We start from the raw sequence: 65,753 nt of genomic DNA, 5'->3' as shown, positions 1-65,753 counted from the left end.
ACATCAATAATACATATTTCATCACAACTATGTGAAGGAAGTCTTGTTATTCCTGACTATTTCAGTTCGCTACACTGATGAATATTGAAATCTTTGAATCCTTTGCAGATTAAAGCGGGAGTAGTTGTTAATTAAAGTCCATTATTCTGCAGTACGATGATACAACGATACTCCAGTGATAGTTACTATAGGAAGAGCATCTGACCATTTCTCTGCCCTCCATGGCAAGCTCATTATCACATGCACACTCTGTAATGAAAGCAAAATATAAATTAATAACCCTTTTTCTTCTCTGGGTACAGAGCGCATGCTTTGCGTAGAAGAGGTACCGTATATGTTATTGGATTTTATTTCCGTGGATTGTAGCTCTGGAAGCTTTCTGTACAGTAAGCGTCATATGCACACGACAATCATAACTACTCCATAAAATATATGATAATTAAGGCCGATAAAGCCTGTGAGAAAAGTCTAAGAAGATCTTTTCTCACTTATCTTCTTGAAGCCTGAGAAAATACCCTGGCTTGTCACAGCTATCCAAAGCTATTGGCTAGTGATGACCCTGACTAAGCCATTTTCTGCTGCCTGTGCACTCTTCTCTCTCTCTCTCTCTCTCTCCCTCTCTCTTTCTCTCTCTCTCCCTCTCTCTGCCAGAAGCGCCGAGGAGATTTGGATGTCCTCACAGATGCCAGTATTTCATGCTTTCGACACGCAGGCTTTCGCTGTCTGTATGCCTGGCAGCATGAAAGCGTTTAGAGGGAGGAAAGAAAACAGCATCCTCTTCTCAACAACTTGCTAATTGCGCTACAAAGGCTCGCTTGCCGTCCATAATGAATTGGATACGTCACATTCCAAAGCGACAATGCCATTAACTGATTTGCTTTCTGATCTCAAATTAGTGAGTAAATAGATGCCTGTTTGCATTTTCCACTCGGTCGTCTTTTTGATGCTTCCAAAAAAATAAAGGGACAGGATCTTCCAAGAAAGAGAGCAGAACCTTTGAAAGTCTAATCCCAGCTAGAACCATCTCATCCAAATTATAAACTTCAATGAAATGTCTGTCTGACTGTCAGTCAGGGAGACGGGAGAATGAATATTCAATCAGGTTGGAGATAAAACAAGTTGAAGATGAGCCTCAGGACCGTCTCAGCTCTGTCAGGTGCTTGAGAGGTTTGATCATCGGTGCAGAGTTGGACGCCAAGCACATAGAAACACATTCAGCCAGCTTGTGTTGCGCAACAACACGCCAGACCAGATACAGTTCAGGATGAAATGAGCCCATCAATCTGTCATATTTAAGACGACAAACATGGCACTTTCTGCCCCTTTAAATCTAGATTGAAACATCACATGAACTCAGAAACGTAAGGCGGACATGGAGAATATGCACTCTGAGAGGTCTGAAAGCAAGGAAAAGTTGGACAGATGCTCTCAAGAGACTATTTTCAAATCCTGAAGTTCAAACTCAACATTAGCATGTTAGCATTCGCTGTTGAGCGATGATGTGTAGCTCAAAGGGCAGCGAAAACGAGCTATCGTTCCTCTCAGAAAAGTGAATTAAATTAGCATGCAGCATAACCCAGTGTAGAGAACGCACACGTACTATATGTGAAGTTGCTTTACATCAGGTAAAGATAGTTTGGTTTTTTTTTGTATAATCCTGCTTAGATCCGTCACTTCTTAACTAGGCAAAGGCATTATTGCTATGTTTAACAGCTCATCTCCAAGCCTGAGCTCCTTCTTTCTGGCTCATGCTACACCCGTCAACAAACTTTCATCAAATTAAGTTGGTTTTTTTTTGTTGTTTTTTTAATGACATTCAGGGTACGATTGGAAACTTCTTTGTGCAGGTAATATATTTTAACTTTACCCAGAGTGCTTGTGTGTAATACCTTCTGCAAACGTATAAGGTGTCACAGCCGGCTAAGGAGATACACAAATAAAATAACAGCTAATGCTAAATGTGAAGCTTCAGACTGTCAATTTGTATTTGCTGAGCTTGTCATGGGAAGTTGCTCCTCTCTCAGCTCCGCTGCACCTCCCACATCTATTAAGCTATAAACGTAAATTTGCTCTTGAATCAGAGTGTGTATGAGTGTGTGTGCGTGTGTGTGTGCGTGTGTGTGTTTGGGAACATATGGAGCGTAGCAATACAGATAACAGGGAGCACGAGGCGCTGTCCATGGTGCTGAAATCATTTCCCAAGCTGAGCTGACATGCCCTCAGTCAGGGACAGCCATTCATCTCGCTCTCTCTCTCTCTCTCTCTCTCTCTCTCTCCCTCTCGCACACACACACACACACACACACACACACACACACTTCATCGCCCTGTAAATTTCTGTTCCATATATCAAGATTAAACTATACAAAAATGTCTCTCAGCGACAACATGAACCTACTGTAGGAGGTGACCCTACAAAAAAAAAGAAAAGGTGACCGATAACAGGATGAGAAGCCGACTAATTCCACGACAGCCCAATCACTCAGGCCGCGGAGCCAGACTGATGCCTGACCTCCAGCTGTCTGTCCATTTTGTGCTCAATTAGTAAAGAACTCTCTCAGTGGCACACGGGCAAAAAGACCTCAGCGCCTGTGACCTTTTTCTTCCCCGCTAATGAAATTACCAACAAATCAAGACACTCAAATTCCCCGTCACAAAAGAACGGGCGTGGAGGTCAAGAGAAGAGCCCGAGCCAAGTCGGCTTCTTTGGTTGTCAGCGGCTCTTCTGGAGGTTGAAAATTTGATAGCAAGACAGACGTTCACCCGAGTACATCTCCGCCACCCGATCAAGACGTAGTTTTCATCCATGCCTGCTCACAGTCCAAAGTACATGTAGCAGAGAAGTTGAAGGAGTTTAATTTAAAGATATGAAGTCCAAAATCCCTTAAGATTTCTTAAAGTTCTGGTTATACTGCTTGGAAGACGAGGTGCGCGGTAGTACTGAAACCAGATTCAGCCACAACAAACAGACCTGATTCCAAAAGATCCATTTTCAGTGTCAGAACATGCTTAAGACATGGACTGAAAGTGCAATAGTTGGTTATAGCAACACTATCCAGGGCAACGTGTGAATCTCAATGCAGGAGGGAATGTAGGTGTTTACACGACATATCTGAGATCATTTGTTCTAGATAAAGCCTGAAAAAAAAATCAAGCCTGAGCGCCGATCGCCAGGTCCTTGTGGTTAGTGAGGCGTGCTGAGTCAGCTGTCCCCACATGAAGGACGTCACGTCTCCGACTTTCTCTTGTTTCAGCCACAACAGAGACACACACGAAGCCTTCACATGATTCCAAGACACTGTTAGCCCGGCGCTGGGGGCGCTCTCACAGGTCAGTCACCTTACATTTCCCATTGCAGGGAATAATTGTCCCATGTAGACTTGACGCATTTACTGAGGATCACTGGATGTTAGTGAGTGAATAATAAAATAATCTAACGACACTGACTTACAATGCCAAATAATGAACGTGGCCCATACAACTAACTATGCAAGTGCCTCCTTCTGACAGTAGTCAGGTTTCAATCTCTGTTTTTTTATACAGATTTTCCATTTGTGCAGAAAATGTTTTAAAAAAGAAAAGAAAAAGCAACTGCAGACACCACAAGCATATACAAGCATTTAGCAGAACCTGTACAGACACACATGGCTTTCCGTGTCCACGGTGCTCCCCACTTGCTCTTCATTGTTGCATATTCCCACTTTTCCTTTCATTTCTCCTTCTCCCTTCTTTTCCTCTGTCTCCTTCTGCGCCACCTACTGTTTACCTCAATGAACTCAGTCCCAGTATTTGCAATAGAGTAGCGGATGGAAACGCACATAAAAGGCATTTTCTTTTACAGAATTACTGAAAAACTTGTGGAGGTAAATATCATTTTTATCATATAAAATCCTTACATCCAAACCAAATAAGCACAACACTGAGAGAAATTCCCTCACAGTGTTTCTGAGTTAACGAGAACAGAACAGAGATACATGGACAAACCTGAAATCTACTGAAATGGAGGAAAATAGCTTCTTTGGAAAGGGGAGAAATAAGCCGTAACACCTATGATTGAGCAGAGGGTCAATCTAGATGATTGGCCATGAAGGGCTGTGATGGTCGATGTCTATCCAGACTAGATCATTCCCTCCGCCTCCTCCATTCCTGCCACCTTGGCATCAGTCATGGTTTGGCTTTGCATCACAGTTTCCATCCCTCCGTTTCTCCCTCCCTCTCTCCTCTGCCTCCCCCTTTTTTCTCTCGCTTCCATCAAAAACACAACACCATGATTTACAGCTGAGCTTCAAAACCGACACACAAGGATGACTTCTCATCTTCATTGACACACTCGTGCTGCTGCTGGTGGTCTCAGGTGGAATCAATCTACCTGCTGTATTCCGTACTGATTTCATCTGACTGCTGATGTCTCTGTAAACGCCAGATAGTCGGTGAATGCAAACATGACACTTGGCTTAGCTGCGTGCAAGTGATTTTTCTGATGAATTCTAACTCATAAAATTGGGACTGATAAGGGAGGATTACGTCTAGGAGGGGATGATGCGATGACAACAACAACAACAACAAATCAGAGGGGAACTTTTTAAAAATGTATTGAAAGCACTCAAATCTGTCAGAATGAAACTTTCTCAGAAGCGAAAGGAATAAAACCAAAGCTGCCAATCACTTTCATCATGGCGTACGGCAAATTAGAAAAGAAAAATCAGCTAAGATCCTCTACCATCAGGGTGAAGTATCACATTTTGTCCTCCCTGCGCTTGTTTTTGTGCAAAAACAACCCTGAGCACCAGCGCCACCACCAAGCATTCACTCATTCACACTCTAACACACACACACACACACACACACACACACACACACACACACACACACACACACACACACACTCACAGTCACCATCTGTCACTCTGTAACCTCCCTGAGCTCGCTTTCCCTCACCGTCCTGCCGGGACACATGCTCACTAATGATTCCATAACTTTGTTACCACCTCATTACGGCGGTTAGTAAGCGCCATAGCTAGATTTACCACTCTGTAATGGACTAGCAGGGCCAACTCATTTGCCTGACAGTCGTATTGATTCACCGCGCCGTGACCAACACACCAGTTGAGACTGCGTGGTAGAAACGCTGACCTCCACCTGCTGCTGTCATCATTACATCCATCTGCTTCTTCCTCTTCCACGTCTGATTGCAGTAAAAACGTCCATGTTGTAACTTTAACACACATTGGACGATAAAAGGCTGTCATTTACAGCTCCGCGGCTTCCTGACTTGGAACGCTCTCCCAGTACACTGATGTGTTTACACACAACAGCTCTACTAAATATTTCCACACCACCTGGGAGAAAATATCATCGCAAAGCAAAAGCCAGATCTTGAAAAACCAGACAGGAGTAGAAAATGTGTGCCAGAGAGGTTTTACAGCCAAAAACTCTCTGAGGAAACAGTGCAGGCATGATGCCCAAGTTACCCCCTTGCATGTTAATGTATAAAGCAAATAGAGAGCCGCAGGGATGACGTGTTTTTATAGGCCAGCACGGAAATTTGGGTGATTGCAGAAAATAAAGTCTATGGCAAAACAAAAGTTTGTAAGACACATTCTGTTCTGGATGATCATCTTCACAAAAGAACAGATTTTTGAAGCATTCCTCCAATCAATGCAGGTACAAAGCTAACAATGGGCTGTGGTGCACATTAACCAAGTTCTAAATTCTATTTATCTAACAAGCAGGTTTTTGGCATGCGGGAGGAAGCCGGAGTACATGGAGAGAACCCATACAGACACGGGGAGAACATGAAAACTCCACACAGACAGGACACACACAAACCAATAGAACAGCATTTTTTTTCTAAAACCATAATCTGAGTAAGGTCATAGTCGGGGTTAGCAATAATCACATTCAGACGTGGAGTATTCCAAATCTTAGTCGCGTTATGGAAGTGTGTCATACACAAAGATGAATTGTGCTTGGAGGTCCTGCAGGAGTTTCTGCAGAATTTTAGCATCACAACCTTTAGGAAAAATGCTCAGGTTTCCAGCGAGTTTTACAAACTCAGCTCTAAAAACAGTTTTTTGCATTATTCGAAAGACAACATTCAAAATGTTACAGCTGCAAAAACCAGACGGAAACGCCAACGAATGTGCGTCTGTAGCATTCGATCTGTAGCTTGTACACAAGAAGATGAATGGAAAGTTGTATCAGAAACTTAATCAAAATATCGTCTTATTAAGAACACGATCAACAGTGTAATCACTGCCATCCTTGTTAACGTAGCTGGGACTTCTCGACGAGTTCTTCACTTCAGACGTTTTCTAGAAGACAGACAAAGAAGTCAAAGATTTCAGAGGAACGCTCAGGGGAATCAAAAGAGCCGATATGGAGCTCAATAAGAACAGACTCCTCGTGCCGTCTCGGGTGACACGCTAAGCTACGAGAGGTGGGGACCCAATCAGATTAGCGAGGGATCGAGAGAGCCTGTCAAAGTCGGGCAAGAGGGGTTAACTAGCCTTTAAACTAGCCTGATGACCTTTAGGTTCACAGATGACCAGTTGGTCATCGCAGCAGATAATCCCAGGAACAGCTGGACTTCCAGCCTGAACAAACCCCCACCCCCCACCACCCCACCCCCCGTCAACACTGCCGCTACACAAACAGTACTATTTGTTCAGATAATAGGGTTTGCATAAATGGACTGTTTTTGTGGGAGTTAATGGGTTCTCATATGTGCTGCACAAAGCAACAATAATCCTTTCTAAAGGTCTTGGTTGCAGCTGGGTAATACGGTGATTATTGGGATGAAGCTATATGTGATCACTGCGATATTCATTTCACATCATGCTCCGAAGAAGGGGCTTTTTTTATATACCGAAGACCACTGTGATGAGATGAAGCATAAACTTGTGTGTATGTTTTCTCTGTTGCAGCACATTAGCCATCTCCTCCTCGTTCTCCCGCTCGCCATGCCTCCTCATTCATTGGCCCTTGTGCCTGATTTAGCCAGTGCCTTGGGCCTGCAGCGACTGGCGGTGGTATAGAGGGCCATGTAAATGTCACCGTCTCTGAAGCTGTGCTCTGCAGAGCGTGAAATGAAATCTGGCAGAGTTTTAGGGCCCTGCCTTTCCTCACATGGACATTCCAAGTACACGGGCCCTATATAAACCTCCTTTCTTTATCAATGATTTATGTGACAGGTTAAAGTGTTCCTGTCACCTCCACGCAGGAAGACACATTTCCTCAACAGGGCTAATGTTGTTAGTTAAAAAATAAATTGTTGCCATCATGTGAAATCTGTTATATTTGCTAATCCAAACTAATCCCACGGATCATGCAACCATATCGAGATTATGGAGTGTCGTATGCATGTAGTTTAGATTGCACACACAATACAAGTGCAATTCACATCTCAGATGATTAGTACTCTTAAGATTAAACTGGCTAATGCTACATTGACAGGCAGACCGTTGTGTCTTACTGTTTGAGAGTAGGGCTCATAACAAACTGTCTCGTTTTTTTTTTTTTTTTTTTAACTAAACATGGTGTTGGGGTGTCGAACGGGCCAAAGAACAATCCAGAACATTTTGACACAGATTAGGCACAGAAAGGGCAACAGATAATTGCATGTTGAAGTGCCTCCCTCCTCGTGGGTCAATTGGGTCCTTTTCAAATTTGGTCAGAAACACCTTAGGAACTTGGTGGTTTGTTAGCGTGAAGATTTTGCGTTTCGGTTTAGCGGCGTTACCATGGCAACCCAATCAAGCGCTCATGCCTGAACAGGAGATTGCTGAAATAGATCTTTTCCAAACTTTAGATGTTTGATGAGAGCCCTTGAATACCCGAGGACAGCGACGCACTGAATTTGAAACGGAAGTGTGTGTTCTCTCACGCAAGTGATGTTTGTACCACATTAGAGCACATGCTAGCCTGCTCCTTCCTTTGCAAAATCCAAATATCAGGCTTGCTGTTGTAGAGGGATCTTTGCCTATAAACCAAAGCGTCATGTGGGGTTTCCTCTACTGGGAAGATGCTTCCAGCTTCTGCCGTTGCCTTTTCTGATCCAAGACTACTGTGTCGAACATCCAATCTTAGACCATCTCTCGCAGGATCTTACTGTAAAGGATCAGAATAAACCCACCTACTTAGCATCCAAGGTTTGAGATAAGGAAAAAATGAGCAGCTGCAGCATGAGAGTTTGTGTTCTGACATTTGCGCTACACACACCATTGTTGTACTGCTCTGTAAAGAAGCTTCAGCGTTGAGATGAGCTCGACAAAAAAATATTATTTTCGATTCAAAAGTGATGAGATCAATTAAAGCCTGTCATCACAAGATATCTGCCCTCTAAAATACGCATTGTTGAAATGACCCTCTCTTGCTTATCGACTCTATTCATCTCTCAGCCAAGCACTTAAAGCCGAGCTCTTGCGCAAGTTTTAAAATAGCCTCTTCTGTTCCATTTAGAGCTGAACCTTTTCCAGCTTATCTTGTGCAGCGGGTTCTTAAATAAATCTCCTTGCTTTAAATAAACAGGAGCAGTGCTCACGAAGGCTTTCCTGGATGGCCGGTCACATGACAGTCTGGCCCTGCCACGGACACTGACAGGCATGTGACACAGTACAGAGAGTGGCAGCATTCTCCACTGAAGACAGAGGTTCTTGAAAAGATTACGACTGCTTTAACGTCAACCATATGAAGGAAATCCCCGTGGTTCAGTGATGCGCACCAGCACACCAGAACCACAGAACCTATGAGCTTTAAAATGGCTGAATGTAACTGTGATCACACGCTCTCCCACTGCGTGACAGTGTCCAGTCAGTGCTGGGAAGATCTTCGTCATAGCAGCCCTGATTCATCGCCATCCTCCCTCTCCTGTCACAGCTACTGAGCCTCGGCCGAGCCAGCTGCTACTGGGCACCGCAGAAGATAGCGGCGTGGAAGGATGCTGGCAGGTCAGGAGAAACCCTCGCACCGCTCCGCTGAGCCAACCTTCATCAAACTGACAACCAGTAACAAGCTGCCACATGGGATGGGAGTAATAATATGAAACCTGAATAGAGAAATTACAGTTTTGTTTGTGTAGCATGATAAAGGCATTTTTCATTGCTAACTGACCTCCTCTTTGACCTTGCGTCTTTTTTTATGAAATATGTTTATTCACTTTACTAAATGGCAAAATTAGGTCCAACTGAAAAGGGATAAAGGGTGCTGTCTTGCATATGGTTTGGGTTGCAAAAATGCCCCATTGGTGTCATGGAAAGGGTGAAAATGTCACATTAATTTGCAGTTAGTGGATATGATGTGGCACCTGTGCTGTGAGGAGGTCAAACAGGTTGACAAGACATGAATTGCAGCCCTTTTCCTTCTTTTCCCGCCTCACCGATTTGATGATCTCGAGGAAAAATATTATCGCCCATGAAATCATTCATCCAGACACCTCGGGAATGAGGAACACATGAAAAAGACACCTTTTTAAAATGTTGGAAAGATAACAGGAGCTATTACCCCGTCTAGACATTTCCGACGATAAAGGTCACGAGTGTCTATCTATTCAATAAGTACTATAAAAGCTTTTGTCTGGCACTCTAAATATAAAGAGGTATCCTGAAAAATTCAGTCACAAATGATCTCTTTTCTGGCTGATGATACAAAATGAAACAAATTTTGACTTGTATTTCATTTTCATTACGAAAAATACTACTAACTCTTCAAGAGTGACGTATCAAACACAGCAGATGCTGGTCTTTTGAAGAAGCCAGCACAACAGTCAGGATTACCTTGTGCTCATCCCTGGATACCATAATCTTTAGCGCTCCCTGCCAAAACTGTAAGATCTTGTCAAAGTCTTCTCAAAGAAGCATCAGCTATCGCCTCTAATCATTGTCAGGCAAGTAGACAAGCCATCTAAACATCCTTCAAGCTTTAAGATGGGAGTCTGCAGCTTTACTTTGCAAAAATGCCCAGAGACTGAAACTAGAGAGCACTCAAAGAACGCTAACCTCCTCCAGGGTGACCTTTTGGCCCCTGGCACTTACGTGGTCATGCCCTAATTAAAGCTGCATGTAGTGATAAGCGGACCCTTGCACTCTAGCGTACCTCACAGTGTTCGGCTTTTCCACAGAGCGAAAGCTTGGTGATGCCATTTGGATTTTGCTTGACTCACTTCCTGTTAGGTGGCGCTCATCACAGTAACCAAGTTCTGAAGACATTTCTGAACAAATCTGAGCTAAAACTAGCCAACCCAGAAAGAGGAGTACCTCCAAATGTAAACCGCATGTAATTTCTCTCTTGCCATCAGGTGGCGCTATGACTTCTCTGTCCCTAAAGTTGAATGGGTTCTTCATTTGCCCGTATTAAACCCCTCCACCATGATCACTGAAATTCAACCTCATTCTGTTTGTGTAATCCTGCTGACAGACAAACGGCACTGAAAACAAAAACACGTTCATTGATTTAATACGAGCCCATTACTGGCGTTTGGAATCATGGAGAAAACATTGACGCTTTATAACTTTAAAATGGATAAGTACATCATATTTGTCATGGGAATGCAGTGTTGTTGTTGTTGTTGTTGTTTTTTACAAAAGCTGCTTAACAAAAAAATAAATATGTCGAACAACCCACTCACATGCAGGCAAGCGAGGCAGCGAGGAGTTTGGTGTCGCTGCAAGGAGCCGTTCACTCAAAGAGAATAAATCAAAAGTGACCTGATTAGAAACCATTTCTACGTTAAATACTTGAATGAAAAGGATGAAGGATAGCATCTCTTGATATGCAGTATCCTATCTCTACTTGGTGACATCGTCTGGGTGTCAAGTATTAAAAGTTAGATCAAAGTGAGAGCTGTTTGACCAAAGTCAGAGATCAAAGTCCATCCATCCATCCATCCATTTTCTACAGCTTATTCCTGTTAAGGGTCGTAGGGCGAGGGGCGGGGTTCACCCTGGACAGGTCACCAGTCCATCACAGGGCCAACACACAGAGACAGACAACCATTCACATTCACACTCACACCTACAGTCAATTTAGAGTATCAATCAGCCTCGTCCCCTCTTGATGTCTTTGGACTGTGGGAGGAAGCTGGAGTACCAGAGAGAACCCACACAGGAACAGGGAGAACATGCAGACTCCACACAGAAAGATCCGGACTCAAACCCGGAACCTTCTTGCTGTGAGGCGACAGTGCTGACACTGCACCACAGTGTCGCCTGTCATCAAAGACAATATGTGAAATCAGAACTCAGACTTTAGGCCTTGTGCAGTTTCCTGCCATGGTTTTGAGAAAACTTGTGCATGAGTCAGTGAAAGGTTGTAAATGTCTTACATACCTGTATATCTATAGATAGATAGATAGATATACACACACACACACACACATATATATATATATATAAGGGTTAATGTGGTTAATACATTCCCTCAAAAGTTCAGCCTATTAACAATATAGAGGTTGTCATTGTGCATTAATTGCAATTAAGCAATCTAGACAATGACTTGAAATATTCAGGATATCAATTTGAAGTCATATCGCCCGGTCACAGCATCTCATGGAGCTTCCTGAGCGTTGGTCAATGGAGGTTAGTTCAGAGGATGCATCGGCCTCTGTCTCTGTTGATCTTTTATGTACCTTGCACAACACACACACTAACAATCTCCTTCAATCAGATTGAATTGCAGAGCCAATTAAGACATTAATATCTTTATCACATAATGGTTGTCATTTAATTACACTTGTCTTTGTAAATTAAACATTGCAGTACCCCTGAGATGATGGAAACATGCAGTGTGCTTACACAAAAGTGTTACTGCATGTCGCCTGCTGTAACGCCTCCATGATGAGAAATGCTGGAAACGCTTGTTAAATTGCAATTAATCTGATACTGAAGCGTTGAGCCTGTGTAAATTCTATTACGAGCCACAAATCTTTCACTCACATTATTATCACATCATTTCTGCAGGTGACCACACACACACCACAATTAAAACAATCCATCCAGCACTATTTATTTCCCCTGGAGGAACCACGAAATAAACAAGCCAGTAGCAGAGACTTGGTGTTTTCGATGACAACAGGAACAGGCTGAGTGCACTTTCACCCCTCACACAAGTTCAGTGATGAGAATTGTTTAGCATTCAGCAGCTGATTCCAGCTCAGAAAAGGATATGGCTTTGTACTGAGAGCGAGAGTGTGTTCAGCAGCCCTCCCCAGTGTCTGGCCAAAGGCCTCCCTGGTGGATTATGTTACCCAACAATGGCCGTGGCCTCTCACAGTCAGAGCATTCTTCATTAGCTGGGAGGCATACAAACAAGCCTCGCGTCCCTTTTTCCTTGCTCTTCCACTAAAAATGACTTTGTCCTTCAGCAAATACAGGTCTATAGAGCTAAACAGACGTAAAAATCCCAGTCATGTTCTCTATAGAGGATATGACTTTCAGCTAAAATGCTGTAACCAGCTAGAGTCCACAGGCTGTGGAAGGATGTTCATGTAAAAACCTCTAGTCTGTATGATTTTAACTTCGTACAAAAACCCTCGAGTGGTGAAATGCGTGGTTACCATAGAAATGTGAAAGGAACTCCTCATTGTCTGTCATTTTGCAGGTTCCCAATATCTTTTCAGGACAAACTAGCAGCAGAAACGTGATTTCCTTTTCTAATTATAAATATATATATATATATATTTTTTAAACCATTATTCATTGACAAGTTAGCTAGCAACAACATAAATGGTCATTAGGTCATGAAGCACAGCTATTTTAAACGGCGCTGGGTTGGAGCCATCATTTGGGGTCAGCAGTTCCACAACTCCTCAGTTTAATTATGCTCAAAGTCTCACACATTTGCCCTTTTCTACGGATTCCTGTCGTCTTCTTGTGTAAGTTGTATGCTTGCTGGTTAGCTTCGTTCCATACCAGAGAAAATGGAAGGTGACTGAGACGCTTCAGGTAGAGCTCAGACTTGCCAGTGTTTCCTCACTTGAGTGTTTATTTGCCTCTCAATAATGGGAAGCTGCAAGTCTTCTCTTTTGGAAAAGAGTAGATGAATGCCGCCGCTGTTCATGACATTGCGTCGCGAGAACAATGGTGTTTACATTTATAATCTGTGATGGTTTAATTTAGACAATAAACTTGAACATTGAGCTATGGACATGGAATGTGAGCACTGAGCGGTCACAGGTGCAAGCTAGTGCCCAGTCATGCTAAGTTAGCTTGCAAGACTTCACATTGCTGAATAAATCTCATGTTTAAGCACTATTGAGACATTTGAGCTGCTGATTTATCCATGTAAGAATGTTCTCAGAGACGGACCATAGGGAACGAGGCCTAGCTAGCGTTTCTAGTGGCCAGGCATGCTAGCTGTGGTTAGTGACAGCCAAAAACAGCAGCATAAAATCCCCAAATTGCCCAGCAGTGGTTAAACGCTAGATAAACTGTAATTTGTAAGCAAACTGTCAATGAGCAGCCAGATCACGAGGGGTAAAGCCCGAAATAAAGCAGGCAGTCCCAGGGAGGCATGTCAGTGTGTTTTGGCATGGAACCAGTGTCACTGCATGTTTGTGGAGACAAAACAGGTGAGACCGCAGTAAATCTCCTCAATAATGAAATACAAACAAGATGGAAGCATCAGTAGAAAGTGGAGAGATTACGGTGCAGATAATGTGTGTAAAAACTATCCAGCCTGAGGCAAAATCAAACCTGAAGGCATGAGCAGGTATGAGGGAAAACAATTCTCTTCATTCAACAGCAGTGACACACACACACACACACACACACACACAGAAATCCCTCAGGGGACTGTATACACACAGCACAGTCACATCATTAGTTACTGTAATGTACTTTGCCTCATGCTTGAGTTGCTGCAGCCCAATATCAGGCTGGTGGGATGGACTCCCAGCTGAATTACAACGTAAATTCTAAATGATCACGATAAGGCAACATTCAAGGGGAATGTAAAACATTCGAAAATACCACATGAGCTATTAAGGAGAAATACTAGGGAGGAGGAAGTGGTTTTTTTGTTGTTGTTGTTGCCCAAAAACTCCTTAAAATGCAGATAATCTCAGACAAAAGGGATTAGCACATTTATCTGATCAATGATTGGATGTTCATTCAGCGGCCTGTTTTGTAGGCAGCAGTTCATACACACATTCCTGTGAATACCGGCTTCACAGGGAAGTTCAGCTCCCAACCTCACACAAGTTGAGAGAGAATTAAAAACACGGGAGTTCTCTTCTGGTTTCCTGAGGGGTAGCACACAACTCCCTTTTTAAAAAAAAAGAAAAAAAAAAAGAATAATCCACAAGAGAGAAAATGAAGGAATTAAACCAGGCTACTGACAGCTCCAGTACAACCCACCTACAAGAGAGATTGTGTTTGTATGTGTGTGAGTGTGTGCAGGCTGAGATTACAGGAGCAGGAGAGCCGCCTCGAGACAAACCAGTAGGTCTTATTGGTGCGACGGAGACGCCTCCTAAAACAAAAGAAGGCCTGCTCTCATAACCGAATTGAAAAGCGGGACCTGACAGCAGAAGAAGAGTGCAGCGTAATTAAAATTCAGCATAGAAAAGAACACAGCCTGGAACTACAGCACATCAGAGGATACTACTATAGCTGACTCATCATCGCTGTCATCCGCAGTCATCATTACAACACGACTCTGACTTCTACCCTTAGATAATTAAACCTGAGGGGGACAAGTTCTGAGTAACAGCTATGTCATCACTGTGCATCGCAAACATCTTCTCTGCCGTCATCATCCCTTATTTCTCTTGTAAACCCTTGAGGGTGTTAGAAAGCAATATTTGTGCCACGACTAACCGCCTTCTGGCCTTCAGGGGGGTGCACAAATCCGATGTCCCTTGTATAATTCTAATTTCAAGGTTGCACTGCTTCAAAACAGAGCACACGAGGACATTCGGGGCTGTCTGGTGACACATTTATGTCCAAACATTATCTGCATAATTGCAAGGCAAGGCGAGCCTGACTGGGTGAAGAAGTGTGAATAATATACAGAGATTCTTCTTTTTTGTGTGTGTGTGTGTGTGTGTAAATGCAGCAGCCCTTATCTCCCCCTCGAAAGCATCCTTAAAAATTCTAGGCAGACGTTTCAAGGTATTCTGAGCAGATCTCTGCTAAGTTTAGTTCAAAAACAGCATACAGGAGCAGGCTCTGCTAATTGACACGGCAGTAAAAGGAGGCAGTCACATAAAATTCTTATGTTTTTGTCATTTTAGCAGTATGGGAATACCATAAGAGGAAAAGTACTACTGATACAAGTATCAGCACTTAAAAAAAAGGCAACTAATGAAGCACAGCGTCAACAGTGCAGGTTGAGAGTTCAGCACAGAGTCCATCATTAGCTGGCAGGCAAAGAGGAGAGACAGCTCATGATCATTCCAACAGAAGCCACCAGTGCTGCGGTCTGTCAGAGAGAGATGCAGAGGGTCTCTAAATGGGGGGGCGCGATGCAGGAGGCTTGTGTTTAACAAGGAAAGCAGTTCAAGGAAGTGGCACAGGTGCTGCGGGAAGATCAACAGATTGTGGGCCTGCTTCTTTGAGACGCCAAAAAGCTTCCCAATGCCTTTTCCCAGAGAAGATGAAGCAAAAATAAAGAAATCAAATCAAATCAAATCATTGAATAAGTCTCTTGTTCTGTAGCCCATTACCTCGGACGCAGAGGAGCTGCAACACAGCCGTGTTCTGTGTCATCTTAATTTGTTTTGGTAACCTACAAATGGTTCTCTCCATACTCGCTTGACCTCCTGTCATCCCTGAATCTTACTCTACCTCTAATGGAGTCAGAACGCATTCATTCTAGTTGGCTCAGTACCCCCCCCCCCAAAAAAAACCCCTCACACACACACAAACACACGCACAAATAATTACAGCGCACTCTAATAGCATATAATTTCATCTACACCAGGAGCCATTAACACTTAGAGGAACTGCATTCACATCAGACAAGCGATCCATTCATATCACAGCTGGAGTTAGTCTGGAGAGTGATTTACAGATGTTGGCCCATGCCAGTTGAATTTCATGGACTTGTGGCGGTGTTGTAATGAGTGGACATCACATCCACTCTGGAGCAGTTTTTTTTCTTGTGCTAACCACCACATGCAACTCTGCAACTCCAAGCTGATATGCAAGCAGGCTGACTGTTGCAAAAAAATAAATTTAAAAAATTTAAAAATATATATATATGTATGAATAAAAAAATACAGCACATATCAGCAGCTTTGAAAGTGTCAAATGTGGCACTTTAAATCTTTTATACTCAAAATATTTAAAATAAAAGACAAGCCAGTGCTGCAAAAGTAGCCAAATGTTGCTGCACACCGTCATCATATTTAAATGCCAGAGACGCAAGAGCAGACGCCGTTGTTCCGTCAGGGCGCAAGGAAACGTTGATATTTGACTCCTCATCACTTAGTGAGACACAGTGTTGTCAGTGAGCCGCGGTGGTGGGGGGTGAGGATCAGTTTGACAACTTAATCCGGAGAAATTAATTAATTTCTTCTACTTGCATGAGAAAGTTGGAAGAAATCTGTGGCAATGCACCATGCACCATCTGAGAAAAATCGACAAGCGTATTGTGCAGAAAAGCGATGTTTTGAGAGAACATCGATAACAAGTGCAAATAAATTCTCCTTTTAGAGCGAAAGAAACGAGAAAAGAATTTGCCTCCTACCTTGTCAACGCAGCAGAGCGACTCACAATCGCAGCGAGGGTAATAATCCTCTAAATTCCGCTGAAATTGCTTCTTTGCCTTGAGCTTATGACAGAACCACAATTGATAATACAGGACGTCACTTGCATGGTAAGGTCCCATACACTGTAGTATCTTCCTGCATCGCTCCGTGTGTTTGGCTGCAGAGGCATCACCGAACCTGCTTCAAATGAGACACGGGAGGGACGGAAACTCCGACATGGAGTCCAGTGTTTGGATTCAGCTGCGGGAGACTTGCCTCGGAGGTGGGCTACTGAAGCATTCACGTTGAAGGGCTCAAAACTGGATTGATGGTAAATATATTGATACTTCTTTTGAGATATTGTTACAGTTTTGTTTTGTTTTGTTTTTTACCCATTTTCTTCTTTTACTTGGTCTTCAGGTTGAGTAATTGCTCCTAACTGCCTTGTTGGTGTGTAACCCAGGGGTTTCTGGGCAGTGGTGGGTTGGCCTGGGGATCCAGGCCTGGGGATCCAGGCCTGGGGATCCAGGCCTGGGGATCCAGGCCTGGGGATCCAGGCCTGGGGATCCAGGCCTGGGGATCCAGGCCTGGGGATCCAGGCCTGGGGATCCAGGCCTGGGGATCCAGGCCTGGGGATCCAGGCCTGGGGATCCAGGCCTGGGGATCCAGGCCTGGGGATCCAGGCCAACCCACCATCACCCCCAAACAACAACACACATCAATCGATAATGAAGCCAATATATGATACAACATCCAAATGTATGCATGGTGCTCAAATACTGTATGAGATGCTTATCAGAGCTAATCGGTGATACATTCATTTTTTTAATTTTTAAAATGGAATTGATACTTTTTTTGAAAATTGCCATTTTATGTCTAAATATACTTTATAATTTGCGGCCATTTACTGCAAATTGTCATTCTATACCACTTTCAAACAGTGAATTTTAATGTCCATCCGTTAGCCCACTAGAGGGAGCTCACGACTCTCCCATGGGCTTGACTCTTACGTCCAATAGGTTTGCAGAACCTGTGGTGACATCACAGGAAGCTTTAGCGAACCAGGCAAAAATGTGTAACAACTTTAAGTTGACCTGACAGCAACTTCTTCTTGAGCCCTCGAGGGAACATCCTTTTAAATATTCCTTGAATGTTCTAAGAACATCCGGAGCGTTCCCTGAAAATGCGCCAAGTGACGCCCACCGAGCCTTTTCACCTTTAAGATCTCTGCATCATTACCGTTCAGAATCAGCCTTTCCTCCCAAGATCGAGCAGAAAGGTCGTAAATATGAGTGGCGGCAAGAGATGCCATCAAAAGGCTTTAATAATGACCACACTAAAGTCTGCAGACACTTGAGGTTAATAAAAGGGATGAAGCGTCTGTATACGGAGGTGGAGGCAGCAGCAGATGGGTGGAAATGCAAGTGCAGCATAAGAGACTCTGAAAACTCTATTTCGAGGGTTGCTGCTCTTTAATGTTGTTCGTTGGCTGTTTTGACGGGATATTTGGGTATCATATATTCACTGATGTGGAGCGCAGCTGCGGCGGGAACCAGCTGTTTACTTTGCTTTAACCGGAGGCGACTCATCAAAATACTGCTCCAAAAAAATGTGTCGTTTATCAAAGGATCAAGCCGTATCGGTTGGAGAACGTGTCCAAAAACTTCTAAAAACTTTTTTTTTTTTAAATGCCCACACCAGCCTAGATACTCACTGTTCTGGGAACATAGAATCTCTACATTTCTACATCATAATATCAATAATATATTCAGTGTAATGGAACATCGTGACCGAAAACAACACTCTTGATGCATGTTAAAGAGATTCCTTGCTGCAGTGTTTTATAATCTGAATCCTAATTTTTTGTAGTCGGTTAAAGACAGTTGCGATTCAGCCGATGTGTGTCTCTCTCTCTCTCTCTCTCTCTCTCTCTCTCTCTCGCAGTCATACAGTGATGAATGACTGGAGGCTGTTCTGCTGGGACTGAATGAACCACCAGAGCGGCCCGGCCTCTGCTCTCTGCCTGCCAGGCAGCCCAGATCCAATAAATAGGGTGCACACTTCAAACAGCATAGCAGCGGAGACTACGCTTACGGAGGGCTAATGATGTGTTCGAGCGGATGATCAGGGTTTCAGCGAATCTGCGATCTATGTATTTAGTGAAGGATTTAGTTTGGATGTGACCCCCACATAAGGGAATGTCTGCATTGAGATATTATTGGGGGATTTATTGTAGCCTCAAGGCTTTTCATCAACCAGCAATCAACAATTTATTGGTGGCAGTCAGTCAATAAAGGCGTTCCCTGAACGTGTCAGCAAAATCAATATTCCTGTGGTGCGTACACACACACACACACACACACACACACACACACACACACACACACACACACACACACACACACACACACACACACACAGGCTTTCGAGTGGCCACTGTATGCAAATAAAACTGATTATCTGGGTTTTGTACTGGAGGATTATGAATAAACCAAGGTGTTTGTTTATAATCCTGTGACCCCCCCCCCGGACTAAATTATCAAGTTTCCTCACTTCAACTTTCATTGTTACTCCACCGATCTTTGCTGATCCCGAGAGAACTAAACTATCACCCGGAGCTGACTGCGGTAAATCTTTAAGAGCAGTTCTTTAAGAACAAGCGCGGTGTCTCCTTTTAAACACAAAGTGTGTTTTGAGTCCTTTGAATCAGTGTATTAAAATTCCAGATTATTTCTTTTCTGCATCTTTAAGGGAACTTGTGCCCATTTGCCGTGTCCCTCAGGACGCATGTGTGATCTCATTTGCGTCACAACATCTCTGCAAGTACAGTGCATCCCTGATACTAGCCTACACTTCAAAGTGTGTGCTGCATCTGTTAAAAATTTGTCTCGCGGCTGAGAAACAGAAAAATACACAGATATGGCTGTTGAAAATAAATCAAATCCTAAAATCACCTCGGGCTGGACAACATAGTAAAGCTGAAATTGTAGGATTCATATATTTCTTTAAGTGCAACTGTAAAAAAAAAAAAAAAAAAAGGAAAAAAAAGGAAAAAAAAAAAGATTTCAAACCAATGAACAAATTTTTCATGTCAGATAAACATGTGTGCAGATTTTCAGATCCGATCTTTTGCATAATCCAGTCCTGATTTTACCTCTCGCTCTGGCTCAGCATGCAACAGCCAGCTATTAATCAATAATTCATATGAAAGGAGTTGAAAACATATGAAAGATGACACAGAAAGTGCACAGCAACTGTTGGATTACTTTGTTGTCACAGTTTCCATGAAATGCTACTTTTGACAGTGTGTCACAGCCGCTCACTTCACCGCTTCCTGCTGGTTCCACCCGCATCTTCATGAGCAAACGTCTCCACCATTTGAAATGTGATGAAATCATATTTCGCATAAATTGACGGTGTTCACGGAGTAAACGTGTGATTTACAATTACAGTTCATTACCAAGCTAGTTAATGAAGCACAAATAATATTAATATTAATCATGCTGCATTCATATAAATTCTGCTGATGCTGCAGTGACAGCCTTGTACTTAATGAGTTTGTTTGGAAAAAAAAGAGTTCTTTGCTTGTGGAGACGAATGCTAATAATAAAAAATTTGTGAGTGTGTTATTTTTTATTTGTACTATTAATTACAGAAGCCATCCACGCTTCCTCTGCCGATTGTCTCACAACAATTGAGAGATTAGCAGATCTCAGCTATACCAGGCGTGGCCGGATGAAATCGGTTTCACTGGATGTGAGACTGCGAGCACGTTTCCAGCCAGCGTTTTCAATCAATGCTCATGGAACAGCCCAGAGGGACGTCTGCAAACCTTTGATGTTCCCTTGAAGACTCTATCGCTTTTCCACTTGATTTAATTCAGGCCTCTTTGTCTTGAAGCAAATTAATTCCAGCCTGACAAGTAACTGTGTAAACAGCAATATATAACATTCTTATCATCTTCATATAGGATTCATTGGGTCTTTCCCATCTATATATAGAGATCTATATATCTATAGATATAGATCTCTCTCTATACATATAGATGAATACATACAAAGATACGTATCAGCCTTCTTGACCACAATGTGATCACTAAAAGAGCCGAGAAGTTTTTATGTTCTCAGAATGTTCTTTAAAGGTAGGATCAGGTTTTCTCAGGGCTGTTCATCATTTTAAATAATGCTCCTTTGAGGTTTAAACACAAGATGAATTATTGATCGCTCAGAAATTAACCTCTGATTCTGTGATTCTGTTGCCTCGACAACGTAGCAGAAACGTCTTCACAACGTGGCGGTTTAAAACACGCCAGCTGAGCTCTTTGCCAGTTATCTGTTTATGCAAACGGGGTGGGTTTTTGTTTTTGTTTGTTTGTTTGTTTGTTTGTTTTTTCTGCCGCGCCCCAAAAGAAAAAAAGTACACAAAGAAACGAGATGGCATTGAGACTGAAAAGGTGGAACACAAAATTCGTTTAGTCCATGAAGCCTTTAGACTCCATGATCTCATAACAGTAAAGTGGCCTTGGCGAATAATGTGTTGAGAAGCAGTTAGCGGATTTGTAGATGTTTCCAGAATGACTTGAAATAGTCATCATCAATCACCCCCCCCCCCCATTCACAATGGACTCAAGCTGTTCCAAATCATCTGTGAGTCTACATAATGTCTGCTTTTCATTCCATTTTCATACAGTTGAGTTGTAAAGGTCTGTTCCCAGCAGAGTTCTGGAAATATAATTCTTCATCTTCATGAGCAGCAGGAGCAGCACTTACTCCTTTATTCGCCCGCATTCATGCGACTGCCCTCGCCCATTCCCTCTGTGGGACTTGTGCTTTTCACACTTGCCTAAACTTCACAAAGAAATTCATGGGGAAATATTAAATATTGAAGTGCACAATGTGAAAGTGGTTGTCTGTCAGTAGAGTGGAAGAGCAAGACGGAACAAGATTTATGGATTAACGCAAAAAAAAAAAAGGAAAAAAAAAAAAGTAAGAATCCTGACCCAGCTGTGATGTAAGCGGATTTATATTGACATCGCTTTGGTTCAATAGGCAAAATAAAAAAGGACAAAGTGATGGAAACAAACAAAAGCTTCAAATCACGATCCTAAGAATACGATACTTGCTTGTAGAGCTCTTTTGGATAAAATTAAAGTTAAAGACAGTTTTGTGTATATCTTTTTTGTTTTGTTTTGTTGGTCCAACGGTTGATGGTGTACAGCTAGAACGCACTCTGATTGTACTGTATACCTCTACCCATACGCAAACATCTGGCGCCTGAAAGATGCAGACGGTGGTGAACGGGCCCCTGCACCCGTACACGTGTGGCAGTGTGTTACTGCTCTGTGGAGCGAGAGGGAAGTGAAACATGATAATAGCTGGACTTTGCGTGAAGGAGCAGACTAAAGTGCTGACTGTGGCGGGAACGTCACTTCCAACGTCCACAAGGTGGCGACAGACAACACACATACACAACGTATGATTGTGCTGTAGGTCGCAGGAAGACGACACAATGTAATTTCGATCCGTATCGCATCAGACTTACTTCAACACTGGGTGGCGCTATGACAATGTCCACTTGGGACTCTTATCAAACATGAAGTTTAGAAAAATATCAAGGTGTTTCTGACAAAAACTGAGCTCAATCTGACACACGAACGTATATCTTTCTGCACGTGTCTGTGGCCACCAAATGGTGATATGCCCAAACACGTCTGCTACTTTTTGTAAAAATTGCAATTTCATCAGATTAAATATAAAAATCTGCCTTGCAGAAACCTTCTCACGTGCCACATAATACTGCGAAAGCTTATTGTTCATATTCGTGCTAGCTTCCGAGAGCCCAACGTCGCCCGCAAGAAAGGAAGAGCAGATATTCTCCAACACAGTGAGCAAATGATTTCAAGATCTTCATATGTGACTCTTAGCATAAAGCCTATATTTTTCAAATTTTCTCAGTGCATCATCTAGCGTTTACATAATCAAGACGTCCAGGTGGCGTATGTTGCTCAGAGGCACTTAAGAAGGCAACACAAATACAGATAAACACATAGCTGATAGCTGAGTCACAAGAGACTCTGCATAACTAATAAATATGCAACCTTGATGCTATACTCTTTATGCATCCCATTAGCTGTTCTTTATACCAGGGCTTCAAATTCCTGCAGAGAAAAGAAGAGACGGAGCTGTAAATGCCGGCACTACAGCATTCTGTTCTTGCTTCCTTTCACTGTGTCGTCACTCTGTAGCTGCCATGTCCTTTTGTAGAGACAGGCAGCAGCAATTCCTGCTTGAACTCTTCACTGACAGGTAGAAGGTAGCGGGAGAACAGCGACTACATTATCTTTGCTTCATTGCACTGCTTTCCTCTCCATCACATTTCTTGTTCCTCTCCCTCCACCCTAGTGCTTTCCTTTTTTTCTGCTGTTGTAGATCCACTGCCTCCCAAATGAAGTGACGGGTGCCATAAGGGCCTCTCGCGCTTCGAATTTGAGAAGGTGAACCTGGAAAAAAGTGTGTGTGTGTGTGTGTGTGTGTGTGTGTGTGTGTGTGTGTGTGTGTGTGTGTGTGTGTGTGTGTGTGTGTGTGTGTGTGTGTGTGTGAGTGAGTGTGTTACATTCAACGGGACATCTCTTAACGATGAGGCCCTGGTGTGGTCATGGAAAGAAAAGAAATGCGTGGGTGTAAAAATATGAGCAATATAACTTGTTCCATCGATTTAGTCATTTTGAGGCCTCAAAATATGACTTGTTCCCTCAATTTAATTAATTTGAGTCCACAAGATAGAACTCATTCCCTCAATTTGGTTATTTTTTCTCCCTAAATTTAGTTATTTTGTGACCACCAGATTTAACTTGCTGCCTCAGTTTAGTTATTTTGAGGCCACAACATAATTTGGTCCCCGGTTATTTGTTCCCCAAAAGGTATTTTTAGGCCATGAGATATGACTTGTTCCCTCATTTTAGCCTTTTTGAAACCTTGAGATACAATTTGTGCCATTATGTTAGTTATTTTGAGGCCAATGCATTAAATGGTGTAATAATTACGGTTCAATACGGTTCCCATCTCAGTTTTCATCAGCAGCCCAGTGCAACAAGTGTACTTCTCCAGTGAATGCAAAAAGATGGATTCTGTAAACTGCAGTGGAATTAAACACGGCGGGTCTTTTAAAACATTTAATTATAAAATACCTCAAATGGATGATACAGTGCAGGAGCACCTGAGAACGGAAGCAGATTAGAGGTGGGGGGGAGCCTTTGTGAGAAATAAAACCATCCCTGGAATAAAGCAATTCCACATTCGAGACAGCTTAACAATGTGACCAAAGCACTGTGCATTTTGCTGCTGGGAGTTCATAGAACTGACAGTATTGGATTCGGAGAAGAAAGAGTGGGGGTGAGGGTTGGGTGGGGGGGGGGGCTATGGAGGTAAATCATGGAGGATGAAGAGAGACAAGTGAACGAGAGGCATGTTTGCCGAAGGAACGACTGCTTGCACAGTTAAAGTTTGAACAAGACACATCTTATAATTCTATAATTAATCTGTTTTAGCGGGCTTCTTGTCTCCGCCATCTCGTACTTGTCATCTTTGTACAGTTTTCATATCATGCATATTAAACATTTAATTTACTTCTACTTAGGTTCCTCTTCAATTTTGCATCATCTGTGGTATAGCCAGTAATTAAAGCATATACAGTCTTGTGCTCTGTGCCATGTTGGTCTAAAACTGACAACACGAGAGAGCTCTGAGCGAGACTGTGACAGGAAGGGCATTTTAAAATCTGCTGAGATATTAATGCATCTGTGCACACAAGAACATATAACTACACACAAAGTGGTGGGTGGGAATATAAAAGTACAACACAAAATGTCTTGAGAAGTTGATTGTTTTGGGGCCAGCACAAGCCCACAAGGCATGTATGTTTTGTGTCTGAGTTTTTAACTGAAGGGACAAAAAGAGCAGAAAAGTTAGAATTTGGAATTGGGAATATAGTGGATAGAGCTATATACCTGTCCACTTATTCTTTACTGCTTGTCCCGTATCTATCCTGTATCCCAGCTGACACTGGGGGAGAGGTGGGGTGCACCAGGGCTGGCATTTGGCAAAGGAACAGTTCTTTAACCCCCAAAATACGTTAGCTTTCCAGTTCATTCATTATGATTCCAGTGGGGTTTTGTAATGCCTGAAATAAGGCGTGCAGTCAACATTTAGCTGAAGATAATTTTATGTTGTGTTTTACAGTATAAAATTCATCAGTAATTCCCCATTAACAACAAATGTCATCACGCTGAACAAGAGAAGTAGTAGCCTACCGTTAGCTAAAGAGTCCAAAACTAAGGTCCTCGTATGAATGTAAAAGCTGTGTTTATGCATGAAGTGAATTGAACAAAATTTTTAAGTCTCATCAACTTTTGTTTGAGTTGATTTACTGAATACAAGATTGCATCTTACACTGGTTTTTGGTGTAGGGAACCCATGGCGATGCTGACTTCCAGGCTAGCCTGCAGACGACCGCTCACACCTATGGACAGGAAAGTCTCTGATTAACTTGCATGTTTTTTGGCGTGTGGGAGGAAGCCAGACACATTGGGATTTGGATAAACTGGGACCTGTGATGAACTAGATTGGTAATTGTTGACTGAAAATATAAATTAGCTTGTTATTTTGACTCTTTTCCTGTCATTTCATTGAGCCCTTGTGGCCTGGAAGCATCAGTGTTACAGTTCTCCGCGAGTTTATTCTGGTGACCTGGTTGTCTTCCCTTAAATTTTTTAGAATTTTTTTACTTGAGCCAGAGACTAAATAATTAACTACAGTGCAAATAAATGGATTTGTTCCTGTGTGTCTGCTGAGAGATACACTCACATAGAAAATAGCAGCACAGAAAACATAACCTCCCCGGCAGAGGTAAATGTCAGTTAATAACTTCTCTTCAAAGCTGATGACACCAGATGTGAATAAATGTCACCTTTTAGCGTAAAAGACTTGTCAGCAAAACAAAGTAATGCTCCATAGTGTCAAAGCATGTTACGGAACTCTCAACACAATCGTAAAACGACTTTTCTACTTTAATTTAACACATTTTTCTGAGTGATTTGTTGTTTTCTCACCCTGGTGAATTCTGCAAGGGGGGCTGCTATCAGCTCTACCCAGTTGATAAGATGCAACTATGAGTGTCTGCTGTCCGAAAATTAAATGTAGTGCAACATCCGCTTGTGTGAAATGTCCTGCGGTTCAGCCTTCCCAAGTCCTGGATCCGAAGTGGAATTTATTGAAGTTCTACAGAACAAATTCAACAGTAAAATCTACAATGTGAGGAGTCCAGACATGATGTTAACCCTGAGTGATGGTGCAGCAGCAGACGCGGTTACCAGACTCTTCTGGAGAAATGAAAATATGACAACCTCTTATGGGCCCAAAGTGGTTTCATATGGGGAGCTTTATCTCTTGTGATGGCTAGCCTCGGGGCTGAGAGAAGGGAATAGAAAGGAATAAGAGTGGATGTGATCCCTGTGAAGGTTCCATCAACCCTGACAATATGGTGTCTACTACAAGTCAAAAGATGTGATTTTTTTTTTGAAAAGAAAAAAAAAGGCCAACTTCAGTTATTTTCGCCCATTCATGCTTGAGGATTTTTTTTTAAAAATTTTTATAATGTACATTTAAAGAAATATGATAGCCCTTTGGGAAATAAATGTATTTGTCTCCCCAGAGCCAGACAAGAGGGTAGGTACCCGTCTTTCCTCTGTGCTGCATTAGGAAGCTGAGACCCTGAGAAATGAGGCAGTTAGCTTAGAGAAATGAATGATTTAGAATTAGCAGGTTAGCATACCTCCATCAAAAGTCATTAAACAACACCCCCCCCCCCCCAAAAAAAAAGAAAAAGAAATAAACATTGTTATTTTAGAATCAGTCATATTCTGTAGCCTGGACTACTGTCCTGACTGGGCGTAGTGATTTGAGGACGCACCTCAAAAGACATATTGTAACTTTGGCCAGCAAAACAAAGCATATATTGGGGACTAGAAGAGCGACTTCATCTAATCATGGCTGACTTTGAAAGAGGATGAGCAGGATTATTTCTGTATAAACCAAGAGCCTGAGCTTTATCCATCCCTTGACTTTAGATGAAGGTACCCTAAAGTTTCACTTAAAGTTACACTTAGCTAACTCAGCTAATCTCTGGTGGTCTCAGCTCCCTCATGCACACACAGAGGAGCGAAGGGTATCTTTCTTCCCGTCTGGCTCTGAAGACAGTAAACCCATTTCCCAAAAGGTTGGTGTTTTCCTTTAAAGGTTTTATCCTACAGACTGAACAGCTGCAATAATTTTGTTATGATATCTAAATTATACCTCTGGGACAACATCTTGATTGCATTTAGAGAATAATATCCTCCACGCTCACCTTTATTGTCCTTTCCTATCCTCATTTGTAGTCGAGTTGGTGCAGCAACCAGACTCGGTCACGGGGATGTAAGTGTGACATTAGAAGGCAACTTGGGTTCCAGAGGGATCCGGAAATGTCGTCCCCAAATACAGCGTGAAAGTCACATAGCTTCGGCTTCGAGGTGATAAACAGTCCAAACACACAGAGCTCGTTAGTCACGGTGGCTAATTATGACCATGTAGGAAGGTTCTAATTGTCCAATCTAGTCTGAGACGGAAGCTGATGGTTGGAATTTAAGATCTTTTTCAACTGCTTTGCCTGCCAACATCCGAAAATGTGTGTCTTTTTTAATATCTGACTGCATTTGGATGTGATTGAGAATACATTTAGTGTTGCCAATATCTACATGAGTCATACAGTGAATAATTATCTATGATAAAAGTGATGCTGATCTTTTATAATACCCATCATAAACACATCTTCCATAATGTACTTGATCATAAATGGCGGGCAAGTAATTGATTCAGTTCGTTTTGATGGCTGACACATTGAGGCTTGTCCTCCGAAGGAAATACAGGTCGCTCAAAATAAGGAGCCCTTCAGACCCAACGTGGGATTAAAACGTCAGAAATAAACCTGAATGGTTCAGAACTGTGTGTTGTTGTAAAGTCGACATCAATTTTAAGTATTCTTATGTTAAATTTAGCTTTAGGATACAATCACTGTATCATGACTCACTTCCAGCTTGAGCGTGCGTAGGTTAGTCCACAGTGCATGTAAAGCTTTTAATCCACACCTTCCTGGAGGAGCTCTGCATTCATGAGTTCCTCCAGCGTTTAGTACAACACACCACAAGGCAACATCTGGTGCCGGGGTGAGGAAACTAGCAGGGGAGGTTTCCTGGGTTGAGTGTTCTCGTTAAAAGGTTGAACCTCAGCTGTGCTGCTGCGTCTCGGCCCTGCCTGCCCACATACCCTGGCCTCCCAAGTAGAATAATCACATCATATGGATAATGACGCACATGGACACACTATGGTTGTTTTTTAATGTGAGTTTGACTGTTTGAGCGTGCTTATTCCATCCCAGCGATGACTAAAAGTCACACGGCATGACTAAAGCTGCAGTAATTATTCAGTCTCTCAATTGAAATTAAAAATGAAGCGTTGTCTATTTTCACAAGATTGATCACATCTTTTCTAGCAAAAAAAAAACGTCAAACGTTTGCTGGCATCCAAAAATGTGAGGTTTTGCTGTCTTTTGTTGACAGAAAGCGAGGAGCATTTGGACAGTCGGATGGACAAAAGAAGAAAACCGTGAAGAAATAATCAACTAGCTATGAAAAGACAATGATAAAAATGAGTGTTTGTTAAAGCTCTAAATGTGACATGAATGAAAAATGTCTCTAATAAACATCTTGGGCTATTACCAACATTGGGGATAGCAAATTGTTCAAATCATGACCAAAACTTTAATCTGTATGATTTTTATTCATTCCAGTCTTATTTTAATAAGTGAGCATGTTTGCCTGAGATTGCTGTTAAACGCTTTTACATCTTGTGATTACCGTTTTGTTTTATTCATATTGTTAGCTGTGCTGCCAGAATGCGAAGAGCTACGCATGTAAACATTGTTACAGTTGTGATTTAATCTCTCTGTTTACTCCTCAGGAGGCGTGCCTCAGAGGTACAGTGGCTGCCTGGCAACCAAAGGGTCGCTGGTTCAATCCTCACTTCCCCTGGTGACCATGTCAAAGTATCCTTGAGCAAGATACTGAGCCCCTAATTGCTCCTGATGGCCCTGTGATGGACTGGCGACCCATCCAGGGTGAATGCCGCCCCCGGCAACCTTTAACAGATAAGCGGTATAGAAAATGGATGGACGGATGTTTACTCGTCACTCCTCTGAGCTGATGAGAAGTCATAGAATATCCTGATGTCACAGATGTCTACAGCAGTTTATTAAAACTTTTAACACCTTAAGAAAAAAGAATATGACTCTAACATTTAACAATATTTGATAATTGCCTGAAATATTCTAGACTATACTTTCAGAATGCTCTCATGGGTGATAATAAGGTCACATTTCAACAGATACAGCTTATAGTGTGGAAGAGGCTGTATTTTCTGACAATATCGTGTGGAAAGAGTCAAAGTCCAACTTTCCTTTGGATTCACGCTGCATTTACACTGTGAGCCGAAGCTCTCATAACACAGCGAGGCTTCACTATCGTGCAATAGTGCCACCGTGTGGAGGAAACAGGCACACGCAGCTCACTCAGAGCCATGCCAAATGAAGGCTGTGCAGATTAAATCAGGGCAGAAATGATCAAACAAAATAAAGGGTTTGAGTTGTGCACTTACAGGGTGAACGACAACATTTAGCTGCATTAACATAACGACACATACAAGAGTCAAAACTAGATATGAGCGATACACAGCTGTTGCTCTGAGACTAACTCGGGCAGGACAGACAGCCAGGGTCCCTAGAACAACGCCAATATATCAATAAATCAATCAATATCTTTAGGGGCATCTATGGTGTGTTGTTCAATTCAGTGGCTTGTCAGAAAAATCATCAATTACATGTCAAACCGTGCAAAAATTCTATAATTTTAATGTCTGGCAGGTCGGGTGATGTCATAAGAACATTTGTTCAGCAACGATCACAAATTATGCTATAAATTTTTAGCGAGTTTCAGTTACACATCTCTACACCTCATCCATCTGCTTAAGTTTTCACCTTTTCTAACTCCGGAGTTCTCAAACTTTTTCATAGTCTGGACCTTCACATTGATTTTCAATAAGCTGCTGAAGTTATTTTACCTTTATATCTTGAAATATTATGGTTGCAGCCGCGTTCAGATGCCTGTCAGAAGCGTTTAATCGCAGTTCGACGCAGAATCACTGGTCTGACCTTCCAAAATGTCCATGTATAAACACTAACATGTGATTTTGTCTTTCATTTTAAACTTTAATTTCTTATTTTTCTGTTTCCTTGCTGTGTTTTGTTCTAATTTGTAAAGTCATAAGCTCATGAATTGTCGCTATTTCGCTACCCAGCAAAATGACTTCATTTCATTCAAAAAAAAACATAGAATATTGAGTGAATTAGCCAAAATTAATGAATTTGAGAAAAAAAATCTTGAAAAAAATGGCAAGAAATTAGAAGAAGGTTTCAAGGACATGTGAAAAAAGTGTCAGAAGATTCAGAACAAAATGTGTTTCATCAACCAAAAATATATACTTGCATTAAAATAAGAATGAAATGAAATTAATTTAATGTTTTTATACTTTTATATGAAAAAAAAAGTTAATAAAACTTTTCATGAAACCTCTTTATTAAGTCACTTTGCTGTTTCGCTCTAATTTGGCTGCTATTTCATAGGTTGTTTTTTTTCTTCTTTTTCTCTTGTCACATCGCAGTCCCTCGGTACTCTTTACCCTGCTTTTAATGACTAAAAAGCAGAATGTTTATGAGAGGCGGCGATAAGAGATGATCATAAAAAGAGATGACACTGTCATGCCATGATACTCACACTACTTTCATTTTAAACCTGCTGGAATACATTCGCTCTGCTAGAACCAAAAACACAGCGTAAGTGTCTAGATATGTGACGATGTTTTGCGTGTCAGAATGTAACAAGAAAGTAACCGTTTTTGTGTGTGTGTGTGTGTGTGTGTGTGTGTGTGTGTGTGTTTGTGTGCATGTTAGGCGGCGAGAGTATCCTCTTGTGGACTTTTACCCTCAGACCATCATCATGGTAAACCACGAGTCAGGCCGCATTCAGCTCATGTTTCTTGGTTTGCTCCTCTTTTTTGTCTCGTTAACTCTCAACTCTGTGGCAGGATTTGGTGCGAAAACAGGTGAATCTGTCAGCTCGTTCAAATCGACGAAAGCTTTTTGTGAAATGAGACTCTAATCTGTGTTTCTATCTTCAATAAGGCATTTTCAAGCAGAGCACGGAGGATGTGTTTCTCAAGTATACGACACCAATAACTCCTGCCCAGTGGGCTCTGTTTGTGTGGGATTTCGCATTCATCTGGGTTTTTGCCATGTTTATGTACTTTTTAGTGGGACTCTGTAGAAGGTATAGACTCCATTATTTCTTATTACGTGTGCATAATGCTTGATTACTGCATCAGGCTGCAGAATTGTGCCTATTTCTTAATACTTTTATCTCATTTTCTTGTGTTACTGCGCGTAGCACCTCGTCTAGAAGCCAATTTAGTTTTCCACTAAGCAGTTATTTTCTCTTTGCATGTTGCAAATTGTCCCTGACACTGTATAAACAAGTCTGATATTTCCTCACCGTCACCGTTTGTTTGTTATAGTGTATCTTCCCCCCAGGATTTAACAATATTATCTTTGCTCCCTGCAGGAGTGCTTCCGACTGGCTGTACACCACGCCGGCGGTGTTACCCTATGGCTTTCATATCTCTCTGATTGTCAATATTTGCTTGAATATAACATGGTTGTTTCTGTTTGATAAAGAGTAAGTGTGTTGTTTTATTGTACGAACACACACCTACACACAAAAACATCATCAGCTGTAAAACTTGTTGCAGATGTACTGTAGTTGTAAGATCTGCTTTTCCGGTTGTAGGTTGTTGCTGCCAGGACTCATCACGTCCGCCTTAATGACCATCACCGATTACATGGTACTGTTTTTTTCCTGTCGTGGGCTGATGGTATACGGAGCTTGGTTCAGCAAATATCACACCATAGACCTTTGGCTCTTCCGAATTTTGGTAAACTAATAACATTGTTGTTTTTATCGATCATGATTGTGATTTACAGGAAATTGCACGTGTAAAGAAAACCAAACTAAGGCAAGTGTCACTGGACAATGTGAGTCAAAAAGCTGTCATAAAATCATCCTCTCTGGGAGAAAGAAGTCGCTCTTTGGAATGGAGGACTTACAAACCATGCCAATAGAAAGTCTTTTGATTTTTTGTACAGTTTTAATTTAAGGTTTCACTCACATAGTACATGTTTATGTAGTGGCTGTTGATTTTGCTAAAAATTTTACTGGAACTCAACATTAACCGCCAGTGAGCTGCACATGCAATTCTTGCAATTCTTGCTTCGTGGCCACAAATACATGAATGTCAAATACGTGAATCTAAAGTAACGTCTATAAACTGATGAAAGCAGACTGTCCTCAAACACCTCGCTCGAAAAAAAACCCTGTAGCTTACATATTTATTTCATGTACATAAAAGGGTAGATTTGACAGAAACCAACAAGCAAGTGCCAGTCGTTTTGTCTTAATAGCCTTTTGTTCCACAAGAGACGCTCATGTCCATCTTTCCTTGCACCTGACATTAACTAAGTGGTGACATGGCAGACCAGCGTCTAACAGAGGAAGCTTACACGAGTGCCTAACAATCATCACGTGTAACCTAAATCGACGTCTGTATCCGCTCAGTCTCTTTTTGTGCTGAATCAGGTGCAGAATGGAACGGCAGTGTACGCAACATGGGGGACCCTCTCCACGTTACTGAACCTGACTATATACCTTCAACACCAGACAGAAACACCCAGATGTGATTGCGCAATGGTGGCGCTGGTGCTGCTGCTGATGCAGCTGCTAGTGTGGTGAGATGACAACCCCCCCCCCCCCCCCGCCCCCAAAAAAAGAGACAATGTTTGAAGCACAGGAAATCTCAAACAGTTGTCTCTTCTTCTGTAAGGTTCCTGTTCGAGAACTTCTACTTTGATGAGCATGTGCGTTACATCATGACCATCTACCCAGTGGTCATCCTGTGGGTAGCAGGTATCCTGAGCAACTCTAGCAACCCCATGGGCCAGATTTACATCTTTGCAGGTACTTTTAAAACGTGAAACCATGCACACAACCATGTACTTACAGCACTGTACTCTCTGTGCAAATTTACTGTTTGTAATTTTCCCTACTAATTTCTGCAGTTCATATCTCTTCTTTTGTTTCTAGCTTTGATCCTGGCTATTTCCTGCCTTGTATTCATAACTCGCATCGCCCTGGTCGTGTGGAGGCACCGCAAGCAGCCACTTTACACCAGCAGTCAAGCCAGTATGTCACCAGTAGAAATCGCCTTGACGCAGAGAAAGATATTCTTGTGAATTTTAGCTTCAAATGCCAGATGTGTATAGAATGATGGAGGAAGACTTGGGTGTGTATTTTTGCAGATAGAATATGTCCTTTAAAATTGACATTAAATACCCTATGGATGTATTTCAATTATTATACTCTTATTCAAATACTGTATAAATAATTTTAGAAATTTAATTAAAAAAATAATAAAACACCTCATGTAGTCACTTTTTTGTCAAAATGTAATGTGCAGCTTAAAAAATAAACATTATTAGTATGAAATTATTTCCTTGTCTGATATGGGAAGAGAGGGATAAACTTGATCCAATACTTTAGTACTATAATTACTAAAGTATTTATATAGTACTATACAGAGACAACTGAATGACAGTAAGAACAAAAAACAAAATAAAGCATCATCAAGACACCGCTACTGCAAGTTCTTACCAGCCATGTTTAAATAAAGCTGGCTTTAAACACTTTTTTCTGTTTATTGTTTTTAGATAGAAATCCCTTAATTAAGGTTTCACAGTGATAGTTGGCGGATTTTACAATTGTGTTTATGAGGCTGTTGAAAGTTGGGGTCCCCAATTACGCCAACATAAGTTGTAAATTTTAATATCATGGAGTAAATGTGAGCACTGACTTTTAATATTTCTTACTCTTTTGGGGGGGGGGGGGTTTCTATCACAAATTCATTTAATACACCTATCCATCAAAACTGAGAGCCTCTAGTTATGTTGTGACACTGTTATATAAAGTCGTGTTTCATCTGGATAAGAGAGGATGTTTTGTAAAATGAGCAAGAGGAACTGCCGATAAGAGGCCCCTGAATTGACCCCTGGGGAACTCCACACATTTATAATTACAAATGAACACAGAGTGTCTATTTTGTAAGTATAATTTGCACACTTGATAAATGAAGGAAGAAACAAACCAGCACCCTACGCTCAGCCCCTTTAGGACACACTCTTGATAAGTGGTATCATTGTTCTATCATAATCAACCGCATTACAGAGCATAAAAAATCCCAGTGAGGTAATAAAACAGCACACTCAGCAATCCAAAGTCTAAAATATTAGACTGTGCCTCTCAGCTGTCCCTGCTGTAGTCAGACATTATGGTGCGCTTCCAGATGTCTCTCGTCTCAGGAAAAAACATCGACCATGAAGTGATACATGCTGGGAGTATCGTCCTGGCTGTTATTGCTCAGCTGTGCTCAGAGATCTTCAGTGGTCTGGCAAAGGACAGCACCGTGCCCAATGGTGAGTCGCTCAAGAGCTGCTGGTTATTTAGATTTTGTATTACGCAGTGCTGGGAGGTTCAGATGCTGTACAGAGTTTAATCTGATTGTGTTTTCAACATTAAAACAAATAGCAAACATCCAAAACGTATGTAGCAACAAATAAATGTAAAGCTGACGCAACAATACACCTTTGACATGTCATGTTGATCTTTTTAGATGTTCTCATTAGTCAGAATGAGTTCATTGAGGCCAACCCGCCTCACCCCTTCATATCTTGCTGATAATTTTAATGTTACCCGATGCAAAAGTGTAAATCTGAAGCAATACACTTCTATGTCTTGAAATGTCAAACAGACAATACAGTTAATTTCATTTTTTTGTGTGTGTGTGGGTGGGGTGAATTTACAGCTCTGTTTCAGGCCTCATCCAGGAATGTTTCTGAGACTTTCCCCCTGGAGGTGACCATGGATTGGTGGGCGGAAAATAACTGGATCATGACGGATATTTGGTCAACGGCTTGGCTTGTGGATGCAGTGATCTGCCTTTTTAAAAGGTAGCAAGGAAGTTGTCTTTAAAAGAAAGCAAAGTAGGAATAAAAAGCTTACCTGTCTGTAATTGTTCCATCTGTAGAAATATCCTTGGCCCTGTGTCTTGCAATCCTGAAATCCATCCACCCGTCTTTTACTTGATGTGGGTGATGATTAACAGTGCAAGAATCTGCAGCATGACTCTGTGGGACAGGCAGTGAGTTCATCTTTAGCACATTAATGTGTAAGAAATACGCGTAGAAGCAGTGAAAATGGCTTTTGCTTTCCTCAGCGATGTCTTTGGAGCGGTTACTCTCATGTGGATTCTACCAGCCCTCAGCTTCTACATGCTCTACATATCCTACGCTAACCTGGACAAGTATAAAGCCTGGCTGGACATCAACAACCCCAATCAGATCTGGTGGATACGCTACTTGGTGAGACCACCGTAATGTTCTGAAACTTGCTCTGTGAGCAGTTGTGTTATTACTGTTCTCTAAATAATTTTTTCATTCATGGAAGGCCCAGAACGGCTTGGCATTGTTTGCCTGGTGGACCTTCTTGAAGGCTCTGGAGGGTTTTGGTGTGGTGCTCAAGTACAAGGCTGGTGCCGGGGAACCTCTGGTCAGCACCATCATCCTCACTATCATCCTCCTGTGTGCTCTAACATGGTAAGTACTTGATTCGTTCATTTAAACAAATGTCTTAATATCTGTATTTTATTTCAAATAAATGTTGCCATCTCCTCAGGTTCATCCTCCAGAGCTTCCTGTTAACCAAATACATGAGCTACACATTCACCGTCTACGCCCTTCTCATTGTGTCTCTGGGAGCAATCTTCACTAGAAGCTACCGCCTTCATGATTTTGCTGCAAACACAGTCTATTGTGGTAAGTTCTCAGCAGAGTAAAATACACTGGACTCTCGGTTTATTGTGGAAGTTAACACTGACCGTCATTACCTGCAGGGTTCCTCATGGTTCTGATGACAGTCCTGAGCATAACCCATCTTGTTTCTGCGTGTTTGTGCAAGGAGAAGGCAAGTAAACTACCCTCCAGTGTGATGTTTGAGACAGCGTTCCGATCTGAGGGCAAAAACCAACAAAAACCACAGAACTAACATAACAAAGGTTTTCTCCCTGCAAGTTCATCTGGCAAGAAAAGAACCGAATGAAGAAATAAATGTATGTCTTGTCAACAAACAGGACCTCTTCACTGGGTGTGCACTTTAAATTAATGACCAGCAGGGGGTGACATACATTCACAACACACTGAAAAAGCCAATGGACAACACAGTGCTCTGTTTTGCCAGAAGATGGCGTAGTGGCTTCTGTGTTAATATCTCTGTGACATAAACGTCATTCAAAAAGATTCAAACAGTTCTATGGAATAAATGAATTTTTAAGGTAGTTGGCTAGTAGTTGGGTAAAAAAAAAGCGGATAATAACTGATAATAACAGGCATTTTTATTGTTTATTGTAAATTTCATTAACCTCTATACCCTCTCTCTCTCTCTCTCTCTCTCACACACACACACACACACACACACACACACACACACACCCCCCAATGTCTGTGTCTCTCACTGCGTCTCTGATAATCACTCAAGTTTTTAAGTGCCCTCTTTCTTGATGCGGCTTTAAAAATGGAATATCAAAGATGGCCGGGGGATGCAGGGAAGAGCAGAGCGACCTTTGATGAGGACGTCTAGCTGAACTGAACCAAACGGCAGATGAAAGCAGCAGGATAAAGTAGACAATAAGGCTATTGAATGAATGGCTGTATCCATGAATGGATGCGCTTATGTTTGCTTATGCAAATTGGTTTCTGTCAAGATTTTTTTTTTTTTCCAAATTAAACAAAGAAGAATTTGAAAGTGATACGTTTCCCCTTTTTTTCCCTACTCACATACTCAATTCTGATTGCATCAATGCTTCCATTGCGCTTGGTGAAATGCTATTTTGTTTCCAGACAGGCATTAACTTGCAAAGGGACCCTCTGTTCTGTGAGTGGATGTTCGTGACCATGATCACAAACTGACTTTGGCAATTTATTTGACTGCCTCATTTAGGGAAGATTCTGCAGCGGACTGCATCGCTGACTTCATAATGTAGAACTGATTTGTTTTTTGAGTTGTGACTGAAAGAGACAGTTAGAACACATGAAAGTGGAAAATCCATAATTACAAACTGTATCAGATAGTGGAATTAGAAATTCCTCTTCCAAAAGCATATGTTTTGATGGATTATTCATAGTCTGCTACTTGTGGAGATGCAGAAATGACTGATCTGCCAGCAGTGGTGATGTTATATCAGTGATTTGATTTAACTCTTTCTCTCAAGAAGAAACCTTGGAAAACATTTAGTTTTCAGCAGAACTGAAAAAACCATTTACTGATTGGTTGATCAAACGGGGGGGGGGGGGGAGCATGCCATTCTTCATCATGTATGATAAGTTGCAAAAGCTTACCTCCTTCAGGGCTTCTTGAGATGTCAGGGAAAATTCAATATAAAACGTGTGACTTTGATTTGTTCTATTGAAACAGATCTGCTCCTAAATGTAATGGTTCCCTCTCTCAACGATGACATTTTACTGTAATTTGTTTTTTGAGAAATAATCAGCACACTGTTCAAATATATCTTCAGTTGCTTTCTCCGTCACGGGCACTTCTAGAGATTTTGTACCCAATGAAGACACATAAAAATCGTGCCAAATCAACTATTTATTCAAATTTTTAAAATATTTTTTGAGGGCCCCTGTCAGTGTTGAGACTTAAATTTCCTCACTTTATCGCGCCGCTGTTTCTACTTATCAGAAGCTGCATGAACAATTGAGAGACATTCACAGAGGAGAAAGTGGAATTGGAGTGTATTTAAAAAAAGAAATAAAGATGGTACACAAGCAATTTTGCTGTGATATATAAAACTTTGTTTTCGACAACTACGATCCTAACCAGTCAACATAGTGCATTATTCTCATTATGAGCCAGTAAAAAATGAATTTGGCAGGAGCACAGAGTGATATTCCCCTCATACCATTTATCAGATTGTCAATTCAAATGACTTTTAACACTTATTTTCAGCTTTCTCTTCCCTAGCAAAACAAGTAAGTTAACTAATTTAAAGACATCATGGATATTGTTCTTTAACTGCGGCCAAAAAGTCCATTAAATTGCTTCATGGATGTGATTCCTGCACATATTGCACAACGATGTTATCACCGATTTCCTCCACGGCACCGCGACCAAGTCCTCCCTGGAGTAAAACACGAGAGCAAACGGCGGACAGGAAGAAAGAATTGAGGTATTTTACTGTCTGGCAGCCCAGTAATCGTTTCAATACTCTCTGAAGACCATTTTCTCAGGAAGAGAAAAAACCGAGATATGCAAATGTACATTCCCAATTAATTTAAGTCATATAATTAAGCAGAGCAGAGATTGGTTTGGAGAAGTAATCTTACCTTGTGCCAAGTTGTCCTCCCACTCAAGTCCCATCACTCTGCCATGTACAGCTAAATTAGCTTGGAATAGCATGCTCAGCTACACAGATGAGCATCAATTATGTCTACCATTTTATTGAGCAGTCCTTGGCCTTTTGCTGTAAACAAACAGTGTGTTGGTAGAATTAATAGAGGTTAAACTACATGGCTAAATACATGAAAATCATCCTGCAAACCTGGTGTTCAGTGTTCATTTTGGAATACAGATTTATACTAAATACAATTTGTTTTTGTTGTCGTCTGCAACTTATAACTTAGGGATGCAGCTACTGTTCAATATCTCACCTTTCCGTCTTAGCTTAAGTCCCAGAGTCGGTGGTAATTTTACAACTAAGCACTGTCATTGACTTGCAAAATTGACTTCAGTCACAACAGTCGCCAGGTCACAGCACAATAACATTGTTCCAGCCACTGATTACAGTCTCCTCCCTGCTCTCCTCATTGATCCATCCACCTCTACTAATTGTGGTCAAAAGGTTTTAACGAGGCTTCACTTAATTGGATCCACTCCTATTTTACATGGAGAACTGTTGCAGATGAGACTAGGTCTTACCACAGAGGTCTATCCTGGGTCCCTTGCTGTTTAGATGTGAATAACATCATTATTCCTGATCAGTGTCCTTTTTTGCACTGATGACACAATTCTATATACTCCCAAAACTCCACACCATGCGAGTGGCTCAGTCTGCCTTTAGTCATTTCAAACTTTCACTCCTGAACGGCAAACTTATTGTAAATGCAGACTAGACATCGGTCCATCCTCTCCACCTCCACCAGCGAGCCCTGCAGTTAGAACATATAATGGCAACCAATTTGCTTTGCTGAGTCACACAACTGCTCAGGAATATGGCTTGACAATTGACAGTCAATATGCCTGATTACATTCAACATTTAAACCAGGCTTTTTGTGTAGACTTAAATTGGCTTCCTCCCAGCAGTGAAATGGTTGTACAATCAGCTCTCACGTCTGCCCTTGACTACAGAGATACGCTCCCCCAGTCAAACCCTCTTCATCACAATGCATTACGATTCATCAGGGATGACAGGCCTCATACTCGTCATTGTTCTCTCTACCAAACCGTTGAAACGACGGCCATCTCTTGTCATGAAGCTCAAACTTCCACTCATCTCACCTGTCAAAGCAAATCTAGAGACCACGGGACAAAACCTCGAAAGCTCAAACTTGAATCTTACATTCCAACCCATTGTTAAATTGTTTCTGTTGGTGGTGGTTCCCAGTATTACACTCCAAAATCTACAGGATTTCTTTAAAAAGAGATTGCAGTAATTAACAAACTTTTTTTTAAAAGCTTCTTTTCTCATTTAGAAATTAAACTTTTGATTATTTTCAGTTCCAGCCATCCATCGTCGTCTTCCACTTATTCCTTACTAGTAAGGGTTGCGGGGGGGCTGGAGCCTATCCCAGCATCTAGCAGGTTTTGTTGCCAAAATGCAAAATGCTGCAGCAGCTGATTTGCTGTTTGTACATTTTATGCAAATGGTACGAGTAACATTATAATTCTTATACGTCATGCTGTTTGAGTAATTGTGACTTTCAACGAGACAAAAAATTAAAAGCCCCCATTTCAGTGCACTACAAGGGCTTGCGCATTCCATTTGGTCTTAAAATGCTGAATTTCTGAATGCCATTCAAAATCCTTGACATTTTCTTTGTGTTTCCAATCACATCACGGAGCACCATCATGCAGAGGACTGAATTCTGAAAGCAAACTTTCACAATCTACGTACTTAAAGTCACTTTAATACTAATTAATAATTCGAATATATTTAAATTTACCGAAATTAATTAATTTAATGACGCAATCAATCACTAATTAGCCAGTAATCCTTGAGTCCTTTTTTGAAGATAGAGGAATACATGCAGCAAAACCAAAAGCCGAATCGATAGGAATAATTATTGCCCTGAAGGGAGAGGAAAAAAATCTTTTCTTTTTCTTAACTACCTCTAACTAATCAGTAGTGTCACTTTTGTCTAAATGCAGATGAGTTTCGACAGGTTTTAATTTTCAGGGACACAGGCAAACCAAAAAGGAACATGCTGATGTTAATCAAGAAAAAAAAAATCTTGATTTACAATTCTAATTAAGAGATGTGATAATTACGCATAGCAGTTTCACTTGTGATTATGTAGTTCAGTACCACATCTTGGGGCCAGATCCATCCATCGAACCGAGGGCCTAAAGGTAATTTAATTTATTTTAATTTGTCTGAACATCTCCGGGAAAAGTGAAGTCTACGATAACGATGACTTGTACGGTAGAACGTTAAATGCACTTGATGGTTCCGAATGGAAGAGTCCAATTTTTTTTTTTTTAAAAGGTCAAGGTCAAGATCTAGAGGTCTCACCATCTCAGTCGTGAGTTATGAGATGCTTTATATCTCATAAATCAAAAGATTTGGCATTAAAAATTCCAAACCAATTGCAGGAGTCCCCCTGTGATGACTTGGTGTTCATAGCAATACCTGTTCTGTGCTGTAAAGAGTATGAGAACATCATAATAATGCGCTTTAGCTGCTATAACTGGGTTACTCCAGAGCTTCTTCTTCACTAAATATATTTATGTTTTATTGCTTCGTTGTCAGCAAGCTTGTCAATCCTGTAACTCTCTTGTGTCAGAGGCTCCTTCCCCCTGCTTGCATTTCCTTGTTGAATAAAGTCATTTTGATTTAGAAATGTAAGATTTCAAAAAGAACACGGCACCCCGAGGATTTTTTAAGAAGCCTGTCAACAAGATGCACACTCACAAAAAACTCCAGCAAGACAAAAAAAAAAAAGAAAAAGAAAGAAAAGATGGCTCATGCTTGAAGAGCCTCAACATAAAACAAAATGAGGATTTTTAAAGCGAAGCCTGGTTGTAAACTTAATTTTTAAAAAAAGAAAAGATGCTGGAAAAATGTTTTCAAAAAAAAAGAAAAGAAAAATAGAATAAGCACTCCAAGCTGTGTGAATTTTTAATAAGTTTGGCCTTGACTTCACTCGCTCAAACATCAGCAAAAAAAGACCAAATACTGCTAAATAAAGCTCATCTTTGATGTTTCTTTGTATCAAATGCACAGTAAAAAGTAATCTCAATGGTGCAGAGTTTGCTAACTTAATGACAAAAGGACTCCAGGACATTAATGTCCACAGACAAGAAATACACAGATTAAAAGATATAAAAGAGATATAATGTTTTAATTCGTGAGCGTCAGACTTCTATTTTGGTTGCCACATTGAGTTACCTTTGGGCATAGCCAGAATAGGAGAATCCTCTTGTTTCCCCATCTTCATACTAAATTAGGATCACCGCTGCCGGCTTTAGATTCATATTTAGTGCTTTTTAATGCTCAAGTGATGTCATTTTTCGACTGTAACTCTAACTAAGACGGTGAGGGAGCATGTTTCTTATTCAAGTATTGCATTAATTATGCCTCAATCAAAATCTGAATAAACATATACCTCATGAATATTAAAGTCACAAACCCTCATGCCTTGGAGACTTACTCCTGTAATAGAACAGTGTGATAAGCGGACGACCATCAGTCAAAGCTGTTGGGTGTAGCAGCAGAAAAGGCAGTTGATGATAATATTGATGTGATAATGAGCTTGCAAGTTGTACCATCAACTGTTGTTCTGAGTTGCAATGATTTTCAAGTTCCTCCAAATTAACTTTGCGACTGTAAATTGTTGTTCAGCGAATAAATTACAGGTAAATAGTTATGTAATTGGGCCAGGCTAACTCCCCTGCAGCTGATATTTAACTGAGTCTCTACAACTCTGAGTGAGGCTGTAGGCTAGCAAATGATAGCATTAGCATCACAAACAAAAACCCTGTGAGCAGTTAGCTTAAAAGCTGAACTCAGTGAGAGAAATTTAGCACTACTGGCTCCATGCCCGACCACAAATCATTTATTCCTTCACAGCACCCTCATAAAATGATCATACTGTTGGTTGACTGATTTAATGCTCAAGTAGCAACAATATTATCGTGTTTTTCCTTCAGTATTAGCAAAGGTGCTACCTGGTATTGCTAACCTCACACTTAAGTCTGGAAAAAGTCAGAATCTCCAGTCAAATACCATTATTTCAAAGGGTAACGGACAAGTTTGCCAATATTCTTTCCTTTTGAGCCAGGAAATATTGCAAAACGACACCTTATGATGAGTCTGTAGTTTTGTCAAGAATGGTTGCTTGTCTTAGAAAACACACTTTGACTTGTTTTGTATCATTCGTGCTCACAAAGGGAGCCTGAAACGTTTATCAGTCATTACAGTTTCCAGCACAGCTTCAGTTTTCCGCATTTTTGCATCCATCAAAATTGTTTTGAGAGCCATCTTATGGGCACAATTACAGAGATGGACTGTGGAAGAGGACTACAGAAGAGCTTGGCATCGGGGATAAATCACGATTACAAAACAAAGGATACAAGATGAGACAACAGTGATTGTGCTGCAGGAAAATAAAGGGTTAAGTCTTGGACCCGATATGTTCTTCTTCTATTTTCAAAAAGTGATACAGCAAAATGATGCCCACTGCTCGTCGATTCCACTTTTGTCTCATAATCTATGAACTAGTACAGAATAATAAAACAAAACATGTGCAATGTCTCTGCGCAGATGACAAAAACAAAAAACATTAAAAGCAACGCATTTGCACCGTTAGCTTTTTCAGGGATCGAAACGTCAGTTGCAATCCATAAACTAGACTCCAGCAGAGGACTCAATTCTTCTTAAATTCAGTAAGTCTCTACACTTCATTTAAAGCCCAGCAGAAGGACAAAGAGAGGAGCTGTGACACAGACGACAGGACGATATATCCCCAGTCTATGGTAAGGGATCAATTTCAAGCATATGACTCATTGTCCCCTGAAGGTCCAGGGTCTCTGATTGCAGCAAATTACAGATTAAAGGGCCCTTCAAACTGTTGCACAAGTGCTGGCGATGCATTGACTGGTGTCTGAGATGATGTGCGATACACCATGTGAGGTATTCAGTTGGGGCTACATTGCTTCTCTGTACCATGCTTTTTTTCTTCTTCTTCTTCTTCTTCTTTTTTTTCAAACTGAGCAAGATGAGAAGTGGATTAAAGACACACACACAAAAACCCCAAAACAAAACAAGAAAATTCATGTGCTAAGATCTAAGATCTTGGAGCAGAATTTCTAGATCTTTTAAGGCGACCTCCCAGGTGAACCTCAAACAGCTTTTGATTCTTACGAGTCAATGTTGGAAGGGTTATTGTGAAAATGTCGTTTTTAAAGAAACATGCAGCTTCCAGTTGTTTTACCTTGGCCGGTTCCTGGAGCTGTCGACGGATGGCTCCTCTCAGACTTTACTCGTATATGACCTTGAGCTTTATTCATTTCCATATTTCTTTTAGGACAAAACCTCAGGCTATTCTCCTAAAAGATGAGTCGAGGGATCACTCGAGGCAGAAGACCTGAAATTACACACTCTCTAGTTAAAACAGTTCATTAACCGCGTCAATTAAAAATTCTTGTTGAAGAATCATCAAATTAGAATGATCAAATTAGCCTTATTGTTTAATGTATAAGCTGCTCTTTTCAGTTATTCAGAGGATTTAGTGACAGGAATCTTGTTAACATGCAACTGTGCCACAAGGATTTTAATGCCAAAAATGGAATTCCACTTTTTTTAAACAATATATTCACTGGGTTTTCTTATTTACAGTATTATTATGAACTTTCTCCTTCCAAAACAGTTTATCATCTGTGACAATTGTAAATTTGTAAAATAATAATACATTTAAAATGATAAAATTGTGAAAAAAATTGTGGGGGGGGGGTAAGCGTGTATTTCTCATTTTAACTGTAATAATGTTAGAAATAATCTACGAAACAGTTCAGTCAGTAAAGTCCTTGTTGAATAATGGAAGAAAAATCAAATACAATATCGTCCAGAAAGGTTTCCAGACATTGTAACCCTTCCTTCACTAGAATATACTTCTTCAGCTATTCTGAAGGGAACAGCTCAGACATAACCTGATACATCAGTCTATAAAAGTGTTTTTACTCAGGTAATATATTTTTGTTCGAGCATCGATAGTGAAAATGTTGTACGACCAGCTGCAGTCGCTGGATCAAAAACATCACGTCTTCGACCAAGCAGTTTTCTTTTTTCTTTTTTTTTTACCCCCAGACTCCATAGAATCTAATGGAACAAAGACTCCCCCTGAAGAAGGTAGGAGCAGAGATACGATGGAGTAAAACCATCCAAAGTTGAGCCCATTTTCAAAAGTGCTTTACGCGAACTGGCACTTAAGCGCTTCAATTAAGATCTAGATTCATGAAGTGATGAACCCATCTGAAACAATTAGATGAACCCCAGAGACTCTAAACTGGGAACGGAGGTTATTTGAGGATAAGAGACGGGGGGGGGGGGGGTTGCTTTTTCAATTTGAAAGATTCACAAATTCATGGTCTGAGTTAAAAATGTGTGAAAGAGACTGAATGAATACACTTCATCTGCATTTCGCCTCCCAGAACGCTCCAATAAAGAGGCTGTGTGCTATCTTGTCGGAGCTTTTTCCAGTTTAGGTGTAAACTGACAGGTATCAGTAGCAGCCAGGGGGGATGTTTGGACATGAGCATACATAAATATACATTCTTATTCCCTATGATGGATGGTAAAGGTGCCTGCGGGTCACATTCCCTTAGCTTGGATGAGGAGTCATAAATGAATAATAGCTGGGGGAAACAGTGCTGAATACTGACAGTGGCGTTGACGGCAATACATCAATAGCCTTTCGCCAACAATTTGTCCGTACTTCTTCTCTTACTCTTGGACGACGTGTCATTAGACAAAAGAAAACAGGAGCCTCATTCTGTCATTTGCAGCTGCTTGAAATTCTAGCGGCGTATCCATCCGCTCCAATGCTGCTGCTACAATATTTCCAGTGATGGTAAGTCAGCAGCACAGAAAGGACTCAGGGGTTAATCAGGGTGATTGGTGCTGCGCTGCGCTCAGTAATTCAACTTTTTTGGTCACTACGGCGTGTTTTTGACAATGCGGTCCCAATATGTCAAATGTCCACGCGGACGCAAGGGTGGTGCTAGCAGTCAAGGGTCACGGTCGCTGGGGCCTTTCAGGTTTTGTTGCAGTTTCTCAGGGTCTTCCATTTTTGGTACAAATGTCCACTTGGATGCAATAATGAACTTATTTTACTTTCAAACTCACAAACATGTGTTTGGCTTCTCAAACAGGAGGTCTCACTGATGTCACCAGGGACCCAAGGGCTATTTTGGCGGTCAAATTTCAAGGTCACGTTTACCCCTTGGAACGGGATTTTTTTAGTCTTGTGACAGCGATGTTTGAATTTGCTCCATAGAATGAAGTGGTTTGGTTTTGGTGGTTGAAGGTCAAAGGTCAAGGTCACCTCTGCCTCACAGAACACAGTCTTCATCTCACGACTGCCATCTCTCATCACGCCTTGAGGGAATTCCTTCAACAAAGGTTCTCTTGGTCCCGATGATGTGAGTGGTGGTCAAATTTTTGCGACCTCACAAAACACATTTTTTTCCAGCGTTAGAAAAGAAATAGTTGGTAAAAGTCACAGGTTTTACACTTCTTAAAATTTATTTAGAAGTTCTCTTAAGATTTTTTTTTTTTTACTTTTATGATAAAACCTCATAAGTGCTCACTCAGTAAACACAGTGCTTCCTTCCTTCCTTCCTCCCTTCCTTTTAAAGGAACAAAAACATAGATAATGAGCTCTCACAGTTTTATGGATTAATTGCAAAACTTATCAATAAAATCAGTTCACTTAATGGGGTCCTGCGGGATAGAAGAGGGCAGATTTTTCACAATTACAGCACCGTTGCTGCGTTTGTCTTTCAAGGGCAGTGAAGGTGGTGTCCCGACGGGCCACACAGCTACAGGGTAAATGTGAAAACAACAACAAGAACAACCACAACAAATAGGTAAATTATACTGAGATGTTTTCTAAAGACGTCCTTGTGAACTCATGATGTCACATCCAGCAACTGCACAATCATCATGCTAGAATTACCCAGACAAAGCCCTCGTGGTGAGCTCGTCAGGTGTTGTGTGTCTCCTGAGGAACTTTGAAGAAAGCATTATAATTTCATGATGCTGTTCATGTGCAATGGCTTTTTTTTTTTTTTACTCAATTTTACTATCACGTTTAGGATTATAATTCCCAGAAACTTGCACAAACATCTCATAAAATTTCACTGGTATATCATATTTAAAAAATTGAAGTATAGAAATAAGAATAACACATCTCCTAATTCCATCCATTTTCTTCCACTTGTTCCTGTTGAGGGTTACCGGGGGGGGGGGGGGGGTGGAGCCTATCCCAGCAGCTACAGGTGAGAGGTGGGGTTCACCCTGGACAGGTCACCAGTCCATCAGAGGGTCAACACATAGAGACAAACAACCATTCACACTCACAGTCACACCTACAGTCAATTTAGAGTATCAATCAGCCTCGTCCTCTCTTGATGTGTTTGGACTGTGGGAGGAAGCTGGAGAACCAGAGAGAACCCACGCAGGAACAGGGAGAACATGGAGACTCCACACTGAAAGATCCTGTGATGGAGCCGGGACTCAAACCCGGAACCTTCTTGCTGTGAGGTGACAGTGCTGACCACTGCACCACCGTGCAACCCGGAACCTTCTTGCTGTGAGGTGACAGTGCTGACCACTGCACCACCGTGCAGCCGTACATCTCCTAATTCCTGTTATATATTTCTATTTTTTCCTTCTATTTAATTGCTTGTGTGCTTTCTTTTTCATTTGATGTCGGATGTGCATCTCATTTTGTTCAGAACTTCTTTGCTCTCATTCTGAATGTGCAGCAAACACACTCTTGAAGTAACACACTGTACCTGAAGGAATTGCCGCATTTCATCACCCCTTAAAAGTGTATTTATTTTTGAGTGCATGTCAAGCTGCTTTCTTCTCATGTGTGTGTTTGTGTGAGTGTGTGTGTGTCCGCACGTGTGCTCTACAAACACACCATCAAGGACAAAAACTGCACCACCATCACTGCAATTTATTGAATGACTCCCTCTTTTCCTTCATCTGCTGGACCAGAGCTGCTTACCTCAGCACATCACAGCCTCACACCTTGCCGGTCTGAACCTACTGCTGCCTTTCGCCAGCTATACTGACACACGCTGATGCTGTAATTAGGTGTGGGTGGTGCAGTGCAGACTGCTATCATTAGCTTTCAGGGACGGATGACGGTAGGCAGTATCAACCGTGTCTGGAGTAGAGCAGGAAAATGTGACCATGTAGTTCAAAATGTTTCGTCTATTATCTTCACCAGCATATTGAACCTGTTCCCTTTAATCACATCCCGCTTGGGTAACCCTGCACTTTAGACAGAAAGGCAAAAGCACGTCCATCTCGCAAGCTTAAGAAAAGACTCGTGACATAAGTTAATAAAGGTGAGCACCGACAAAGGGACCGAATCCAGCTAAAGACTCTGCGGCGTCTAAAAACTCAATAAAAGATGACACGTCTTCGCCAGAGCACCATGTATATCACACCAGTGACTCACCTGTGGCACCACGTGGATGAAACCGAATAAGACATTGTGTTCCACCGTGTTTAATTACTCATTACACAATTACTGAATGTCAGGCCCAAGCTGTGGAGCCACTTAATTTATAAGACAGGTGTACCGGCCAAGTCCCTGATCCAAGAACGCATTATATTTTCTTCCCTGGATGTATTCCAGAAGCTAAAGTTATCAAAGCATTAAATTCTGGTATAGTACTAGGAATAATTGATGTCTGGCTATTTATGTGGATGAGACCAGTCTAGCATGACAAGGTCACAGATGTGATTTACAGCAATGTGTCCAGAGAAGAGGAAAATGATAAAACACTCCTTCTGCCTTTTGGATAGAGCAGAGGAAGCGCTTGTAATTCCCCTGCAAGGTGATTCACAGTAGCTCAAGCACGGGACGCCGTGAGGGTGGTTTTGTTTTTTTTAAATATTAAGCTTGATTAGCTTCAGCTGATACAGTGTGTCATAACTGCGCTCTTCATCCACGCAGTGGATTTCTATCAAGGCTAAACAGTTTCACAACTGGATCTGTTTTAATAAGAGACGCCTCACTGTGACAACTCGAGTGTTAATACCTTCTACAAAGATGTGAAGCAGGAAATGAGACTCCTCGGGTTAGATTTTGTTCATCACCTGTGAGAGAGGAGTCAAGGAGGGATTGTGCGAAGGAAGTCATGCTATGGCTCATTCTAGAGGGGATGCTTGAATAATCTCACAGGAAGCCACTGAACCACACTCCTTGGACAGGTGTTTCCAACCTATCCGGTGGATTAGGAGCGAGTAAGTGTGAGCACAAGCAGCTAAACAAACTATCTCTGGAAGCCCTGAGGTGGCTGAAGTACATGGAGTGACATTCATACCGCGGTAGTAGCAGTCTTGTCCTTTTAATGCAGGTTGTGTTGCAACAGAGGCGTTTCACTCCGGTGGTGATGAACTAGCATCCCCTCGGTGCTGACTGTGGTGCTGAAACCACAACTTTTCTAGGAGGAACTACTAATTATGTGCTACTGTTGGGGCTTACAGTATAGCTGTGATACTACTACTACTGTGATACCACAGTTTGACATTACTGCATTCATCTCTAGAGGTATCATTAATGGAACTATGCATTTGGACATAGGATCTGTCTGATACGGGAGGAGGCCAAATCATATATACACACACACACATATATATATATATATAGTATATATACACACACATACACACACCATCTGCCTCGACCACTTGCAGTGAGAGAGAGAGAAAGAGTGAGACTATTTGAAATTACCCCAAGTACCTTTTTTTATTCTTAAATTAAAAGAATTTTCTTACATATCGGCACATATTGAACATATGCACTGGTACCAATATTATTTTCAATTCATTGTTTAAAACGTTATTTCCAAAAGTAATCGCAATGAGTCACGGGGTGTCATTCTCAAGTTCGACCTGTATCAGTATCAACATCTGCCCTTATTATCGGCTTCACCCATAAATCGGTCTGCTGCTAAATTGGTTTTGTCATCCTAGCGTACTTTATTTACTGTTCTGCTTTACTCGGAGTTAATTAAACACTCGTTAGCAAACTAATTTCAGTCACTGTGTGTACTGTTCTTGCTGTCTTCTTTCAGGAAGCTGCGTGATGAGGATTCAGTTATGTTCATTATATTGATTACGTTGTGAGGATTTTCTCAGGACATCTAAGCAGGACAACAGAGACGGGATATTCCGGATACAACAAGGAAGATGCAGGGGGGGGGGGGGGGGGTTTTAAGGTGGTCGCACGGCAGTTATCATTCATCACAAATGTAGGACCCAAGTCTCCTCAAGCAACCTCGGCAGGCTGCAGACTAATTAGAAGGAATGTTTTCTGTCTAGATGAGACTATCAGCCCCCTCCACACGGCAGCATGCCTCTAAAAAGAACACTGTTGCTCATGTGAAGCGCGCACACACGCACACACACTCGTACACACACTCGCACACACACACACACTCGTACACACACACACAAACACCTCACACATGCCTAGAAAATGCAGTTTATCATTTGAATTGGACCGGTTCCCACCTCCCCCTCCTCAGACCACTGTGGTTCATTCCAGCGCCTCTGTATCTCTCCTCAGAGCGAGGTGTGTTGCTGCTCTCACAGGCACAGAGAACCATGCAGGCGCTTCCAACACTCCGCTGATGGAGACGTTAACACCGTGCAGAGATCTTCTGCTGCAGGACTACTTTACGCTGAACTGTTCATGGGGTGAGTTGGTTCCTGGCGAAGACCTTTACAGCCGAGTTTAAGGCAGGAAACGAGGGCTTTTAGATGATGTGTAACAAGTGTCTTTGCTGATCTTGATCTAAGCAGATAAGCAGACGCAGAGAGGAGAGGGGAGCTCACAGTGGGGAAACCCTAAATATTCAAATGTTAAAGTTCCGGATGAGATTCCTCTTTTAAATCTCTCATAGACTCTGAGGAATCTCAGTTATGAAAGCACATGTGCAGGGAGTTTTTATTGAGTAGTACACATTTATATGAAGAGCCTCTTGGTACAATGTTGTATTACTGGCTCAGGATTTTAATATCACCCACTGAAGAGGAAATGTATGTTGCTGCCTCGAAGAAATTCGACTTAGTGTGGAACACCAGGAGAGCGCAATTCTACGCTTTTATGTGTGTGGCTGTGTTTTTAGAAGTAAATGCCTTTTTTTTTTTAAATCAGTGGATTGATCGCTTATGAAAGGGAGAGGAGTAGAGATCCAACAGTTCATCGAGATTCAGTCAGTCTCAAACTACATTGACAGCCTGTTCATCTTTTCAGTCTCGCTCCCGCTTATTTTTTTTTTTTTTTTGCCATTGGGAAAACAAAGAGTTTTGGGGGTTTGGAACATTTGACGAACAGAAAAAAAACCCACGTCATTTTGGGAGACTGTGATGAGCAGTTTTCAAAAATCTCCAATGATTCGTTGATGAACCGTAAAAGTAAGTGACAGGTTAATCAGTGATAACGGTCATTAGTTGCAATCCGAAAACAGGGAAAAAGTTACTTGAGCGTTACTTCATTATTAATTGAGACAGTATCCACACAACTAATTGCGACAATGAAAACTTATTTTAAATACATGCGAATCAAAAATAATCAAAGTTTGCAAAAACCTGTGTTATAGTAAAGTCGTTTCTGCAGCATTTGGTGAAGTGAGGTTCGTTTGCTGCCAAAGCATTTTGAAGCTCTGCAAGAAACACAGTTCACGATTAACTGCCTGGTTTTGAAATTAGGAGGAATTTTGAGGAGTTTGGAAATATTTGCTCGCTACAGCTTGGTCAGGAACGTGAAATCTATCCGGTGATCATTGTGTCACGCCTCGGTGTTGCTGCCTGCTCTCAAACGTTAACGGCTGCAGAGCCCGTGATGGGTAACGAGACGCTAATCATCCTCTGTTCCTATTCTGTTTGTCACCAGTTCACTAAAAACTCCCGAGACTGTTGAGCAAATATACCCAGTGAAGCAGCTGGTACTAGCACGTCTCAAGACAAGAACTGACTCTGTCTCTCTCTCTCACACACACACACATACACACACACACACACACGCACTCACACACGTGGTGTCATAAATGTATTCCACATTGTTGACGTAAGCAATATCAACTGTCCATTGGGGTGTGTGTGTGTGTGTGTGTGTGTGTGTGTGTCCTGTGTCACGTGTGCGTGTTTGTTTGTAACAGCTGCTGTTTGAGACACCTGGCCTGTTATTGTCAGCATAGAAATTATAGGATTGCTTTGCTGAATGCCGCATGTTTGATTGCCTGTTCCCTTCATAACGGTCGTCCAATTTCATGGTTATTAGGCGGGTTAATAGGAGCGGGGAGAAGAGAGAGCAGAGGGGCCACCGGTGTGCTTGGTTGGACCCTTTGATTCGAGAGGAGGGTTTTTAATGCCAAGAGACCATGTCACATGTCACAGAGATGCACGGCTCCATATTGACATGTTTTTCATTTTGTTATTGATTTTAACAAAAGATCAATCGGTAACAACCCCTGGGTTAAATAAGACATTTTATTAGGAGCCTATTTCATTTTATGTGCTTTTTTTGTGCAAAAACAAGTTCAAGAAATGATTTATTCAGCGGGATTAATGCCGACAAAAGTCGTGTGGTTGGGTCACAACGATCTCATCCTATGGATTTAATCCTGCAGATCAACAAGGTACAATAATTTAAACCCAAATTATAACGAGCTAAATTTCCTATTTTGGAGTTCTATTCAAAACTTGTGGGGGGGGGGGGGGGGGGGCAGAGCATGCCAAATACCCCTGGTGACCGTGTCGCAAGAGCAGCCATGCAACATTAATGCTGATATTCAAGATTAGAGGCAAATCTCCACTTTAAAATTCTGGTTTGGGAAGAGACTGTGTTTTTAAGAAGCCATGGGAGGCTTGAAGCACAGGTCAAAGGAATAGCTAAGGGGGGGAGGAGGAATTTAAGCTGCATTTATACATGAGAAAGTGTGATTAAATGTTAAAGTGACTGTCTTATGAGCCGTTGTCGTCGCCCCCCCCCCCCCATATAAAAAATCATTATAACCTGGAGCAATACTGAAGATTTGTCTTACTTATCATATCAATGGCTTAAGACGCAAATTTTAAATGTTTCTTAAATTTTGCTAAGAAAGCTTGAAATCGTGTGGTGGACACGTGATGAATGTCGATGCCTCCGTGCTGCAGTTAGATCCAGTAGACAGAAGAGGTTGGTGACATGATATTCAATCTCTCTGAACGTTGACCTTGCTTTCTCCTCTTCCCCGAGCCTCCCCTGTGAATGTATCGATTGAGTCGGCATGCCAAATATTTTCTCTCCTTAAAAAACAGAGGATCTCTACAATGGGATATATCCGTCGATTCAATTCCAAAAAATGATGAACGTACTACAACAACAAAAATTAAATGGTGCATGCTGCAACAGAAGCCTGACTTTGATGCAAAAGGACAGCAGTGGGATGACGAAAATGAATATTTATGGTCTTTTTTTCTTTTTTTTTTTTCCCAGAGATGTCCCAGAGTACTTTTGAGGCCTTTTAACAGCAGCTGAAATTGCACTTGAAAGTTGTAGGCAGGTCGCTTGACTGGTGAAATGAGAAACTCAAGTGCTTTTTACTGTTGTGAGCAAAATCACTAAACGAGCTCTCTCGTGAATGGCGAGGTGCTGTACACGCTCGTGGGTTCCCGGAGTAAAGCAACGGTGCCGGCATGCTTCCTTTATGTTATCTGTTTGGTTGATTTCAAGCTGGAGTATTGATTAACAGTAAACTGTCCTCCCTCTTCTCTTTCCCCGCTGCAGAATGCATCTCCTCTCTCCTTCCCTTGCCTCAGAATTGCCTTGCACCCCGGCAGCGGGGCAGTGAGCAGCTACCATGACACATCCCAACGCCAGCATACTGACAGCTAACTTCAGTGGATCTTTAGACGGCCACGACTCCGGGGGGAACGTCTACAGGCCCTTCTCTCTTTTCAGCGTGCTCACGCTTACTTTGCTGGCCATGCTGGTGGTGGCCACGTTTGTGTGGAACTTGCTGGTTCTGGTGACAATTCTAAGGGTGAGGACATTCCACAGAGTGCCTCACAACCTGGTTGCTTCCATGGCTATCTCTGACGTGATGGTGGCCGCTCTGGTCATGCCGCTCAGCCTGGTCCACGAACTGAACGGCAGGTTGTGGAAACTAGGCCGCGTGCTGTGCCAGGTTTGGATTTCCTTCGATGTTCTCTGCTGCACGGCTAGCATCTGGAACGTGACGGCCATCGCGTTGGACCGTTACTGGTCCATCACCAGGCACTTGGAGTACACACTCAAGACACGGAAAAAGATCTCCAATGTGATGATCGCCTTGACGTGGCTGCTGTCCTCCATCATCTCCCTGTCGCCTCTCTTTGGCTGGGGGGAGACCTACTCAGAGGGGATGAAGTGCCAGGTGAGCCAGGAGCCATCCTACACCATCTTCTCAACTTTTGGAGCATTTTACCTCCCGCTTTGTGTGGTTCTGTTTGTGTACTGGAAGATCTACAAGGCAGCAAAGTTCCGGATTGGCTCCCGCAAGACCAACACAATCACACCCATGGCAGAGGTGATTATCAATATTCCTTATTTCAAATCTAATCTCTCATCCTTAAATCTCACAATATCATTATCAGCTTCCACCTTCGTAAAAATGGTAATTATTTCTCTCTCTGCAACTGGCTGATGCTCCTGACCCACAAATAACGGTTGCTACATAATAATTTAGTATTTTGCCTGATGAGGTATTCAACAGTAATCAGGGAAACAACCACCCGGTGTTTGAGCATACGGACAAATAATGGGAGCCTCCTGCTCATCAGTGACTTAACGTGCGTAGGTAGGAGGTTATAAATACCACTTTCTGCATCTTTAAGGGGCCAGCGCACCTCCTCGGCTTTGTCGCCGCTCTAATCAGCAGACACTGTTTTTCATGCATTAGCAAAGAGTAAATCATTTCCCAGCGTGTCTGCAACCACTTTTCGCCTCCTTGCGGGAAATGCTTTTTTTTCTTTTATTCTTCCTTTTATAAAAAAAAAAACCCTACCAAAAAAATAAAACCTCAGCGAAAGAGATTAAGATGCTTTTATAGGGCAGACACCTTTTTCTTTCAGCCATGAAAGAGCTTTATGAGAAAACGACTCTCCATCTGAACAGTGTGAGAACTTGGAAAATCTGTTCCTGTTGATTTCTTTATAACTCCCTGAAATTAGCTATGAAGTGTGATGTCAATTAGCCTGAAATTAGAGGCAGATGGTTGATTGTGGAACCTATTAGACCTTACTTTTGTTGCTTTGGTGACTTTTATTTCAATACACAGGCAATCACACTTGTTGCAATTAAATGGGTTATTTTTGCTTTCTACAGACCTACCAGCCGCTTATTATTTTATTATCCGACAAGTTTTTGTCTCGTAATTTCTTGGCATTCGCTAAAGAGGTGATGCTCAGAACCAAAGCACAGAGGTGTGATATGAGCAGTGGCATCAGCATTCCAGGATGATAAAACCTCTCTGCAATCATCCATCAACAACACCCACTCATAAACATTCAGAAAAACACACACACACACACACACACGCATGCCAGATACAGGTAGGATGCACACACTCTTGGCCTCGTTGCACAGATAATTCAACAATCACCAAAAATCCGTTAAAAATGCTTTGTGCGGGTGAAAATAGAAGACTTACATTTGTCACTTCGCAGGAGTGGGAATCACAGAGTATCTCGCGATGGAGGAAACTCAGTGTTTTGGAGGACAATTCCTCCATAGTCCTCTGATATCTGTGAAAGTGAGGAAGAAAAAATAGCCCTTAAAAATGATGCGTGTTCATTTACTGCATTGTTGTAATGCATATTTTTAAATACGTGCCACCAAAAGCTTGTGGATATTTGTGCCAAAGTTGTGTAGCGGAGTCGAACCCAAATGCACAGAGGAGGCAGGGGCGAAAGCCTGACATGAGTAATTGCACTGAAACACAAACTCTGCTAATGATGCAACAGGAAACAGGTGGGAGGAGACAAGGGCAGGGGAGGCGCTGGGAACAGGGCTGTGACCGACGAGGGCTGATTAACGGACCAGACACCGATGAGACACAATAAAAAGGTGGACAGGAAGTGAGCAAACCAGACACAAGAGGGAGGAGATTGAAAAATAAGAGATACTGACTAAAAAAATGCAAAACCACAACACAAGAGCGAAATAATATCCAACATGAAGTCTGTGACTGAAAATACAGATTAGTGGCAAATTTGGAGAAAATGCTTTGAGGCATTCCAGAGATATCATACTTATGTGAAGAGACAGTAACCTTGACCTTTGACCTTGGACTATTAAATATTTTAAGTTCATCCTTGAGTCCCGGTGGATGTTGGTAGCATATTTAGAGGCATATTTTCAAGATGTCCCTGAAATATTATCAAGTCTAGGACAAAGATAACACACAGGTGACCTTGCACTTTGACCTTTGACCACCAAAATCTTTTCATTTCATTACTGAGTCGTGGTGGAAATTTGAGCCCAGTTTAAAGCAACTCTTTCAAGGTGTTACAAAGAACCCCCCCCCCCCCCCCCATCACCACCACTACCACCACTACCACCACCACTACCACCACCTCCATAAATGAGACGTAAGGACAACTGTCAAAAAGTCCAGCCAAATGACAACAGGGGGAACCTGTTTACAACAACAAAAGTAATATAAATATGGGTATTTGGTGTAATATCATACAGGAATTATTGTAATTTGGGTATTTTGTTAAACCCCTGACTATTTAAATATCTCCTTAAAGTTTGATTCCTTGGATGAACTAGACCTTCAATACCTGGATGATCTCTAATTTGAACACTTCATTTATGCTCAGGATTACAAAGGCAGAAACAGCCGATCAACAGGTGGGAGGCTGTCCTTAGCTGACACATTTGTTTAAATGCTGGAGGAGCCCCCTGGGCGCCGGCGTGCTGTTGCTCCGTCCTCCGCATGGCTTCATACTTCCAATCCCATTTCAGAGGCAGTGTTTCGCTGGCCCAGTGTTTTGGTCATGTTCTCTCTTTTCTTGTGTTTCTGTCACGGTTAAGAAGGCCACGTATATAAATAGATCCTTTTTTGCTGGGTTTTTGTCATTTCTTACTTTGTGGAGCTGAGCCTGCAAAGTTAATCATCCCTAGCAAAAGTCCTCCTGTTGATGGAGCGATATGAGATACCAGCAACTCATTTGTGTGTCTGACTTCCTGCCCCACTTGATCAGCTCTGTGCCACTTGATGTGGGCGTCCTTCAAAAATAGACTGGTGCGTATTTTTAGCAGAGCGGAGTGCTGCTTCTTCTGTGGGACGCTTCTGAGACCCACTGCAGCACTTCTGGCAGAATCAAGAAAATATTGATGCTATTGAATGGTCGCGATCATTTGAACATTTGGTTGGAGGGGGAGAACCTGGACCCCACCCATACCCAGAAAATTAAGATTGTATACGGGATGCGAAGTGAACAGGCTAAATTTAACCTCGGTGTACCTCGTGATGAATAATCTCAGAACCCGTCGGCCATGTCTGACTGCTAAAACTTTGGGAAGAGAGGCCAGTTTCTGGTGTAGCCAGAAACTATCATGGCGCGTTCCAGTCGGTTCAGATGCATTCAGTAAAATGACACTTAGATTTCATTTATAACCATTTTAAACTAAGAAGCGACCTCTAGTGGCCATGTGTGTAATGACTGCTCTGTTTTCTCAGCAAATGCATATTTCGGGGCGGCACGGCGGTGCAGTGGTTAGCAATGTCACCTCACAGCAAGAAGGTTCCAGGTTCTGTATGAGTCTCCATGTTCTCTCTGTTCCTGTGTGGGTTCTCTCTGGTTCTCCAGCTTCCTCCCACAGTCCAAAGACATCAAGAGGGGACGAGGCTGATTGATACTCTAAATTGACCGTAGGTGTGACTGTGAGTGTGAATGGTTGTCTGTCTCTATGTGTTGGCCCTGTGATGGACTGGTGACCTGTCCAGGGGGAACCCTGAACCCTCATCAATTTACATGATATACATCCATTACATTACAAACCATTTAGTAATTAATGAGATTTTAAAGTTTGAACCAAATACTGATTTGAATGCTGATTCCTTGGGTAACCAGGTAGAAGCAGGTACTGACAAAAAGAGACCCAATTTTGTCAGTGAGGCTGTTTAGATTTAGATCATGTCCTGATTTATTAGCTGTGCAAAATAGGATCTCCTGCTCCTAATTTTAGCTGTTGCACCATTTACCATTTAGAGTTTAAATGTCTTAGAGAACCCAAACAATCTGCTGTTGTATTCGGATCAACGTAACAGTTAAAAGTTGTCACACCAGCATTGATTTTTTTTAGTTTTAATGTTAAATAGGCCACAACACGCTTGATGCGTTTATAGCTTCAGACTGATTCAGAGGCAGTTTGCATTCATAAAAGCTATCAGGCTATAGATCGACCTGGATGACTTCAGCTGATAAACAAACAACAATAAAAAAACCCAGAAAAAAGAAGGCTAACCTTGAGCTGCACACAAAACCAGAGAGAAAGGAGTCAATTTATCTTGACATTCTCACTTTTGCTTCTCCCGCAGCTGCTGCACAGTCTGTTTGTGAAAGGAAAAGTAGGTTGCTGGAAAATGCAGATTAAGTCTGGCTTAATTGTGCCTTGTGTGTGTGTGTGTGTGTGTGTGTGTGTGTGTGCGCGCACGTATTAAATGGAAGAAAATGCTTCGGCTTGTTGATCCACCTGTTGATTTCCCCTTCTTTCAGCTGTTCTTAAGCCATCGTTTGTTGAGCAGCTATATAAAACTGTCACTTCAGTAATTGCTTTTCTCTCATTCCTTCTATTCTTGAAAATATTTCTTTTCTAATTCAAATAATCCCCAGGTTTGACTGATTGATTGGTTAATCAATACAACACCTTTGCTGTTCTCTGATCAACAGGTAAAAGAGGAAGCTCAGCAGCCGCAGATGGTGTTTACCGTTCGTCACGCTACCGTGACCTTCCAAACAGATGGAGACACGTGGCGCGAGCAAAAGGAGAAAAAAGCGGCTCTTATGGTGGGCATTTTGATTGGCGTCTTTGTACTTTGCTGGATTCCGTTCTTCATCACCGAGCTTATCGTTCCACTGTGCTCCTGCGACATCCCTCCCATCTGGAAAAGCATCTTCCTATGGCTGGGTTACTCCAATTCCTTCTTTAACCCACTCATATACACCGCCTTCAATAAGAACTACAACAATGCCCTGAGGAACCTCTTCTCCCGGCAGCGCTGAGCTGCTCGGCATGCTCAGCAGACACTCTTCACCAGCATGCACTCCGCCAGGCAGAAAAGGACTGTCTCTATCCATCTCCCACAGTCGGATGATAACCAGAGTCCTGCAAACTCTCATTAATAATAATTTTTATTTATGTTTTGTTTACAATCACAACGCTGCAGTAACCTCACAGCTGGACTGAGACGGGTGTCTGAGCTTCTACAGGGAATGAATCGATTACGGACTGCTGTCCATGTGTTTTCTTTTTGGGCTTTTTAAAGGAGAAATGTTTATTATAACTCAAACTTCTTCGTCGCCATATGTGAGGCCATTTGGGAATGATTTCAAAGTACAGATGGAAGAAATGAGCGAGACATCTTTTAGAAGAAAATGAACGTCATAAACAAACAAGGGATTCATCCCTGAACATAATTCTATCCACCATTCCGGGCAAAAAAATAAAATTAATTTGATTAGTGTTCAGAGACCTACACCTTAGTTGAGTCATACACAGAGATACAAAGGAAAAATAGAAGACAAATACTCTCGCTACAGATCGAGAAGCGAGCACAAGTACAAAAAAAAAGAAGACATATTAATTGTATAAAATACAAGAAGCTCAACTACTGAGATAATGCATGATAACAAGTGTGACTCATATCATTGTGGGAGGAACTGATGTTAACAAATGCAAATGTCCCTACTGGTTTAAAACACAAAGCTTCAGCTGGTTAAAAGATAGATCCCAGTTGTGGGAGCTCATCAGTTTTCTTGTATTCCCTGCCTTTTTTTTTCTCTTGCACTAACTGCCACGGTTTATGGAACGGGTTCACCACTGTAGAGTCACTGTGTTGTTTTGTAACAGTAGTTTTTATGTGTAAGTGCGCTCCTGTCGGAGAGCAACCAAGTTATTGCACCAAAAGTGTTTAAATGTCCATTTCTTGAAAAAAAAAAAAAATTAATTAAAGTACAAGTATGCATTATGCATCGTCACCATCCAGGTAAAACTGCGTCCCAATAGAAGTTGGGATGTTGAAAAGCAATCATGCTAGCATTGAACAGGCTAGTGCTTTGTACATAGTGTTATCGTACTACTGCTCATTGCTAATTAGCTTGAGGAAAAAAAAATACTCGAAAATACATCAATCCCTGGAAGCCCTGGAGTAGTAACCAAGAGAGAGAATATATGTATTTGTGGCCATAAACTATAGGTTGCTCCAACTTTAACCAATTAGTGGCCACATAACTTGTTCCAGCAATTTGATTAATAAGTGGACACAGTACATACAGTTATCCCACATTTGGAATAATTTCTGATCACAAGATCACAACCTTTCCCTAAAATTTGATGAACTTGCGGCCAGAAGACACAGGTCATTCCCAAAATTTGAGTAACTTGCAGCCAAAAGATATAATTTGCGACCACAACTTGATTAATTAGTGGATAAGTTGCAAACAGAATGTGATTACTTAATGTCTAGCAATAAGATCACCTTTGTTCTCGCATTTTGATTAACTTGTGAGATGTGACTTCAATGATTTAGTAGCCAATAGGGACGACATATGACCTTGTGTACAAATGAATCAAAGCGTGGGAACAACTTGTATCTTGTGGCCACAAATCAAACGTATTTCTTTCTATGGCCTTTCTGGGACTCATGTTAAACTTATATTTTTAAAAATTCTTTAGAAGTGCACAGAGCAGTGAAGTGACAGACAAAAAAAAAAAAATCTTTTGGAAAAAATATAATTTTTTTTCAATCACAAAAATGTGTGCAAAATATTAGACTAAAATTTGCAAGATAAAGAAGTATGGAATTCAAATTTGGGTTGAATTCGTTACCACAGTGTGTATTTTCTCTTTGTTTAGATTGTACCATCGTACATTTTACATTTTTATTAAAAGCTACACCCAAACAATTACATTTATATGATAAATAACTACCCCACCATTTTAATGGTGGCTCCACTAATGAGAGCATTGAGTGGTAAAGAATGAAATACACAGAATATAGAAAAAGTAAAACACTGTGACAATATAAGATGGAGAAAAGCATCCAGTGTTCCCTCTGAGGAGCCCTTCCTCCTGTTAATTGCATGAACTGGTTGACTTGACGCAGGAGTGTTTTACCCAGAATCCCCTTCTCCCCTCATAGGTCTCGTTCTGTGTGGTGACTCAGCTCAGGAAACACAAAGTGTTGTAAAAATGTGCTGTTTACCATCCATTACTGTTTCCTTTGTCATGTTTTAAAGGGGTACACGGACAATTACATTCTTCAGAAAACACTTGTATTCACCCTCCCCCCAAAAAAAGGGTAACAGCCGTGACATTTTAAGAGGTCCGCGGTGTGTAATTGTGTAAGTGTTTGTTCAATGTCTGCATGTTTCTTTTCACAGAAGCCTCAGATGACAAAATTGCTAATAAACGTGCCCTTAATTTGTGATACACATCTTAAAGCTTAGCATCTTAACTACTCGGGGTCCATGCACGCTGCTTGATATTTCCACACATACAGATGCCCCCATCCAAAAGAATGGGAGATGAGAGAGTGTTTCATTGTTGATGAGAATTCATTTTTATGTTAATCGTAACTCAACTGGAGGTCGTTTTATAAACTGGCTTGCCCTATCTCCCCATGGCGCTACAGCCAGCGTGCACATTTCCAAGCCAGGAGTGAGCTTGCTGCTGTTCAAAGGAGTGCACACTTTCAGTAAAGACAGCGTGAAAATCTAGCTTGGCTAACCTGATTTAGGATTAGACCCACAGGCCTCTGGCAAGGCGAGCCTGCAATTTAGCAACTGAATTTTGCAGCGATAGAGGCAACAAGAAGCCTAGTGTGACACGTATCGGGCTAGAATATACTCCTTTGATGCACTCTGTGAATTTAACAAAACACGTTAGTAAGAATACTTTCACCCTATAAAAAAAAACGTTTTTTTTTCAATTTTGTATGTTTATTTCATTGAGAGAGCTGTAATAGTCCACACAGTTTGCACACAACTGCCTCCAGTAAAGCAGGCGTTACATAATGCGTGAAGTGCATGTAGAGGGGTGTTAAAGCATAATGGCCAGACTTAACCAGATGTCTTGCCCCGACTCATCTCCTTTATCAGAATGACAAAGTTGCTGGAAGTCTCATCGTGTCAGAAGCAATGCCGCCTGTGCGACGCTGTTGTTGTTTGACTTGTTATTATGCGCCAGCTTTTTCTAAATAGAAAATGCACAGCAAGCCTGTGGAGAAGGGGATACTAGCGAGCATACGTGTACGTGATCTGAATAACCAAATCACACCCTTCCTCGCAATCTACGCTGCTTCTCACTTCCTGTTCATTCAGGCTCTCAGGGCACAAAAAAAAAGAAAAGATGTGATTGCAGGTGAATTTTAGTGTGAGCTTTAAAGTATGGAGGCGGATACATTGATATATCTTTCTTTGCCTCGAGACACAGCTGGTATGGACAGAGGTTTTTGTAAATTTTAAATATGACTAAATCCCTTTGCTGTTGTGCTGAGCTGAAGTATTAGGTAACATGTATTGTGGTTAATATATTTTACTTATCACATAGCAACGATAAACGGGAGTATTTTCACCAGATTTCATTTATCTGACAGCAGTCTCAAAGGTGAAATGAAAAGAAGGAGAAATCTCTGAGTGAAAACGTGAACAAAGAAAAGTGGATCTTAGACTTTACAACCATGCAAGCAGCCAGTATTTTTCAGTGCTTTGAGCTAAATCCAAATGTCAGGAGGTTCATGATGTTGACAAGCTTTTCTTTAACAGGTGATATTTACCACAGTCAGTCTAGCATGTTAAGTGACTTGTTTCACTGTCAGAATGTGATCCATTTGGTCTAATAATATCTGGAAAGTCTAGAGGAGCCACACAAGGGAGTTATTTATCGACACTGAACTTAGCTGAGAGCTAAACAACATAGGTTAGCCTCTCCGCTGTAGCCTCCCTCATTATGGCGCAGCTGTTCGTGGATTCATTTTTGGAGCGTCAAAACCCTGCGGAAATAAATAATTTCACTGTCAAAACATGATTTGTTTGGTCTGATAATATTAGCGAAGAAAGGGAAGAGCTGCCTGGTTTATTGATTCATCCACATTCAAGTTAGCGGAGGGCTTAATGGAAGCATGCTAAATGTAATGCCTGTCCTTATTGTTGCGATGTTAAATGGACACATTTTTCTTTTTCCTGAAATGACTGATTCTGCTGTCAAAATGAGCTCACTTTGGTCTGATAGTATTTGCAAAGAAATAAAAAGTGATGTACAATTCAATTATTTATCCACATTCAAGTTAGCAGGGGGCTAACTGGAGGTAGACTAGCTGTCTCTGCGGTAGCCTCCCTAATCCTGCATTGGTAAGAGGATGCATTTATTTAAGGTCAAACTTTATTACTATATAATTTATATGACTGTTAGCACATGAAAATATAACTCATACCTGCTGCAAAATGATTTGTTTCACTGTCAGAATTTAATCAATTTGGTCTAATAACATTTTGAAAGACTGGATTAGGTGCACAGTGCAATGATTTATGCTGTCAAGCTAGCAGGGTGCTAACTGAAAGTAGTTTGCTATAGTCTCTGCCGATGGAGCTCAGTAGAGTGCATCCTCCTGGTGGTGTGAGGACTTTGTCAAACTCCACATACTCTGAAACGCAGAGAGACTTTCCAGGCAGTGATAAGTTTAATGAACACAATGTGAGCTCATTTCATGTAAGTGATGTTCATTTCTTTTGTATGAAAATGATGCAATATTGTTTTAAGGAAACACAAAGCTCCAGTTGTTGTTAGAATATTTCAGTCAGGACCAAAACTAAGAGAGCACTGAACCGTCTGTAGAGCTGCTACAGTGGCAAAAACAGGAGGGGGGGGGGGGGGGGGTGCCTCGGGGGGTGCCTCTGAAGGATTATCTGCATGAAAAGGTCTAATCGCAGCCACTGGTTGCATAAAAAAGTTCAACATCATAGGCAGTCTAGCATCATATTCCCCAGATTTATGAATAAAAGCAGTACAAGGATAAATATAGCTGTAAATGTGAAGGAAGGGTTGATAATCCATGCTACAACTACTCATGAGTCGGGGCCATATTGCATGAAAATATAAACCAAAAAAAGCCAACAACATCTGTTTATTCTCCAAAAACAAATTCAAGATGTGACCTGAAAAATTAGAGAAAAAGCATAATTTCTGTTTGAATTTGTAAATTATGTGAGTTATGTTGAGTGTTTACTGATTCCCCCCCGACAACCCCCTTCCACTGACCTCTTTGCTCACTCTAACTAACTGTGCCGGGGCATGAATAGTTAATACAATGGATGTGTGAAGCATCTCAAACAGATTGAGCAGATGTTCCGGTGTTGCAGCGCTCTGATGAATTACGATAAGCTTATGACATTTTAAAAGGAAGCACTCCCGAGTACCTGTAGCTCCTCTATGGCCTTTCTAAATAGCATATACACCCTGTTGTGATAACAGCGGCAGGCTACGATATGCGTCTGCATAATTCATTTCAAAAGATTCCATCCATGCATCCTAACAAAAACATTCCTTTGTTTGTTTCCTTCCAAATGGCTCGGCGCGTACAGTGAAAGAACAACAGCATTATCTTCAGTGACGTCTGGATTCCTGCAATTCAATTTTACATTTCAGTGGGTTGGGATAAACCGTTGAAGACACGGAGAGAGAGTAGGGAGACCTTCGGGAGCATTGGGGTGCTGCACAGACGGTCGGGGCTAAAAGTGGGCTGGCTCCCGGTGAGGTAAAGCAGGTGGTGTTGTAATTTTGAGATTGCTGGAAATCACGAGCAAAGTAATTTAAGAGGAGATTGCTGAGAGCATTTTCATGGGGAGTCTCACCATGAGTATCACCATGATATTCATCAGTGGCTACACCATCTTACGATAATTCCGTTTTTTTGAACCCTTATTCTGAAAATGACAATACTCTGCTTCATTCCCACATGGCTCGCTGAACATGTGTGAGTCAACAGAAAGTGCATTCACCTCATGAGAACCGCTGTGCTCGCTGAAGCTCTGGGAGACTCCTGCCGTTTTGTTTCGGCCTGGAAAATGGTCTGGATTTTTGCTATCAGTGCAGAAATCTCTGAGGTGAGCGAGGACATTCCACCTGTCTAGATGTCAAAAAAAAAAAAAGACAAAATTAGAATCTCAGCCCGAGCTAATCAAAGGAATTAAAGACATCAGACATCAGTGTGTGGAAAGGAGGTTTGAGCTATTGACATGGCCAAGAAAGAAAAAGAAAGAATATTCCATCTGTAATCCTGTTAACATGCAGCAGCACAAATCCTGACTCGCTTATCACAAACACAGACCGTGAAACTAAAATTCAGTGAGACTTTAAAACAAAATTTGCATTCATGAAAGCAAGGTAAGCGTATTTCTGCTGTTTGCTTACTTCATGAGGACATCTTTAATGATTAAGAACACTTTGAATGTCGTTAGCGGCGTGAGATGAGTCATTCTTGTCAGCACTCTACACGTCGGTATTAAGCTAACGCATTTACGCGTCTGCCAGTAAACGATCAAGAGGCTGAGTGACGTGAGGTTGCGAACTGCTGTCAAAAAAACAACTGCAGAAACATATCTCAAATGTGTTGTATACATGTCCAAAGCCAATATATCATGATCGGGATGTGAAAAATTGGGCGGAAAAAACTCTATTAACCAAAGCAGAATATGCTGTTTAAATTAGCCTTATCAAGTTTGGAGATACAGTAAATCATTCCCTGAATACTGGTGTGCATGTAAACATACAGGTTGACATACATGCACACAAACATGGCAATAATTCAGACTCATAGATACAAAGAGGTGTTCAGCTGCTTTCTTCTCATTGCAGCACAGTCAGAAGAGAAGCAGGTCAATCCTCAGCTCCTCAACAATCCAGAGGAGGTAAACCAGCCTCCTGTTGCTATAGCACCAAGAAAGCTCTGTATGTGTCTGGGCAGATTCTCAGTGGCACGGGTCATATAGG

The 65,753-nt window shown here is 41.6% G+C and overlaps 2 protein-coding genes and 1 long non-coding RNA gene across 6 annotated transcripts in view; 1 reads left to right on the top strand and 2 right to left on the bottom strand.

Moving 5' to 3' along the window:
* dlgap1b (discs, large (Drosophila) homolog-associated protein 1b) overlaps nucleotides 1–16,876 on the bottom strand; it is a 108,406-nt gene extending 91,530 nt beyond the window's left edge. For all 4 annotated transcript variants that reach the window (XM_086191071.1, XM_086191075.1, XM_086191073.1 and 1 more), the window contains exon 1: nucleotides 16,687–16,876. The gene's annotated coding sequence lies outside the window, so the exon portion shown is untranslated. The remainder of the gene's footprint in view (nucleotides 1–16,686) is intronic.
* A 25,823-nt stretch (nucleotides 16,877–42,699) lies between these two features.
* LOC147241534 (uncharacterized) lies at nucleotides 42,700–65,082 on the bottom strand. The gene is made up of 4 exons (XR_015110989.1): nucleotides 64,763–65,082; nucleotides 55,186–55,279; nucleotides 43,701–43,853; nucleotides 42,700–43,475 (listed from the first exon to the last, which is right to left on the bottom strand). It is a non-coding gene; the product is annotated as an uncharacterized LOC147241534 (long non-coding RNA).
* On the top strand, nucleotides 49,956–61,400 carry htr5ab (5-hydroxytryptamine (serotonin) receptor 5A, genome duplicate b). The gene is made up of 3 exons (XM_086191941.1): nucleotides 49,956–50,209; nucleotides 53,283–54,063; nucleotides 58,436–61,400. Exons 2-3 carry the CDS (start codon nucleotides 53,356–53,358, stop codon nucleotides 58,766–58,768), a joined length of 1,041 nt encoding a protein of 346 aa, XP_086048067.1. The 5' UTR covers nucleotides 49,956–50,209; nucleotides 53,283–53,355; the 3' UTR covers nucleotides 58,769–61,400.
* Nucleotides 65,083–65,753: the final 671 nt, after the last annotated feature.

The sequence above is a fragment of the Aulostomus chinensis genome, chromosome 21 (genome assembly GCF_037954235.1).
Source record: "Aulostomus chinensis isolate RoL2024-O1b breed Wild chromosome 21, RoL_Achi_v1.0, whole genome shotgun sequence".
NCBI lineage: Eukaryota > Metazoa > Chordata > Actinopteri > Syngnathiformes > Aulostomidae > Aulostomus > Aulostomus chinensis.
The sequence above is the reverse complement of the archived record's forward strand: the minus strand, read 5'-3'. Positions and strand labels throughout refer to the sequence as shown.

Coding starts and splice junctions, on each gene's coding strand:
- htr5ab (XM_086191941.1), top strand. CDS start 53,356: ATGACACATCCCAACGCCAGCATACTGACAGCTAACTTCAGTGGATCT. Junction 54,064..58,435: donor CAATCACACCCATGGCAGAG/GTGATTATCAAT, acceptor TCTGATCAACAG/GTAAAAGAGGAAGCTCAGCA.